The 70,935-nt window shown below is 43.6% G+C and overlaps 3 protein-coding genes across 5 annotated transcripts in view; 1 reads left to right on the forward strand and 2 right to left on the reverse strand.

The window, feature by feature from the left end:
* Positions 1-2,742, reverse strand: part of ABCF1 (ATP binding cassette subfamily F member 1) — a 16,601-nt gene extending 13,859 nt beyond the window's left edge. For both annotated transcript variants that reach the window (XM_017655501.3, XM_017655500.3), the window contains exon 1: positions 2,587-2,742. In XM_017655501.3, coding sequence (XP_017510990.1) covers positions 2,587-2,659 — 73 coding nt within the window. In that variant the 5' untranslated portion in view covers positions 2,660-2,742. The remainder of the gene's footprint in view (positions 1-2,586) is intronic.
* Positions 2,743-8,915: 6,173 nt separating this feature from the next.
* Positions 8,916-14,161, reverse strand: PRR3 (proline rich 3). Of its 2 annotated transcripts, XM_017655504.2 has the most exons (4): positions 13,400-14,161; positions 12,613-12,675; positions 9,932-10,219; positions 8,916-9,667 (listed from the first exon to the last, which is right to left on the reverse strand). In XM_017655504.2, exons 1-4 carry the CDS (start codon positions 13,506-13,508, stop codon positions 9,561-9,563), a joined length of 567 nt encoding a protein of 188 aa, XP_017510993.1. In that variant the 5' UTR covers positions 13,509-14,161; the 3' UTR covers positions 8,916-9,560. The 2 variants fall into 2 exon arrangements, with proteins under 2 accessions (XP_017510993.1, XP_017510994.1); XM_017655505.2 differs by lacking the exon at positions 12,613-12,675.
* A 234-nt stretch (positions 14,162-14,395) lies between these two features.
* Positions 14,396-23,332, forward strand: GNL1 (G protein nucleolar 1 (putative)). Its single transcript, XM_017655502.3, has 12 exons — positions 14,396-14,713; positions 15,136-15,301; positions 15,672-15,808; positions 15,966-16,117; positions 16,222-16,293; positions 17,222-17,429; positions 17,563-17,658; positions 18,081-18,275; positions 21,795-21,973; positions 22,052-22,214; positions 22,462-22,602; positions 22,983-23,332. The coding sequence occupies exons 1-12, from the start codon at positions 14,641-14,643 to the stop codon at positions 23,222-23,224; spliced, it is 1,824 nt and encodes a 607-aa protein (XP_017510991.1). The 5' UTR covers positions 14,396-14,640; the 3' UTR covers positions 23,225-23,332.
* Positions 23,333-70,935: the final 47,603 nt, after the last annotated feature.

Here is a 70,935-nt window from a genome sequence, read left to right on the forward strand (position 1 = left end):
ATTTAGCTTGTGTTCCCCAGGAGCAAAGTGAAAATTCAGTAAGTTTACTGACCGAACAGTTCTAGCTCCTCCCTTCTGTCCACCCCTACTTCCCTGAAGGCAGGAGATTGTGTCTAAATCCCTCACTCCTTCTCCCTATCAGACTGGGAGGCACCAGCAGCCTCATCATTCCCTTTCCTGTCCAAGCCTATCCAGTACCATATTCCCTTGCAAACCATCCCATCCACCCACTGCTAGCCAATTCTTAACCACATTTTTTTTTTATGAGAATCCCAAATACTCTGTAGTAATCATCTGTTCAGGAAAGTTTTCTGAGCATCTACTATGCCAAAGACTGGAGATAACAGGACAATCCCTATAATTTGAGGCTTCACAGACTAAAAGGACTTAACCCTATCACCCCTACTCTATCTGTTTCTCTATCCACACCTATGTTCTGGACACTGGCTTCTTCGTGCTCCTTGATTGAGTCCCAGGCATGCTTGTCTCATCCCAGGTTTTCTCTCCAAGAACTAATATAAACACATTGTCTCTCCTTCTTTAAATCTCCTTAACATCATTCTGATCCTTTTGACCATGGAGAGAGGAAAATCCTGTGCACAGGTTCATTGAAGCGTGAGAAAGCTGACCACTAAGGAATAGTAAAAGACCAAGTGTGGCTAAAACTATGCTTATCTTCCATCTCCTCCTCTAATGGCCCCTCTCCTTTAGTACATCAGATAAGCTGCTTCTAGCTTCAGAGTCAAATAAAATATTTTCCTTAACCTGACCATCTCCTTCTCTAATCACTTTTTTCCTTTCTTGTCTTCACTCTCAAAAGCATAGTCCACACCAGCTCCACTTCTCCACTGAACAAACTTCAATCTGACTAGAGTATTACCTCCTGATGACAACTTTTCCAAAGTTGCCACTCTTTCCTTTGTTGCTCAACCCTGAAAGTTATTTTCTTAGTCCTGATTTCCGTGGCTGCTTGCCTTTCCCAGTCTCATCTCCTCAGCTCCTTCCCATGTCACTTCCCTTAATGGCTGAGGTTTTTCTGGGTTCCCATCTTCTGCCCTCTTTTCACTTTAATCCATACGCTCTAGGAGACTCCTCCATATCTAACAGTTCAATGACATTGGCTTGTGTCTTCACTTCTAATCTAGACTTTCTCCAAAACTACTAAACAAACATTCTCCTTGCCATCTCCTCCAGAAGTTCCTCATAAATCTCCAGCTCAGTATTCAAAAGCTAATCTTCTCTCTTCCCACTCCCCACTCTATAGCTCATGTCTGCTTTACTACCAGTCCACTGCTGTTGAGTTACTTAAGTGGGTGGGGTGTCAACCTCAATTCTCCCTTCATTCAGTTCCCAGTTCTGGTCAATACCATTTCCTTAGTAACTTAGTCTTCACTGCTTTGGCTTATTCTCTTAACACTTCTCACCTGGATCATTGCCAGAGACTCTTAAATTGGTCTTCCTGCCTCCAATCCTGACCGTTCAAGCCATTTTCTTCTGCTCAGCTCTCAGTGTTGAGTTGATATCATTTCTTATGCACTTCAATGGGTCCTCCTCTAATGTCTTTAAACTCTTTGGAATAGTAAATAAAGGCTTTCATTACCTGTCTCCTATACATCTTTCCAATCCTTTCTAGTCACTCAATATTGGAAACCAGCCAGGCTCACCTCTGTCTCTACCTCTGCACAAACTTTTTCCTCTGTTTGGAATGCTCCCCTTGCTAACTCATACTAATCCTTCCAGAATGAACTCAGCTATCACATATTCTTGAGAGGCTTTGCTGACACTCCCACCATACCTTTCTGAGTAGATGCTTCCACTGTCTGATTAATGCTGTCCCCTCCACTAGAATGGTTGCCCCTTAAGAGCAAGGCTTACCTTTTATCTCTACATTCCCAGGTCCTCTGCACAGCACTAATATAAAGTACACATTTAATAAATGCTTGCAATATTAGTCACTGTGTGCCTAATTATTTGTGTTCACTTTATCTCCCTCTTCAAGTGCCTTAAAACCTATAAGGATGACTTGGTAGTTTCTCCCCTCCCCAAAGCACGGTATATACAGTGCTTAATTAAAAACAAGTGCTCAACATTCACTGCTTTTAAGTAAACCTTAAATACAACACCCAGCACCTTACACTCTTGCTCCAGGTGAGTCGGATATGTCTTACTACAGGGCCCATGAAAGAGTCATCCTCTCTAGAGAAGTAGGTGGGGTCACAGGCGCGGGGGGTGTAGGGGTGTGTGTGCACGCCTGCGCGCGCGGGGTTGGAACACAGCAAGGTCGGGAAATCGTCCAAAGGGAAGGGCTTTCTTATTTATCCCATCTCTCCCTTGGTTACTTATGTTCTTCGTCTTCTCTGCCCAGTCCCACTGAAGTTCGTGCGGGACACCACGGAACCTTTTCTTTGCCTCCGCCACAAACCCACTTCTGCCAAAGCAAAAGCCTCCCGGCCCAATTACACGCGTGCGCAGTAGCCCCCTCACGGCCCGGTCAGTCTCGTTCCGCGTGACCCTCTTCTAAGCCACGCACTCTCTTCCCTTTTCTCTCTCTCTCTCTCTCTCTCCCTCTCCGCCTACCAGTCTCACCTGAGGGGCTCGTGCTCTCTCCGTCCCCGATCCACTCGGGCTCCGGCGGCTGCAGCTTAGGCCCTTTCGGCATCGCGGTGGCAGTTAAGGTTACAGAGGCGGCACCGGGAGCTATTTCCGCTTCCGGCAGTGAGGGGCCCTCCACTCCGGCGCGGCCAACCCTCCCCGGGCGGCTCACGTGCACGCCGAGACGTCATCTCGGAGGCATGCCTGCGGCCCGGTCGGAGCGGGACCTTAATGACTGGGCGGGGCCGGCGGCTGCCTGCCCCCGTTGCGTAAGCACAGCGTTCAAAGGAGCACCACTAAGGACTAAATGTAATTGTTTCCAACAAGTACGAAGGAGTAGAGGCTTTTTTAAAAAGTGGATGCTACCTGCTACCAGCCCCTTAGCATTTGGTTAGGGGCAGAAAGGCGCCATCGACTCGGTCTAATGTTGAGACGTGTCACAAAATCCTGAAGTGTGGAATTGTGAAGGAGGAACTCTAGCCTAACAGAAATCAGCTGTGGGGAACTTGGCTTTACTTTTTTTTGTAATACCTTTACTGAGGTGTAATATACAATAAACTGCACATATAATAATTTGACAGTGAATAAACTGCAAAGTGTACATTTGATAAGTTTTGACATATATGCACCCTTAAACCACTACTACAATCAAGATTTAGGCTCACTTCTAACTCTACCACTTAATATGCTGCGAGCAAGGTACTCCAATAAGCCCTGTCAGCTCCATACTCTCCTGAAACCACTACATTAATGCTTTTGTCCCCACCATTGCCTAACTCCACTCTGTCCTAGGTCAACAGCTTGGGTCCATCCTACTCACTCTCCCAGCAGCATTTGATACAGATGGTTACTCCCTCCTTCCTTTGTTTTCTTCAGGGACACTACTCTGTCCAGGTTTCCTTTCCATCTCCGGCTTCTCTTTCTGAAGTCTAAATGTTGGAGTGCTTGGTGCTCATTCTTCGACTCTTCTTTATCTAGACTTATTACCTATATCTCATAACTTTAAATACCATCCGTAACTGATAAAGATCCCCAAATGTCTCCTGTTGGCTTCAACATCTGCCCTAAGCTCCAGGTTCACAAATCCAACTGCTTATTGCACATCCTCTGAGATCTCTAATAAATATCTCAAATTAGTATATACAAAACCAAGTTCTTGTTTTTTATTCCTCAAGCCTGTGTCTTTCCCAGGTTTCCCCACATCAGGAAATCACACCACCTTTCATCCAGTTACATCTTAGGCAGATTGAAAGGTCCTTCTTTCTCTGTTCTGCCTCCCCAACCACAAGCCATGTCTACTTCATTCATTCAAAAACGTAGCTATTGAGCCCTTGTCTAGCTTGGATTAATACTTAGTCCATAGGCACACACCTGATCATCTACATTTGCCCTCTTACAGCACTAAACTATGTTTTCTACCTTTATCTTGCATCTACCTACCACTTCAGCATTTTATTAAAAATAAAAATAATAATAATAATAAAGGGAGAAATGTGGGATCAACATATAAATCAAGTATAAAAATCAAACGAATATTCATATTTGACCTGATTGTTTATAGTTCATAATGCGTGATCAAAACCGAATGTTTCTGTGATGAATGCCCTTGTACTGTTCACCATGTAAGAATTTATTCACTATGTAAGAATTCATTCACCATGTAAGAACTTGTTCATTATGCTTCAGAAGATTGGAGACTGACGAGAATTAGGCTTGAGATGGATTAATGATTGTGCATTGAGCATTGACCCCCCTATACAGAATTTTATTGTTGTTAACAACCATTTGATCAATAAATATGAGAGATGCCCTCTCAAAAAAAAAAAAAACGTAGCTATTGAGTGCCTGGTATGTGCCACGCACTCTTCCAAGGTTCTTGGGATATCTCTGAATAAAGTAAAGATCTCTCCTTACATTTCTGGCAGGGGAGATAATACTAGAAAAAGAAAAATACAGATCAAGGTAAATAGTATCAGGAGGGCAGGTTGTAGTACTAAAATAGACAGTTCATGAGGCCTCAGTGAGATGAAATTCAAGCAAATCCTTGAAGAAGGTGAGAGTTTTGGCCACACAGATTTCCAAAAGAGCCTTCTTGGCAGAAGGAACAGCTAGAGCAATGCCCTACAACAGAAGAGTACTTGGCATATATAAGGAACAAACAGCAAGGAAACAAGACTGTGGCTGGAGTGGTGTGAGCAAGGGGTTGTCGTAGAGATGAGAGAAATAAAGCAGGGTCTGGATCAGAAGGGTCTTGTAGGCTTCTGTTCTTGACTAGTATAGAAGTCATTACAAGGTTCTGGGCAAAGCAGACCTGACCTGACTTTCATTTTGAAAGGATGACTGGTGCTGAGAACAGACTAAGAGACATGGGGTGGGGAGGAGTGGCAGAAGCAGGGAGACCTGTTAGTTGTTGGTGACTCAGACTAGGGTGACAGTAGTGGAGGTGGCAAAAAAGGGCTTCTCATTTTATTTTTAATAAGAACCAGCAGGTCTTGTTAATGAATTGGATGTCAGGTGTGACCAAAAAAAAAAAAAAAAAAAGGATGACTCCAAAGTTTTTGGACTTAGCAACTAGAAAGATGGCATTATCAACTGAGACTTTAAAACACATCTCAAATTGACCCACTTCTTTCTATCTCTACCTCAGGCCAAACCATCACCTATTTCCCCTGGAGTGCCAAAGTGGCCTCCTAACAGGTATTCTTGTCATTCTCATTCTCTAGTCTATTTATGCCTATAATCAGTGGTAGTTTTACAATGTAATCATTTGCTCAAAATGCTCAGAATATAATCCAAATGTTTTGCCACGGCTTACAGGGCTTTGTATAACCTGGCCCATTATACTTCCTGATCTCATCTTCCAATCCACATTCTAGCCACACTGGTCTACTTTTACTTCAAACCCCTCAAACTCATTCCTGCCTCAGGACCTTTGCCCTTGCTGTTCCCTATGCCTGGAATGCATATCTCCCAGATATTCATATGGTTGCTTTCTCATTTAATCTCAACTCTTTTCTGTTACCTCCTCAAAGAAGCTTAACTCTTGTAGTATTGACCTGTTCTCTCGACATCTGTTACTCTCCAGTCTCTTCCTTCACTTTATTACTTATGGTTATGTTACATGTGTACTTATTGTTGAGCACCATATGGATAGGGATTTTTTTTTTCCACTGATACATCCCCATCCCCTAGAACAGTGCTGGGCCCAGAGCAGGCACCAAAGTATTCACGGAATCAGTGTAAAGTTTAAATAAGTAATGCATATAAAGAACTTACTATGGTGCCTGGCATAAAGCAACCAGAAGACACCACACTCTGGTAATTCTCCCCATCTGTCTAGCCATCCCTTCTTGGTCTCCTTGCCAGGCTCATCCTTGTCCTTCTTCACTTGGTCACTACATCTACCTTTCCTCAAGGCTAAGCCTGGACTCTTTTCTTCCCATTTGACATTATCCTTCTAGATGACTAAGCTAGATTCCTCAGAGAGGTCTATCACAGCCACATCTTGAGTAGCTCTCAAACACTATTTTCTGCACAGTATCCCATTTGTTTCCCTTATAGCATTAATCACAACCTGTAATTATTTGTTTACATTTGAGAAAGACAGCTCCTGACATCTGGGAACTGGCCTGACACTAATAGCTAGGCCTTGGTGTTGCTAAGAGCTGGTCTGGCATTCAAATTTAGGCTAGGGTACTTGCATGTTGAGCATACCTCACAGAATGCCAACAGCAGGCAAGGTCATGCTGTGACTGATGAAGTCAAGATGAAGTTCAATCTTGTCTAAGCACAGACAAAAACAAGGCAACCATGCAAACCGCTAAACAGCCCCTTCTTTGCTAAAACGAATGATGGCTTAAAAAAAAAATGGTTACATCTTTAGCCATATTTTATTTCGCCCTCCTTCTAGATGAGATTAAGATGTGCACACAGAATTGTTCCCACTTCCTGACAGCACCCAATGAGAACAATTCCCCATTTCCTTGAACCTTCTCCCCAAACCCTAATGCTGCCATTTCTAACCCTTTCTCAGAGACAACCTCTGTGGAGCTAATAGACCCAGCTTGGCTGTATGTGTGCTCCTGGTAGTCTTTTGTTGGAGGGCATTGACACTTTTACTACCTTATTCTCTATTGCACCCCTAAATTCTAGCAAGGAGTTGCTGGCAGAGTATGTTCACCCTACCATTTTCATCTGCTTCAAGTCCAGTACTTTGCTTAGCACATGGCTGCCTGAATAGGATACCATTCTAAGCCTTGATGGCAGCTAAGTATTGGCCACAGTACTGAGTTACAGCCAGTGGCATGTAAGTTGAAGAGCTGTATCATCTTTTGGAAAATGTTCTCCAAGACAGCTGGTGTCCTCTGCCCTTCCTCCATTCCAAGGCTTAGAGCATGGATAAGCAAGCTAGAGCGTCACTTCTGACAGTGAATAAAAGGATCTGAATAGTGGAGCTGAAAGCTGGGGGGAGGAATTCAGAACACCTGAGGACCCTGTGGTGGCATGATTGTCACATATGCTTTGGACAGTCTACCTCTTGATTTGTGAGAGAAATAAACTTCTATCTTGCTTTAAGACTAATTTTGGTTTCTGTTACAACTTAAAGCTGGTAAGCTGGGTTATAGTAGGTATTTAATATTTAGAGTGAATGAATGGATCTATGTTCATGGCTTCAACCACCACCTGTAACTGATTTATGTCTCTAGTTTTAATTTCAGTATCAAATCTGTATATCCAACTATCTACTTTCTGTATCTCCTTGGCTATCTTAAGGGGAGCTCAGACTCAACATTCCAAAAGCAAGTTAGTGACATTCTGCCAGTTTTCTTCCAATACCCTGCCTTTCAAATGGCACTTAGTTATGCAAGCCACAACTGCCCCGTCTATAATACTTTCATTTTTATGTTTCCAAATGTCCTCTGTTCCTACACTACTACCCAAGTTTTGCTGTATAACGAGCAAAACTCACCCACATTGCTAAAGTAACCTTTTAACTGCCACTGCCAAGACTGGCCAGCTCCATATATTGAAGTTGGTATTTTTGGAAAACCAATCTAATCCATTATACTGCCTGAAACTCTCGAAAGGCTCTGGTCTTAAGACCCAGATCCTTATGACCTGCATGGCCCTTAGCAGTCTAGCTTTTCTTTCTTCTGCCTTGCCTCCCACCCTTCCCAGCTTTAAGCAACAGCCTTGCCTGGACTTCACTCTCCTGCCTCACCTCCTGCTTGTCCTGAGCTTATCTCAGTTGCCATCCTCCCAGACTCCCTTTATCACATACTCCCCTATCATCGCGTCTCACTTCCTCACGTCACTTCCAACACATATTTTTCATTTCTTCAGTGGCTCTCCTACAGATTTTAAATTAATTGGTTTCAGCTTTTATTGCTAGTATATACTAGTTACACTAGTTATCTCTACTATAGTGCCTAGTATATTGCCTGGCTCACAGGCATCTACAAGTGCTTGTTGAAAAGACGGCTTTGTCATTTCCAGTCCACAACCATTAAACATTCAAACGGGGTAAGAGGTTTAAAAACTACTTCATGGCCTTTCCTTTCTCATACAAGACTGCCACTGAACATAACGCAGCCTGCTCTGGCTGGCGCCCAGAGGTTAATGGGACCCCATCGGTTTCCTCAGGCTGAAAGTCCCTCAGACTTTGCCTGTCTCCATCACTGTGTGACCTAAAGAGTAAACTGACTTCAAGAACAGCCTCACCTGCACCTCCAGAGATGACTGGAACACAGGTATTAAAGAAAATGCTTGTTTCCACTGCGTTTATTACTAATATAAAAAAAGGTTAAAAAGAAAAAAAATTCATTCTCAGTTCTCCAACGGCTCTCATCCCTCCCTCCTGCCCACACAACTCCTCAGGCATTTCCTCAGGACCAGTTCACAACTGAACCTGTTCACTGCTGTTTTCACAGAAAACAACGAGTGCCAGGGATGTAGGGGAAGAAGGTTGGATGAGGGCAACAGTACTGTCCAGGTTCCACCCAGAGGCAGGAGGGTGGAGATTCACAGAATTCAAATGAAAGGGCTGGTGGCCTCACAATGATGTAGTCTAACTAAAGTGGGCTGGAGAGGAGCGGGTAGGCCCATCAGAGGCTTTAGAAGACATCTCACAGGCTTGTTTCAAACCCAGAAAAACTGACACCAGAGGAACAGGGCGACCAAGGAGGCAGTCTTGTGTAAAGTTTCACAATTCTCCCACATTGGAAGGTGGGAAGGGTTTAGAGGGCACCAAAAGCCTTACTCATTTTGGCAGAAAAACTTAACTCTAGTGTTGGGAAGTCACAAAAATGCCACAGACACTGAGAAAGGCTACAAAAGGACACATGGTTTCACAAAGCACAGTGACCACAGACCAGAGCGGTTGGGATCATGCTACTGATGCAGAAACTACAAAATCCAAAAGCAGGGAGAGTGGCCTTTCAGGCAGTAACTCCGTACCAGTCTTTCAAACTTGACCCCAGGTCAGACAACCTGGTGAGTTTCACAGAGCAGCTGACAACACTGGGGGTTGGGTATGTCACATAAAAAGTACTGAAAATAAGCAGCTAGAAGAAGGGAATGGTAGGAAGCTGCTCCAGGGCTCTCAGGAATTAAAGGTGATACTGGGGGCTGGATGGATAGATGCACAAGAAACAGCAGCACCAAAGAGGTTTCCTGTTCAGCAGTCAGTTGGTGACGGGGAAGAGGATCCAGGAGGCAGTTGAATGGAGCAAAGATGGGGTCCTGAAGGTGAGTCTCTGGAGGCTGGATCAGAAGAAAGAGTGCACTCTGTGCACGAGTGATGAAACACAATTCCGCACCCCAAGGCGGGGAGGTGGTGGAAGGGGTGGGTGTCACTGACTGAGGGTGGCAGGTGAATAGCCTCACAGTAGCCATCACAGGGCCACAGGGAAAACATATGGCCACTAGTCACAGAGGGCTCCTTCTAGCCTGGAGGGGAAGGCACAGTCTCACAGAGGAGGTCCATTGACGCCTGGGTGGTAGAAGGCACAGAGGTCCTCGTATCGACAGTGACCCTTTTTGGCAAAATGTCGGCAGACAGGGCGGCTGGATTTGTCTGTGAACAAGTGAAAATTGGACAGTTTAATGTAATGTAACAAAAAAGCAGGGATAGAGCAGTTAGATTTCCTACTCCCTACTGTTTCCAGATATTTTGGAATAATAGTCTTTCTCCTGGGAGAAAATACATTCAAGGCTATACTCTTACTTTAAAAGGACAAAGGACAGCCCAAAAGAAGAGCGTCATGGACATTCTGAGAATTAGGTCACTCTGGGAGTGATGGGTATTACAGCTGTACAGGCATAAAAAAATGAACCTCACCTTCCATAACTTGGGGTACATCCTTGGGCGGGCAGGTATTCTTGATAAGAGACCAGCTTTTGAGTCTTCTAGGGTTTCTCTGCTCTTTGTGAAAGCCTCCCCTGCAGGGACCCCCATGGCCTGGTCCAGGAAAAGGTTCAGCATTGGCCCCCCACCAACCGTGACCATATGGGCCAGACCTGGGGCCTGGACCTCCTTGGATTGGGCCTCTGCCTCGGGGAGGAGGTGGGAGACTCAGCAGTGGTGGAATCACTGGTCCCCTTGATCCTGGAGCACCTCTGTGAAGAGCTAAAAAAAGAGGGAAAGAGAGAGAGAGGAGGGAAAGAGAGACAAAGAGGGAACGACGTGGAAAGGTGATCAGTGGCCAGCCTAATACTGATAAAGCCCTGATTTTTTAAACTAGTTTTTACTGAAATATAATACACATACAGAAAAACATGCCAGTTTTAAGTGCACAACTCAGTTATCACTGAGTAAACACTCCTGTGTTTCTACCACCCAGGGGAGGGGATAGAGCCTTATTAGCACTTCAGAAGTCCCTTCCCTTGTACTCTTCCTCCCCTACTCATCTACCCTCCCTGCCAAATATAACCATTATCCTGACTTCTAGCACCACAGGTTAGTTTCTGTTTTTGAACTTTGCATACATGGAATCATAGTCTGTATTCTTTCCTGTCTGACTCCTTTTTTCTCAACATTTGTGAGATTCATCCAGGTTGCCTATAGCAGAAGTTTGTTCATTTTCATTGCAGTATAGTATCCCATTGCGTGCACACACAACTTATTTATCTGTTCGACTGATGGTGGACATGTGGGTGGATTTGTTTGGGGCTGTAACCAAAAATGTTACTATGAACATTTTTATGCATATCTTTGTTACACATATGTATACATTAATCAAGTATATTACATAGTAGAGGTATTGTTGGGTACTAGAATATATGTATGCTCAGGTTTAAAAGATCAAGTCAAGCTGTCTTTTTCAAAGTGTTTGCACCAATTTGCACTCACACCAGCAGCTGTTCCATAGCCTTGGCAAAACTTGGTATTGTCAATCTTTTTTATTTTTACCATTCTCGTGACTGTGAAAAAGTAGTGTTTTGCTTTTAAACTGTAATACATGTAACATAAAATTTGCCATCTTAACTATTTTTAAATGTATATCTCAATAGTTATGTAAATTCACATTGTTTGAAATCTCCAGAACTTCTTCATTTTGCAAAACTGAAATTCTACAGCTACTAAAGGACCCTCCTTTTCCCCATCCACCCATGGCAACTACCATTCTATTTTGTTTCTGTGAATTTAACTGTTTTAGGTAATTCATATAAGTGGGATTGTACAGCGTTTGTCTTTTTTTTTTTGTATTTGTATTTTTGTAACTGGTTTCATTTAGCCTGGTAGTCTCAAGATTCATCCATGATGTAGCATTTGATTGTATTTTCTTCCTTTTAGGGGCTGAATAGTATTCTTTTGAATCTACATTTTGTTTATCCATTCATCCATCAGTGGATACTTGGGTTGCTTCCAGCTCTTGGCTACTGTGAATAGTGCTGCTATGAACATGGATATGGTACAAATATCTCTTCAAGATAGTGTTTTCCATTCTTTTGGATGTACACCTAGAAGTGGGTTTGGTAGGTTATACAGTTCTATTTTAATGTTTTGAGAAACCTTCATACTGTTTTCCACAGTGGTTGCACCACTTTACAATCTTACCAATAGTGCACAAGGGTTTCAATTTCAAAGTGGTGTGTTTTTGTATTGCTTTTGATGACTAATGATGTTGAATTCTTGTTCACATATTTTTGGCCATTTAGTTCTTGGTTTTTATGAGATAGCTGGTCTGGTCTTTTGCCCATTTTTCTAGCAGGCTGTCTAGAAGAGTTCTTTATATACTGTAGTTATGAGCCCTCTATCGGTTATATTTGTTGTAAATATCTTCTACTCTAAGGCTTTATATTAGTTTAGTTTTTTAATGGTACCATTTGATAGTTTATATTTTCTAAGGCAGGTCAGTTTATCAATCTTTTCCTTTATGGTTAATGTGTGTTTCTTCTGTTTAAGAACTTATCTACTCTAAGACCAAGAAATAAATTTCCTAGAATTACTTTACCTTTTACATTTAGATCTACAGTGTACTTGGAATTAATATTTGTATATGATATGAATAAGAGCTCAAACTTCATCTTCCCCCACGAGTATCCAATTAATCCAGTATCATTTATTTTAAAGACTACTATTTCAGTTCCAGCCTCATCATAAATGAAGTGTCTGTATGTGCAGGCTTGTTATTGCACTTGTCAGGCTGTCCTATTGACATTTGTCTATCACTGTGCCAATACCACACCATCCTAACTACTGCAGCTGTAAAGTTTAAGTCTTGATATTCAGAGTAAGCCCTCTATCTTTGCAATGTTTCACTCTGATACTTTGCATTTACATATAATAATGCAGAATGCTTATATTCAAAAAAGATTACAGGGATTATAACTGGGAATGCATTGAATGTACAAATCAATTTGTGAAGAACTGTTATCTTTACACTGAATACACATCTCTCCATTCATTCAGATATAAAATTCCTGATCTTTTGATTTAAAGTCTTTCCTGGCTTTTAGTCCCTCCATTGCACCCTTCTCCAGGACCTAATCAAACGATCAGGGCCCCTTCCTCCTCACCTGACTTGGGGTTACCAGGTTTTCCATTGGCCATGGGGCGAGGGCCCAGAAGGCTGGGTGGTCCTAAGAGCAGACATGAAAATATGGTCATCAGAATGGACTAAAGGTCTGATGATCCTGTTCTATGTTTTACTTCTGTTACTCATTTCTTAGTCCAACCAGTAAAGCCAGACATATTCTCGGCAGTGTTACGAATTCTCACCCCACCTGTCTGCCCTTTCCTCTGCTAAGCTTCTTCAGAGTTTGCAAAAAATGGAGACTTAGGCAAGGGGGATAATGCAGAAAGGATACCTACAACTTTATCTTTCCCTTACACTGCTGCTATTCAAAACATCCCAAAATATTACAGAAGTAATCCAATCTCTCTTTAACTGCTGGCCAGTCAGACAGATAGCTTTCCCTCCTCCTCTGATGCTCCCCCTCCTTCCAAAGTAGTTTAGAGAAAGCTGCATTTCTACTTTTCCTGAGAAAGTCTGGTGGCAAACTGTCATCCCATCAACCTCTCTAGGGCCCCTCTCCTCTACCATTCTGCTGCAGCGCACACGAATTCTTTATCCTCTCCTCTTCTGCCTTCTTTATAAAGGTTTAGGGGCTGGATTGCTGTTGAGAGTTCAAGTAAGTGACTACCTGTTCAGGACTCCATTCCGGGAAAGCTCCCGCTCCCCCCGCCACAGCGCGTGCGTCCTTCCTTCTTCCGCTAGAGCCCCCTCCCCCGCACCCTTTCAGCCCCTGGCCTCTCGTCTCCACCGGCCGACAGGCATGTGCACACCCCTTCCGGGCTCCTCACCGATGGGACTCCCGTCCTCCTCGTCTCCAGTCTCTTCCCGCTCTGACAATGGGGGCTGCTGCTGCTGCTGCGGCAGCTGCTGCTGATTCTGTTTCTTTCGTTTCGGCATCGTGGCTGCGGCAATGGCTGCAGCGGGATTTGGAGGGCAGTGAGGAAGGGGCACACTGGGATTCTATTTCCGCTTCCGGAGACGGTGGTGGACGAGCTGAGGCGCCCCCCCATTTCACTTCCGGAAGGCTGTGGGGAGCCTTTGTGCGGCTTATTCTCGCGTAAACCATCCCCCTCGGCCTCTGCCAGGCATGGCAGCAATCGCAAACCTTCCCACTGCTGAGTTTCTAGAAATTCTTTAAAGAATTCCTGCTTTCCTCTTGCCGAAAACCCTACAATCGGCTCCTCACAGTGTGCCATAGAGTCCGCAGGCTGTCGGGCCAGAGGGCTTGAGAATAATCGTCGCACCCTAAGGTCGCCACATCCGGTCCCCAGTTACTATGGTAACAGCTGCAGGCACAACTTCGTTCCCGCTGACCTCCCTCCAAAACTCATTGTATCACCTGGGAGTCCCTCCTCGCTCGCACTTGCCCTTATGATCTCTAAGCCTGCTCCTTCTCATCGGTCCCACAAGGAATTTGTGTCAAAGTAGGGCGGCATCCAGGACTCGTCAGACCTCCACCCTCCACTCAAGACCTCTGCCCCTTCCCCTAGTGTAACTCAGCAACTGGGGTCCATTCTCGGGAACCGCAGTCCCAGCTTTCCACTAAGACTGGTAAAGCCTCTTCTGCGTGTCCACGCCTCCGTTTCCCGCAGATGGTAGGTTCCATCCTGCGCTCCACCGCCCCCTCTAGGTGAGTGGTAGCTTCTCTCTGGCGCGCAAAGTAGTGATGACACACGCTCCCCCTCCTTCGAACGCGAGTTGGAAGCGTCCGTGACGAAGTTAGCCCGGTCCTCCCACGCGTGCCTCCTGCCTCTCCGCAGCTGAGCTCTTTCGGTGCTCCTGGTTCTCACGTGCGAGTAGCCCACCCCACATCATCCTCTCGCCTCGCGCCCGGAGGGAAGTAGCTGGACTTCCCTCAGTCAGCCTTCTACCCTGGCCACCAGGGCGAATCGGCCCGGCCCGCCCACTGACGTCACCCACAGCCCCGCCCACTCTCGGGTCCCGGGCCCGTCCCGCGGGGGCTGCCTCGGGCAGTCAGTTGGAGCGGCGGGAGCTCGGCCGAGCGCTGGCCAGGTGATTGGTCCCGGCCATGCCGAGGAAGAAGCCCTTCAGCGTGAAGCAGAAGAAGAAACAGTTGCAGGACAAGCGCGAGCGGAAGCGAGGTCAGTGCGGGAATGAGAGGAGGGGGCGGGGCTCGGGCTCCCGCACCTCTGGAAGGAGAGGTGTCTCCGCCGCACCTCTCGGGGGTGTGGGAGGGGGTGGTGGCTGCGCGCCAGCGCGCGCAGGAGACCGCGGAGGGAATTCCCTCACCCCAGCCCCCCTACATCTGGAAGGGGTGGGGAAGGATGGAGAGCTGGGGGAGGGGAATACCTCCAGCGCCAACGGGGCGCTATCCCCGCAGATCCTTAGAGGAGGAGTGACTTCTCCCACACACATCCGGGAGGGTCCTGGGAAGGGCGGCTGGGATGACTGGGCCTCAAGAGAAGTGGGGTGGTGTGAGGGGGAGCCAGGCCGACCGTGGGGTGGGGGGTCTTATGGTCCCTGAGAGCTGGCCTGCCCTGGTGTCGCCGGCTCCTACCCGTAGGGCTTCAAGATGGGCTGCGATCCAGTTCCAACAGCCGCAGCGGGAGCCGGGAGCGGCGGGAGGAGCAGACCGACACCTCGGATGGGGAGTCTGTGACCCATCACATCCGCAGGCTCAACCAGCAGCCCTCCCAGGGGCTGGGCCCGCGAGGCTATGACCCAAATCGGTGAGAGTGGGCGGGGGTCGCTGGCCCGGGCTTCCCTGCCTACCCGGAAGTCAGAGCGTTGCGGGGAAAGCCGGCTACTGCCGGTGGAGGTTTTGAAGCTTGAGGTGGTGGGGCTGGGACGCTACGGTTCTCCGCGGACCGCTGGGAAGACCTACAATCTTCCCTTCCCGAGGGGTTGAAGAGAGTTTGGCTTTTAGAAGAATGAAGCTCAGGGGAAGGTCGAATACTTCACCAAAGAGGGACTTGGGGAAGGGCCGAATAAGGCAGGAGACTTTAACAACTCCAGAGAGAGCTTTGCGAAGTTGTCTGCCTAAGACGGGAGTTTGTGGCCACAGGGTTGCGATGGATGCCCAGGTCTCTGTCCCTTTAGATACCGGCTGCATTTTGAGCGAGACAGCCGGGAGGAGGTGGAGAGGAGAAAGAGAGCAGCCCGGGAGCAAGTGCTGCAGCCTGTAAGTGCTGAGCTGCTGGAGCTGGACATCCGGGAGGTCTTTCAGCCTGGCTCAGGTGAGTGAGAGCTCACTACCCGGATGTTTGGGGCTGGCAAAGGTCCAGGGAAGGAATTAAGAAGAGTAAGAGCTGACTTCCAGGAAGGAGGAGTCTGGGATACCCTTGAGTCCTGAAACCATCCTTAGACTTATTTGGACTTTTCTTGATTCCTCAGTCCTGAACTTTCCCCGACGTCCTCCTTGGAGCTATGAGATGTCCAAGGAACAACTAATGAGCCAGGAGGAACGGAGCTTCCAGGAGTATCTTGGGAAGATTCATGGGGCTTACACCTCTGAAAAACTCAGCTACTTTGAGCACAATCTAGAGGTGAGAAAGGAGTGGGGCACAGTGACCTATAGTCAGGTTGATCTGGGGTCAGGCCAGAGAGGGACACTTGGCTCAAGTTCTCTTCCCTGTTCTTATCTTTTCAGACATGGAGGCAGCTGTGGCGAGTTTTAGAGATGTCTGATGTTGTCCTGCTTATCACTGATATCCGACATCCAGTGAGTACTGGGGATGAGGATGGCAGGGGAGGAGGGAGGAGAATCTTATGGGGTAAAGGGCAGAGGAAGGAGTTGAGAGACAGAGGTATCCTTCTTTCCAGTGTCCTCTACTCTGCTGATGCCTGTAGCCATGAACTCAGTTCTTTATCACTGTCACAGCCCGTTACTCCTCTTTTCCCCCCTTTTACTCATTTGAAGAAAAACTGAATATCCTGTTTCCTAACCCACCAGAGCTAGACCAATAGGAAGGCTCAGTGTGGAGCTTCAGGGGATTCTCTGCAAGCTGCTGGGGGCTTCCTCCTGCCCTTCCACATCAGTCTCTACAGAATTCTGCCTCACCTGAAGTGGTAGTGCAGTGGCTAAGGCTCTAGACTCTGCTGCTGGGTGGCCCTGGTGTGAACCTGGCTCTGCCACTTCACTGTTGTCCTCCAGTGAGAGAAAGGTCTGTGGGAACATTTAGTAAGTTCGAGGCCTGTTATGACATGTATACACACCAACACATATTCAAATGTGTGTGCATTCATACATGCTCATGTGCACAACCACACATGCTCAACAAAAACACATAACGCATATATATGTACACAGGTAGACAAACAGACAATTGCATGCAGTGAAAATAGGTATTAATTTCTATTCCAGCCCCCCATCCCTGTGGCTGATCCCAGCCTTTACTGTAGTGTGCTTTTCCTTTTCCTGTGTTCTACTCATTTCTATCCCTTCATCAAATTCCTGTCATTTCCTCCAAATGCACAGGTATCACCCCAGCTTATCTTCCTAGTTGAGGGTGGCTGATTTGCCCTTTTGCCCCAGAATCTGCTACCACTAGGTTCTTGTCTCTGAGCTGTGCCTAGTGAGTGGTGAATTGGAGGCGGAGAACTCTGGATTTATCTCTCACTACTCCCTCCTCTCACCAACTCTGCCCCAGGTTGTGAATTTCCCACCAGCACTTTATGAGTACGTGACTGGAGAACTTGGGCTGGCCCTGGTGCTGGTCCTGAACAAGGTGGATCTGGCCCCACCTGCCGTAGTGGTTGCCTGGAAGCATTATTTTCACCAACACTATCCCCAGCTCCACATTGTTCTTTTCACCTCTTTTCCTCGGGATCCCCGCACCCAACAGGACCCTAGTAGTGGTAAGTGGGCAGTGAGGGCAACATGGGAGAGGTAGGGTGGCAGGGGACAAGATACAGAGAGGCTTATTGACAAAGGTACTTGGGTGGGGTGTATAGACCTGTGTGCTAATGTTTTTGTGTTCTCTGATCTCAGTCTTGAAGAAGAGTCGGAGGCAGGGGAGAGGATGGACTCAGGCCCTGGGGCCTGAGCAATTGCTGAGAGCCTGTGAAGCTATCACTGCCGGGAAAGGTATGTGCCAATAAAAGGGAGCTGTGGGAAGCCAAGCCTGGAGTCATTTTGCCCACCCTTCCTGAAGTCAGCCTTTTCTATTGTGGATGCAGGTGAGAGGCAGGGAGGGAAGGAGGAGGGAGCCACTGACCAACTTTGAGGAAAAAGAGAGGCAGCAGGTAGGCAGGAGCCCCAGTGATTTGCTGCCTTCAGTCTTCCAAGTCCTTTTCAGAAACTCAGAGATGATTGCACACGAATGCACGTGATTCCAGGTGGGGTCAGGTGAAGGCTAGGAGAGTTGGTACTACAACCTGTATATTTTGCAGGTTGGCACTAGCCACCTCCAGAGGGCACCAGTCACATCCCTGTGATGCGCATAGTCTGCACCATCATATATTGTGGCTCCAGGGAGAACCTTTTTCATCTCTTCCCTCCCTGAGCAGTGGATTTGAGCAGCTGGCGGGAGAAGATTGCCCGGGATGTGGCTGGGGCAACCTGGGGTAATGGCTCTGGGGAAGAGGAGGAAGAGGAGGATGGGCCAGCAGTCCTGGTGGAGCAGCAGACTGACTCAGCAATGGAGCCAACCGGCCCAACCCGGGAGCACTACAAGGACGGAGTGGTGACCATCGGCTGTGTGGGTAAGGAAGTGACAGCCCATGTATGGAGGCCTCCTAAGAGGTACCGAGTTTTAACATTTGGGAAAGAGGGAAGGTGATCAGAGGAAGCCACAGGCTCTCTGCTATAGTGGAAGGATCATGGCACGCCTAAGTGCCATCTCTTCTCAGCTGTTACTGATCTTGAGTGAGTTATTACCCACTCTTGGTGTCTTAGTAACTTAAGAGTCTTAGTGAGTTTGGTTTTTATAGTGAGGACAGTGATATCCATTTAAAAGAGTGAATGTGAGGATCAAAAGGAATAGTACAGAATCTAATAATGCCTGACAAATAATGGTAGTAACTGCCAAAACTTTACATGTACCTGGTGCTTATATGTGCCAGACACTGTGCTAAGTGACACGTGTGGTAACTCTTCCAGTCGTAGTAAATAGTCCGTATTAGAGTGATGACTAATCATAGTAAGAGCTTAGCTAGTGTTAGTTTCCTTCTGGGTTTTATGCTTTTAACTCTGTTGTCAAGGAGAACCTTTCCTTAAATAAGAACCTTGTGTTTGCTTTTGGTGGGGGAGAAAGGAATATATGAGTAGGGCTCAGGGCCCCTTTTCGTTTTGGGTGGAAGAGGTGAAAAGTGACTTTGGTGAAGTTGTGGTAGCTGAGGAGGTGAGACTGGAGCCAAAAAAGGCCCAGCCCAGAGGAATTAGTGAGAACAGAGTAGGGAGTTGGGCTCCTTAGAAGTGTTCCTGACTTAACTGTCAGTCCTCATTTTGTCCTGGGAAGAACCTGCCTTACTGCTGACAGATGGTTCCTTTCTAGTCGTTCACTCTGGCTTCCCCTCCCCTGACTTCTGACCCCAGCTATCCCCCTTCTCTCAGCAGCCGCAGCCTTGACTTGTCTGTGTTCAGGTTGGGGTAAGAGGGAGAGTGTTCTCTGTGGCATGGGCAGCCCTGGGCTTGGATTTCTCCCCAGCTCTCATTCATTTGTCCAGTTAACAAATACTTACTGAGTGGCAGGTGCCAGGTGCTATTCCAGGGAGGGATATGGCACTGTGACAATGGCAGAAAAATCCCTGCCCTCATGGAGCTTGTTTTCTTGTCAGTAAATCTATTCATGGTCTGAAATCATAGTATTTAGAGGCAAAGAAAGGGATGGAGAGTGACTGGGAGAGAAGTGCTCCTCAGAGAAAGCCTGGGATTCTGATTTGCAGTGGCTGTTTGGAGATGTGGGGAAGGGCCTTCCCGGCCAAGGGGTCAGGAAATGACGGCCTTGAGGTGGGGGCGAGCTTGGTGATTGTGGGGTGTGCAAGGTAGATTGGGGTATGGGGGCTGGGAAAGAATTGGGGGTGAGGTTAGAAAGTCACAGAGGCCACGTCATGTGAGATCTCACAGATGTGAGAAGGCATTTTGGATTTTATTTTAAGTCTGATGAGAATCTGGTGGTGGGCTTTAAGCAAGGGAGTGACAGGAGTTGATTTTCTGTTTAGAAGTTTATCTGCTAAACTTCAGATTTACATTCAGGGGTCAAGAAAGAAAGCAGAGAGAGTGGTCAGGAGCTTCCCAGGAATCTGGGGGAGAAGTGAAAGTTGCTCAGTAGCACTGCGAAGGCAGAGGTGGGGAGATAGGATCAGAAACGGTATATTTGAAGGTAAATTAAATGATATTGTAATGGGTTGCATTGGGGGCATTAGAGAAAGTGAAGAACAGAGAAGGACTTCCAGGGTTTTGTATTGAGTGACAGGGAATACTGAGATAGGAAGCCTGGGGGCAAAGCAGTTTTGGAGGGTTAGGGAAGGGAATCAGAAATTAAATTTGAGGTTCTTTTAGAATACCCCAAGTGAAGATGTTGAATAGTCAGTGGGTATGGGAGACCAGAGCTTAGAGGACTGGAGATTGGCATCTGGGAGAGGTTTAAGTCTGGTGAGCTGCTGGTGGATATAAATGGTATTTAAGGCCATGGGATTGGTAGGAAGAAGGGGGCCAAGCCAGCATTTAGAGGTTGGGCAAAGGAGGAAACCAAGGAGTGTCCCAGAAGTCAAATGAAGAAAGTGTTTGGAGATGAAAGTGGGGCTGCACTGTTTCGAATGTTGCTGATAGGTCTAATGAGGTCAGGCCAGACATGCTCAGCAGGCTTGGCAACGTGAAGATCGATGGTTCAGTGGAGTTGGGGAGAGGAAGCCAGACTGAGGTAGGCCAGGGAAAGAGTGGCCAGCAGCAAGGTGGAACTGCACGTGATGTCAACGCAAGAAGGAGCCAGGCATGGCAGCATCATACTGCATCATTCAGGGATAGGTAGGCTATAAAATTAAAGGGAAACATGAGGAGTGAAATCCCTTACACCTCAGGGGAAGGCTCATGTGCAGTGGGGAGGATTATGCTCAAGAAGGGATAAGTAGGGTCTCCAAGGATGCTTGTCATGCTGGGCCTGGGAAGGGTGACATGAGGTTCATCAGGCGTATTTATATTTTCCACATTTTTTGTGTATGTTAAAGTTTCTAGTGACAAAGAGGATGGCATGAGAAAATTGTTGACAAAAAATCTGCAAGTCTTTTAAGGAGTTTTACTATAAAGTGGACAGAGAATGGGGCTTAGGTTGTCACAGGAGGGTTATTTTCTCCCTCCTTCCCTCCTTTGAAAAAGAGGTAATTCAGTGAGTAGTGTCTGTGCGCACTCAGTGGGGTGGTACCAGCCTCAGTCAGCTGCCTCGCCCCCAACAGGTGCTGGATGGGCAGAGCTGTGGCTCTGCCAGGGGAGGAAGATGAGGGGCGAGGTGGGACCAGGGAGCGCACTAGCCAGAGAGCTGGAGCACCGGCTGTAAGCTGGGTGAAAAGGGAAGTGAGAACACAGACCCATACTGAAGTGTTGCTGTGCTAGAGGCAGAGGCAAAGATGTGTTGGAATGGATGAACCAGAGTAAGTGAGCTGGGAAGGTGGGATGTCAGGGCAGGGGGTGCTTGCAGTTGAGATTTCGGAGGTGTGAAGGCACAACATCTGGATATGATGGGAGTGGGTGGCTGAGATGGGGTGGCGGCAGCAGTCTTTAGAAGGGAGGTCCTGGCACTGAGAGGCTGGAGTGCTGAACGGGAGGTCTGTGCAGGGACTGAAGTCGGCCAGCATGAAAGGGTGGTCATGAAAGCATCAGTAAGTCCCAAGGGCTTCTGGTCTTATCCTTGGAGACATTGTGATAAAGATGAGATGTGAATCTTGCTCATATTGGGCACTTGGCTTGCTGTAGGTAACTGATCCATGCCATTGTATTTGTTTCTCACTGAATCCTGCCACCCTGAATTTGGAATTATCTGCACTGTAAAATGAGGAGCAAGGGCTCAGAAAGTGAAGTAAATTAAATTGCCTTAGGTCACAAAGCTGGCAAGTGGAGGGGCCGGACTTCAACCATGGCAGTGCAGAACCTGATGTGCAACTTGTAATGTTTTACTGCTTCCCTCATTTCTGAGCCTCATTTCCCCTTTCTGCTCTAGCTATAGGCCCATTTCCTACCCGGCATACAGTAAGGACCTGTCAGATGGTAATCTGCCTTGCCTTCCTCAGGTTTCCCCAATGTGGGGAAGTCCTCACTGATCAACGGGCTGGTGGGGCGGAAGGTGGTGAGTGTCTCCAGAACTCCGGGCCATACCCGATACTTTCAGACCTACTTCCTCACCCCGTCTGTGAAGCTCTGTGACTGCCCCGGCCTCATATTCCCTTCCCTCCTGCCACGGCAGTTGCAGGTATGAGGGCAGAGTGGTCAGGGAGGGAGAGGGGGCAGGAACTCAAGTCAGGGGCTGAGTGCTCTTTCTGCTCCTCAGGTTCTGGCAGGGATCTACCCCATCGCCCAAATCCAGGAGCCATATACCGCTGTGGGCTACCTGGCCTCCCGAATCCCTGTGCAGGCCCTGCTCCACCTGCGCCACCCAGATGCAGAGGACCTCTCAGCAGAACACCCCTGGTGTGCCTGGGATATCTGTGAAGGTGGGCCTTGTGTGCCTGGTTTCTCCTCCTCTCGCCCTTAACTCTGCGCTATCTCCTCTCTTTTTCTCAGAGGTCTGTCGCTAGTGAAACGACTGGCCCTTCACTCCTTGACTTCTGTCTGGGGGCCAGCAAATCTCTGGCCTGAAATGTTCTGGGGAAAACTGGAAAGATTATGTTAAGGGATCAGGGTGATGGTGAATGGACATGGTTAACATCTTCCTTCCTTATTACTCTTTTCTCCCTCCAGCCTGGGCAGAAAAACGGGGTTACAAGACAGCTAAGGCAGCCCGGAACGATGTATACAGAGCGGCCAATAGCCTCCTGCGGCTGGCACTGGACGGCCGCCTGAGCCTGTGTTTCCATCCCCCAGGCTACAGTGAACAGAAAGGTCAGAGAGCCAGTAGTTCCTGTGCGGTAGCATAGGCAACACATTGTGTGCTATGTGGCCACACAGAGCGAGGGTCAAATCTGGGTTCTGTACCTATTGGCCAGGTCTGTGTTACTAAGCATCTCTGAGACAGTTCCCTGATCTGCAAAAGCAGGATCGTAGTTGCCCCCTGGCAAGGTGGTGGCAAAGAGTGGGGTTCATGTGTGCAGCGCTTCTGTTCAGAGCCCAGCGTGTGGAAGGTTGAATGAATGAATGCATGCCAGCAGCTATAGAAAGTACTGTTAGTCTTAGTCTTAGTCTTTGCCCCCTCCCTGTCTTTCTCTGGCTTTAGTTCCTTGCTCAAAACCCTCCTCCATTCTTTTTTTGTTTTGGTTCCCCAGGCACTTGGGAGTCCCATCCGGAGACTACGGAGCTGGTGGTTTTGCAGGGCAGGGTGGGGCCAGCAGGTGACGAGGAGGAGGAGGAAGAAGAAGAGCTGAGCAGCTCCTGTGAGGAGGAGGGAGAGGAGGACCGGGATGCAGATGAGGAGGGGGAAGGGGATGAGGACACCCCAGCCTCAGCCCCAGGGTCCAGCCTGGCCGCCCGAAACCCTTATGCCCTGCTGGGTGAGGACGAGTGCTGAGTCCCTGCCTTGCACCATCTTCTCTGCATAATAGCTTTGCTTTTGGACTGACCCGGGGGTATCACCCCATTGCTGCCTCAACTGTGAATAAAGATTGTCTGCTTTGTAGCCCCTTCCCCAGATGGACTGAGGTGAGAGCAGCTGTTCCAGGCCATCGGCTGTGGAAGCCTCTCTCCTCTTCACCCTTTTCTTGTGCATTCTCTTTGCAAAGGAAAATTTTCTTAGGGGTTAATTCAATGGGTTCTAAGGCCCTGAAACCTGTTGGCTCTGTTCCCACTCCCAGTCCGCACCTTAGAAATCCCATTATCGACATGGGGAGGGGAAGTTGCTTCAGGCATTTGAGGCCTGGTCTAAATCCCCTTTTGGAGTTGTGTCATTTCCTCTTAGATTTGAGCAGCAGCCTTGTACACCCCCTGTTGCCAGACATGGGTCATACCAGGACCTTCTGGGAGAAGAAGCAATAGAGGTGTCTGTCACAAGCTGATGTCTCTGAGATTTTTACAAGATTTATTCGAATTCATCAAATACTTAATGAGTGCCTCCTGTGCATCTGGACCTAAGCTAAGCGCTGAGCATATAAAGATGCACAAACAGGGTCTAACCTAAATGTTCAGCTTGGCCAAGATCAAGACTCTGTTCTCAGGCAGCCAAGGTTTTGGATTAAGAAGGGTGTGTAATGTTCTCCAAATCCTCAGGGCTCATAACAGTATAATTCTAGGTCTTCCTGTTGATAGGGATTTTTAATTGAGACTAAATGCTTGTGAGAATGTTGACTGTGTATGGGTAGTCTTAATTACTAACAACTAGTATACACCTTTGTGATTTGACCACACCAGCCCTTTAAGTACAGTGTTAAGCTTGATTATTTAAAGGCCTGTACACGCTAAGAGTGTATGAGATTCATAGGAGAGGATACAGAACCAGCCTCCTGAATCCCTCCTGAATCCCTCTTATCCTGGTTTGGGTGTGGAGCCACGGTGAATCAGTGCAGGGTCTGAGCCAGGAGTCAGCAGGAGGTCAGAGCGATCTTACAGAGTCATGTGTATTTCAGCAGTGATCAGCCCTTGTGAGTCAAAGTATCTTAAGCCTTGCTGTACTTCTCTTGTTATGGGCTTTGTTTTATTGGCTGCCAGTGTTGTGTGGGGCAGTAGCAAAAAGTGTAATTTGAGAGTTTGGCCATGTAGGGGTGAGGAGAATTGGGAGTACCAGATTCCTTCTCTTCACTCTAAAGCATCCCATTCAGGTTCTGGGTTACAGGGCAGTTTCTGTAATGTCAGCAGAGACCCTGTCAACCCAGAAACAAATGAAACAAGTGTATTTAGGTGAGGCTGAGGTACTTGGGCCACACATTTCCATAAGCTCACCCTCCCTTGGTCTCAGTGAAGACATAAGTCCTGGAATTTATACCCCAGTGTGAAGTTTAAATACTGCCAGTGTGTGAATGTGCTTGAAGGTTGCTCAAAATGTTCTTTAAGAAAGTCTCAGTTGGGAGAAAAGTCCACCTCCCATCTTGGGCTCTTAGGCCAGGCTCAGCTAATGGAAGAAAGGCAGCATAAGGCTCGGCTTTCCCCGAGGGTTCATGATGTTCCAGGAAGCTCAGAGGACTTCTGTGCTGCTGGAGGTGAGGTGGGGACATTGGATCACCTCAAGAAGTTGAAAATGGAAGAAAATTCCTTTTGCACCCCCTCTATGGTGTGTTTCTTCACTTGAGGTCTCATGAGTTTAAACCAGGGGCATTTGGGAGAGTGTGGTTGGGGGTGGAAAGTTGAGATCTGAAGCTGAGGAGGGGGTAGTTTTGTGCTGAAGACCTGGAAGGAGGCAACTCTAACATCACCATGGGGCTAGACTAAATTATTCCTCCCAAGCCCCATCAGTGACTTGCTTGCTTTCTAGAAAGTAAGTCTGGGAAAAGAACTACTGGCAACAAACGGGCTCAGGAAGAGAGGAATTAACAATACCTCAACACTGTGGCCTGAGGCAGAAGTTGAAACTGACCGGCAGAGGAAACCAGAGTCCAGTCACCCCTCCTGCTGAAATACCCAGGACCCCTATCCTCACACCCCTTTGCCTGCGTCAGGTCCACCATAAGGATACTTGACCATGAGGTCTGGGGCTCTTGACGCGTCAGGTCCACCATAAGGATACTTGACCATGAGGTCTGGGGCTCTTGACAATTCACATAGCTTCTGGCCAGTCTCTCGATGAGAGGAACCAGTGCTTTTCTCATTCATACTGGAATTCTACTTCCTAGCTACCCTTCCTCCAGACTAAGTTCTGAGACAAAGAAATTGACCCTACCCTCAAAGAGTAAAATAGCCAGACACAAATAATAATACAGTAATTCTATAGTACTATGTAAGTTATAAAAGAATTGCATGTATCCATTGGACTGTTGTAACTAAGGTGCACAACTGGAATCCAAGGATTCATTGACTCACTGGATATTTCTTGAGCAATTACTGGGTGCCAGTCGCTGCTGAGTAGTGATAGAGAAATGGGCCTTTATGGAGCTCACAATTTACTGGACAGCAGGAACAACTGAATAGACAATTAGAAAACAAGTGTGGTAAGTGCTGTGAAAGGGTGGTACTAAAGTCTGTGCAGGAAGGTCTTTAGGATGCTGATCAGGATAGTGGCGGATAGGGCTGGAGGCTGTATTAAGTTCTGTAAGACTGAAAAAGTGAGTAGTTTGTGGTAAAGAATTGCTATGGGAACACCCAACTGAGGCAGCTAAGCAAGTCATGGTGTCAGAGGAAACCTAGAGGAGCAGAGGTCCAAGCCAAGGCCTGAAGACAGCAGGAGTTAGCCAAGCATTGAGAGGGGAAGAGCATTCCAGAGGGGACAGCAACGGTCAGAGAACAAGCATGTGACAACTTTGGAAAACTAATGTGTTCATCGTGGCTGGGACAGGGTGCAAGGGAGAAGTGGGGAAGAATGGACTTTCTGCTTTTTCCAAATCACAGTTTGGAGAAATGGGGCCAATGCAATGAAATATCAACAACTGGGGAGTCTAGCTGAGGGGATCCTTGCAGTTCTTTGCATTTGACATGCAAGTTTTCCATTTAAGTTTGAAATCTTTTCAAAATAATTTTTTTAATGGAAAGATAAGAGCCATACCACCCCATGTTGTTTTCTTCCCTTCCAAAGCCCTATTGCATAGTGACTGGACTGAGCTTTTTTTTTTTTTGGTATCATTAATCTACGATTACATGAGGAACATTATGTTTACTCCCCCCCATCACCAAGTCCTCCCCGCATACCCCATTACAGTTTCTGTCCATCAGAGTAGTAAGATGCCATAGAATCACTACTTGTCTTCTCTGTGTTGCACAGCCCTCCCCATGCCCCCCTATTATACATGCTAATCATAATGCCCCCTTTCTTCCCACCCCCATCCTCCCCAGTCCCTTTCTGTTTGGTTACTGTTAGTCCATTCTTGGGTTCTTTGAGTCTGCTGCTGTTTTGCTCCTTCAGTTTTTGCTTTGTTATACTGGAAGGAGAAGTTTTATGTGGTGCTTAGGAGGTAGAGTTGACAGGTCTTGGGGTTTTTGTTGTATTGGGGAAGGAAAGGACAAGCCAAGAGTGCATGTTTCTGACTTGGTCAGCTGGGTGGGTCTTGGGGTCATTTCCTGAGGCAGGGTTTATACAAGTGGATCTTGTGGGGAGAGAGCTCATGGCTGCAGAGACTTGGGCATCAATAATATGCAGGTGGGAGGAGAGCGAGATCGTCCACATAAAGTGTGTAACATGAGAAGAGGGCTGAGGAAGAAAATGGGGAACATAGAAAATGGAGGGGCAGGAAAGAGGGGCCAGCAGATAGGGTAATACCTAAGGAAGAGTGGTGCTATTATAGGGAAGAAGGAAGGCAGATGTGTGGAATGCTGCTGAGGAGTGGTGGCATGAGGAAAGAAGAGTGTCCACTGGATTTGGCAACAAGAAGCCCTGATGATATTGGTGGGAGAACTTGCACTGGACAAGTGAGATCAGAAACCCCAGATGTCAGGGGCTGGAGGAATAATTTGAAGGAGAAATGGAGGCAGTGGAGGAAAGGATGTAATTTTCAAGGAGTTTGTCTATTTGCAAGGAAAGTAAAGATGGATCAGTATATACAATTGAGGAGCTTTTTTTTTTTTATGTTATGAGCGTTTTAATATGCTGTGAGGAAGAAGGATCAAGTGCAGAAGTAAAGGCTGAAAATGCAGGAAAGTGGAAACGAATGCAAGAAGCCCTGGAGAGCAGGCGGAGGTGGTACTCAGTCCCGGTGTAGGGATTACCCTCCGGCAGGAGCTTGGGAGGCTTCCGTCGAATAGGAGGAAACAGAGATGACATTTAGCCGGTTTGCACTGGTACGGCTCAACCAGTTGTTAAATTTCTGTACCAGTTAGTAAGTAGTATAAGAGTAACTGCAATAAGCAGTAAATATACTTAATAATGTTAACTCTAATATGAACTCATCCGTTCAAGCTAATTAAAAGATCGCCAATCTCCCCGGGCACCTGAGACTCTTTATAGCGCCATCTGCTGGTGTGGCAGCGTCACTGCAGGCTGAGCTGCTTTGCGCCTTCTTATGAAGCACTCTTTAAAATTGCCTGTTTTAAATTACCTTAAAATTATGGAGTTACTACTTCTTCTAAATAGTTTAGCTTAGACTTTGATTTTATTGCTAGTGCATTGTCATTCTTGTGTCAGTATAAGTTGCAGTGTTTTAATATTTTCAAATTAAAGAATTTTTAATAAAACAATTACATATTAAAACGAATAAAGAGACCATAAAGTTTTGATGCTTTTTAATGTGCCTTTTGAAATATCATTTATGAGAATCTTTTGATTCCTCAGGAGAGCAAAGAAGAAATAATAAGCGGCAGCCTGAAATGTCCTCTGTTACTGTGTAAAAATAATATGGAACTTCTCTCCAACTTCTTGGTTTGAAAATTGTCTAGCGCAGAAAAACTGAAAACAGGAAAATAAACACCCAAACGCTCAACATAAGGATTTTGCCGTATTTACTTTACTAGTCTCTATCTTATCCATTTGTCTGTCTGCCTATCTTTTTTCTGAACCATTTGAAAGCAAGTTGCAGACATCATCCCTAAATCTACAGAATATATTTTACACAACAAAATTATAACATTTAGTGAGTTTTTAATTCCTAATGTCATCTAACATTTGTTCATATTCAAACTTTCCCAATTTAAATCTTTTATAGCATTAAAAACAAAGGATCCAATCAAATTCCACGTTTTTTTTGTTATTGTATGTCCTCCCCTCTCCCCTTTTCTTTGTAATCCAGAATAATCCAGTCTTTTTTCTTCATCGTATTGACTGAAGAGATTACGCCAGATTCTTACAGAAAATGCTACACTGTGGATTTGTCTTAACTGTTTCTGTGGTTTAATTTAATTTGTTCCTCTATCCTTCTGTACTTTTTCTTAATTAAAAAAATTAGATTCTGGTTACCCAATTTGGGGACTAATTTTTCAAAAGTGCCATATAGTTCACTGCCAGAGTCCAGCTCCAGCGAGTCCAAGAGTCCCTGAAGGATGGACGGCGTCGGCGACTAACCGGTGTACTGAGCAAAAGCTGAGCCTGGCCTTTAATGAAAAGTAGCAGCTTGTTTTTATACTCTTCGATTACATAAAGTAAAGTGCAGGCATTGATCATTTATTTGACACATAGCATGGTTACATGAGTTTGGAAAATGGGATTAAATCACTTGGCCTTGTTCCTAGTTATTGTGGTCAGAAAATCTTGCAAAGGTTAGGTAGGTGCCAGACTCTCGGTTTCTTTACAGATGACTAACGTTCACTGTTCTATTATTTTTATGTAGGGCCCTCATTCATTCATAGCTATACTCCCATTCTTCATCTACAGTAGGAAAGAAAGAGGCTCTCTCTAAAGGACATTAAAGGACATGGCTGGCAGGGAGAAATTTTATGGATTGTGCCTCGGACCCATTTTTAGTAAGACTTACAATGGCGATTTTTCTGATCTGGAGTCAGGTAATACCCTGTTCTCATTTGTTTTATAGTTTGCCAGGCTGTTCTTTGGCGGGCTAGCCAAAGAATATAAATTGTTCTCTGTACCCACCTGTCACCATTAATCATCGAATATGTTATTTGGAGGCCATGTAGGGGCGGGAGAAGGAACCTCGACCCAGGTAAGTTTTCCATATCTTTTTTCCCATAAACTTGGGTCCAATACTCATGGGGTCCACTTTCCCATCATTGGGGGTATTCACAAGGCCAGTAGTGGTTTTTTTCCAATTTCCTTTAGGGCCAGTACCAAAAATTTTCAGGGAGAATTAGATATGGCCTCTTCCCTGAAGGGGCAGCTTGAACTGAAACCAAAATAAGAAAATTTATTATGAGGGACATTTTGAGCAGGAGGGATATTGGGGTTGCTCCTCTGGGAAGGCCGCTGGGCAGTTCCTTCCATCCGACTGCCCGACTGTGTCACACTGTCTCGCATCAAATATAAATACAAGGTCATCCCACAACTAGGGATGCTAAGTGTAATCAGATCTGTGCCAGAAAGTTTCACCCTTTAAATTAGCAAGTCATCTTCTTGATTCTTTAAATACTGTGAATATTCTAACACACTTTCACCTAACAATTGGCATCTCTAGGGATTCTTCCCTGAATGAGTTATTTCATTAGGGTTACAAAACGGTGCTTTTCTACTTCTCCCACTCCTGATTTATAAGGGGTTAGTTATGCAGAGAGGAGCTTTTCCCCATCAACTGGAAAACTAGGGTTCTTTTTAAAAAGGCAGGAGAAATGCTTAATTATTTCCCTTTAGTTACCAACTTTCAGAGTAAAAGATAAAAAATTGGTCTTTTCCTTAAAAAAAAAACAACAACCCTATAGTTTCAGGTTTTTTTCTATTCAGTATTTTATAATCACTTATGGTCATTATTTTTTTGTGTGGACTTGAACCATACCAAGTGGGAGTCCTTTTAAGCTGACTCTTGTGTCCTTCTGACATACCGCAAAGGTTGTTTGTGAGCACGTTCTTACTTTTGGTACAAGATGTCCCTGGCTCAATATTACTTTCCCAAGCTCCAGACATGGAATCAGCCATTTCTCTAAGGAGCATTGGTTCTTTCAGTAAGGAAGTGTGTTTAGAAACCACTGTTTAGATGTTGGGAGAGTTCATTGCTACAGAGGTATCACTGCTTTAAGACACTTCCAGTGTTTAGAAAAATCATGAATTCATGACATTTCCAATTCAAATTTTACATTACAGTTTTCTCCCTTCTTTGATCTTGTATTTGATATCTTTTATCAGAATAATTGAAAATCTTGGCTCTTAGTAACCTTGACATATTTACCTATTTGCTTTATCCTAAAATATTCATAAAATAGTTTTAGAACTGTAATATTTAGTACTATTGCTAACAAAATCACCGAATATTTATTTGTTGTTCTTTTAGTCTTTAAAATATTTACCATGAAGGAGGTACAACGTATCATATTCAAAAATCACCTGAGATAATTACTTTCTCTGATGGTTACCTTAAAATTTACTAAATAAATAGGTTCATTTGCTTTAGTTTTCAATTTTAGATTTTCATTTTTTCTTTTTAAATTAATTTCACTTTTAATATGTGAAACATTTACAATGTTCAAAAGTAAAACTAAGATTAAAAAAAAGATGAACTCAGACAAGTATATTTATCCTATTCTCCCCCTTGATCTCTTCCTCCCCCCTTTAAATTGCTATTTTTAAAATTTCTGTTTTATTCTACCAGAGTCTCATTTTACAAAAATAAACATGCATGTATAAATATTTTTACTTAGTTTCCTTTCTTATACAAAGGGTAGCATTATATAGACATGTCTTTGCATCTTGTTATTGTCATTTAACAACATATCTTGAAGATTACTCCATATTAGTACATATAGATCTTTTTCATTCCTTTTTATAGCCACATAGCATTCCCTTGTCTGGATATACCATTGTTTGTTCAGTCTCCTAGTGATGGACATTCTGTCATTTCCACTGTTTTATCATGACAATGGCAAAATGAATACTCTCATGCATATGTTTCACATTTGTGGAAATATGTATTGTAAGCAGTTATTAGAAATGGGGTTTCTGAGTCAAAGGATACATATAAATGTAATTTTGTAAGATGGTGCTAAATTTACTTCACAGGGATTTTATTAAACATTTCGTTCTTCCATCAGTAATGTAATAGTGAGTCTGTTTCTCCACAGTCTTAGTATCATGATGCTTTGACAAACTTTGGAACTTCTGTCATTCTGGTCAATGAGAAATTGTATTTCAGGGTAGTTTTAATTTTATTTTATAATGAATGTGATTGAACACCTTTTCATACGTATGAAGGTCTTTTGCCTTTCCTATGGCTCTCCACTGATGTCTCTTGCTCAGTTGTCTTTTTTTGGTATATGTGTGTCTTCTGGACTTTTAAGAACTGTATTAGAGAGATAAGCTATTCATCTATGATTTGATTTTGCTTACTTTTTTGTAACAAAAGTATTCAAAAATTTTATATAGTCAGGTTTATTAATCTTTTATTACTTCTATGTTTTTGAAAGGCTTTTCAACCCCCAGATTATAAAGTAATTAGCCAACATATTTTTTCAGTACTTGTGTGGTATCATTATTTATATTTAAATTCCTGATCTATTTGGGGTGTATTCTAGTGTGTGGCATGAAGTATGGCTCTAATATTATCTTTTCCCAGAAGGCTATCCAGTTGTTCCAATACTAAATTAAAAAGTTCATCTTTCCTTCAGGGATTTGAGGTACCTTTTCATCACATATAAAATTTTCATATTTACTATCCTATTTCTTAACATTGTATTTTTCCCCCAGTAATCTGTTTGTTCACTTGCTAATACCAGACTGTTTTAATTATGGAGAATTTATATTATTTAAATATCTGATCATGTTACGCTCCACTCCCTCCATGTTCTTTCTTCCTTTTCAGACATTCTTCCTTCTTTGTTTCTCATATGAGCTTATAATAAAGTTTAATAACTCCAGAAAAATACAGTGGGAACACATGATAAAGTAACTTGGGAAAATTGATATATTTATGATGTTGAGTCTATTCAAATGGAATGTCTTTTGATATTATGCAAGAAGTAGTACTAAGTATGACAAATTTGTGTTTTTAATGAAAAACAATTTGAGCATCTAAAAAGACCAGTGGGCATTATTGCTAATGATATAATGTTGGATAAAAATTGTACTCAAAAGCTCTTTGATAAAAGTAAAGAATGCTAAGCAATGTTAACAGAATGGAATACATGTTCTCTTCAAGTTTTGTTCCAACTATAGAAAACATGCAGACAAAAATGAAGAAAATATGAAATTAGCATCATTAAATATTTTCAGTCATTAAATAGTAAAGATTTCCCAAATTTTTATTGAAAATTATTAGTAAAGCAAATGAAAATATTTAGACAGTGCCATTAGATATTTTGTTATATTCATATATTTTTACTTATATGTCTTATAAATCTTAGAAAATATTACTTTAAAATTTTTACCCAAGAATGATTCTTTCATATTTATCTATATATTAATCCTTTTCAGTGCTCTTCATTTCTTCCTGTAGTTCTGTGGGTCTAGCTGGTATTATTTTTCTCCAATTTGAAGAACTTCCTTTAGTATTTTTTGTAGTGCTGGTGTGCAGTTGATGAACTCCCTCAGTTTTTGTTTGACTGAAAACATCTTTATTTTACCTTCATTTCTTGAAGGATGTTTTTGACAAATATAGAATTTCTAAGTTGGAGATTTTCATCTTTCAGCACTTTAAAGCTTCACTCATTACATTGTCCTCTGGTTTCCCTAGTTTCTGTTGAAAAATCAGACATCAGTCTTACCATTGCTTTGTTGAAGGCAGTGTGCATTCCTCTCTGGTTACTTTTGAGATTTTCTCTTTGTCCCTTATTTTCAACAATTTAACCTGATCTGTGCATAGGTGTGGTTGTCTTTGTTTTCATTCTGCTTGATGTTTGCTAAGCTCTTGAATTTGGGGGAAATTCTGCTTTGTGAAAGACACTGTTAAGAGAATGAAAAACCAAGCCTCATCCTGGGAGAAAATGTTTACAAAACACAAATCTGATATAGTATGGTATCTAAAATATACAAAAGCTCTTAAAGCTCAACCATGAGAAAACAACACAAAACATGGCCAAAAAATCTGGACATATAACCAAGAAAATATGCAAGTAGCAAATAAACATATGAAAATATGCTCCACATCATATGTCCTTAGGTAATTGCAAATTAAAATGACAATGAGAGATACCACTACACATCTACTAGAATTGCTAAAATCCAAAACACTGACACCACCAAATGTTGGTGAAGAACAGGAAGTTTCATTCATTACTAGTGGGAATGAAAGATGGTACAGCTACATTGGCAACTTCTGGTAAAACCACACATGCTGTTACCATATGATTCAGCAATCATGCTTCATGGAGTTTACTCAAGTGAGTGGGAAACTTCTGTCCACTCAAAATCTACATGAATATTTAGAACAGCCTTGTTCATAATTGCCAAAACTTGGAAGCAAGCAAGACATCCCTCAATAAGTGAATGGATAAATAAACTGTGGTACATCCAGACAGTGGAATATTATTCGGTGATGAAAATAAATGAGGTATTGAGCCATGAAAAGAAATGGAGGAAACTTATATGCATATTACTGAGTGAAAGAAGCCAATCTGAAAAAAAGCTACATACTGTATAATTCCAATTTATGCCATTCAGGAAAAGGCAAAATTATGGATATAGTAAAAGATAGTGGTTGCCAGGTGTTTGGGGGGAAGGAGAGCGGGATGATATGTGTCATTATATATTTGTTAGATGTATGTGAGGTGGATATATGTTACTATGTATTTGTCAAACCTGTAAAATATATAGCACCTAGGAAGAACCCTAATGTAAAATACATACTTTAGTTAATAATAATGTATCATAATATTGTAGCAAATGTACTACATTAATGCAAGATGTTAATAATAGGGGGAAACAGTGAAGGGTGAAGATGAAGTATATGAGAACTCCCTACTTGCTGCTCAATTTTTCTGTAAACCTAAAGTTAAAGAGTGTAGTGTATGAGTTTTTTAAAAAAGTGGTGAGTAGCTTATGCTGAACAGTCTACATTTGCCACTAAAAGCAGCCTTTCTCATTCTGCTCTGTGCCCCAGCAGGCTCTTTTTTGAACAGCATGAATGAGCTCTTTTGCCCTATGGCTTCTGGTTGTTTTCACCCAATGGGAAACAGTTGGTTTAAGGATCAAGAAAAGATTGAGGTAGGGATATTTATTTCCTAGGATTCTTCTTGCTTGTCTGTGGGTTGTTAGTAGCCCATTTCTCTACTGAAGTCTACAGCTCTAGTTGGGTACCCTATATTACAGCTACAGCTCTTTTTCTCAGAGGACTAGTAACTAGTAACTGTTCCCTTTGCCCCTGAAGGGCCCTTCAGGCCTAGTATTCCTACTGTTGCTAGACCCAAAATGCTTCATGTCCTTATAGATTTCCTTAAAGATGCCCACAACTATTTTTTTTGACCAAAATATGTTTTTTTATTTTTACTTTTACAAAAATGACATCACAGTTCAGTGTAATATGATTCTACAACTTACTTTTTTCCTTTTTTGATTTTTTATTGAAATACAGTTGATATACAATATTATATTGGTTTCAAGTATACAATATAGTGATCCAACAGTTGTATACATTATTAAATCCTCACCCCAACCAGTGTATTTACTATCTGTCAACATAGAAAACGTTATAGAACTATTGACTATTCTCTGTGCTGTACTTTCATTCCCATGACTAATTTATCTTAAGATTGGGATTTTGTGCCTCTTTATCCCCTACACCTATTTCACCCACCCACTGCAACCCTTCCCCATGGTAACCACCAGTCACTTCTCAGTGTCTCTGTGTCTACTGCTGTTTTGTTCATTTTGTTTTGTTTTGTTTTTAGATTCTACATGCAAGTGAAATCATATGGTATTTATCTTTCTCTGCCTAGCTTATTTCATTAAGCATAAGACCCTCTTGGTCCATCTATATTGTCATAAATGGCAGAATGTCTTTCCTTTTTATGGCTGAATAGTATTCTATTGTGTATATGTACCACATCTTCTTTATCCATTCATCTATTGATGGATACTTTAGTTGCTTCCATATCTTGGCTATTGTAAATAATGTGGCAATAAACATAGGGATGCATATATCTTTTCAAATCAGAGACATTGTTTTCTTCCGGTAAATTCCTATAAGTGGAGTTACTGGGTCTACCTATATCAATTAAAATGATCTCCTCATTAAATTATATTTAATGATCTTGTTTGAAGGTGTCATTCATTTCCTGCTGTATTATGACTGATTACTCACTTTAATTGAAATTATGAAAAGTGAAACTTCTTTAGAGATTTTAATTTAATAAATAAGATTCTAACAAGAAATTAGTACTTTCTTTGCTGTAAGATACATGTTTTTCAGTTATTTAAGCTGACAGCTTATATTGAAATTACATGGGTTACTTATTTGAAACTAAATAAAGAATACTATGAATGAGAAGTAGAAGATATTCAAGGGATGAAGACATATGATAAACCACTAGAAAGAAAACACTACCAATTTTAAAGGAAAAATGGTTAGATTGTAGTAAATGATATGATATTTGATGGGAGCTCAGTAAATATTTGTAGAATTAAGTTAAACATTTCTTTGCATATAAGAAATTAATAAGTTAATAAAAATAGAAATACCATTTGATCCAGTAATTCCACTCCTAGGAATTTACCCAAAAGAAACAAAACCCTAATTTGAAAAGATATTTGCACCTCAGTGTTTGTCACCACACTATTTGCAACAGCCAAGATATGGAAACAACCAAAGTGTCCATCAACTGATGAATGGATAAAGAAGAGGTGGTACATATACAATATGGAATATTATTTAGCCATAAAAAGAAAAGAAATCCTGCCTTTTGCAACAACATGGATGGATCTAGGAGGTATTATGCTCAGTGAAATAAGCTAGGTGGAGAAACACAAATACCATATGATCTCAGTTATTTATGGAATATAAAAACAAAAACAGAATGAACAAAACAGCAGTAGACTCATAGACACTGAGAAGTGACTAGTGGTTACCAAGAGGGAGGTTTTAGGGCTAGTTGTTGGTGGTGAGAGGGATAAAGAGGCACAATAATTTGCAACCGCAATATAAGTTGGTCACGGGGGTGGTAGTACAGCCTGGAGAATATAGTCAATGATTCTGTAACATCTTTCTAGATTGATAGATAGTAACTGCACTAAAGGGGATGAGGATTTAATAATATGGGTAACTGCTGAACCACTATTGTATATTTGAAACCAGCATAAGATTGTATATCAAAGATAATTCAGTTAAAGAAAAAGAGAAAGAAACCAGTAAGTTAATTAACTGATTTAAAATTTTGTAAGATATACGTAACAAAATTTGTAACAGACTATCAGAAAGAGAAATTAAGAAAACAATCCCATTTATAATTATATCAAAAAGAATAAAATACATAGGACTAAATTTAACCAAGGAGGTAAAAGACCTATATTCTGAAAATTTTAAGACATTGATCAAAGAAATTGAAGACCACACAAATAAATGGAAAGAGATTTCATGCTCATGGATCAAATGAATTAACATTGTGAAAATGTTCATGCTTCCTAAAGCAATCTACAGATTTAATACAATTCCTATCAAAATTCCAAAGCCAATGAATTTTTCGCAGAAAAAGAACAAACAATCCTAAATTTGTATGGAATCATAAAAGACCTTGAACAGCCAAAGTGAACTTGAGACAGAAGCACAAAACTAGAGACATCAAGCCCCCTGATTTCAAATTACATCACAAAAAACAGTATGGTATTGGTATAAAAAAGAGACACAGTTCAAAAGAACATGAGAGAGCTTCAGAATAAACATGCATATATGATCAATTAATTTATGACAAAGAAACCAAGAATATACATTAGGAAAGGGACAGTATCTCTTCAATAAATATTGTTGGAAAAACCAATGGCCACATGCAAAAGAATGAAACTGGACTGCAATCTTATACCATACACAAAAGTAAACTAAAATGGATTAAAGAATTGAATGTAAGACCTGAAACCATAAAACTCCTAGAAGAATATCCTTTTTATATATGTATAATTGGTAGTAATATTCCCACTTATGATTCTGATTTTAGGTATATAAGTCGTATCTCTCTTTTCTTAGTCTAGATGAGTGTTTTTCAATTTTGTTGATGTTTGTGAAAAATTAGTTTTGGTTTCATGGATTTTCCTACTGTTTTCCTTATTCTCTATTCTACATTTCTATGGCCGAATATTTATTATTTGCTTGCTCCTGCTTGCTTTGGGTTTAGTTGTCCCATTTTTCTAGTACCTGAAGATATAAAGTTAGGTTATTGATTTGAGATCTTTCTCCGTTTTTGATACAAGCATTTACAACCCCGTTATCATTTAAATCTCCCTCATCACTACTTTTGCCGCATCCCATAGGTCTCAGTGTGTTGCCTTTTCATTATCATTCATTTCTAAGTATATTCTAACTTCTCTTGTGATTTCTTCTTTGATTCATTGGATTTTTGAGTGTTTCTAATTTCCACATATTTGTGAAAGTAAAACATATTTGTAAATTTTCCAGTTTCCTTCTATTATTTATGTCTGGTTTCATTTCATTGTGGTGGGAAAAGATATTTTGTATAATTTGAATCTTTTTAAGTTTATTAAGAATTGTTTTGTGGTCTAACAGAATGTTCCGTGTGCACCTGAGAAAATGTTTCTACTATTGTTGGACAGAGTATTCTGTATGTGTCTGTTAGGTCCAATTGGTTTATAGCGTTAAAGTTTTCTACATATATATATATATATTTGTTATCATTAATCTACAATTACATAAAGAACATTATGTTTACTAGGGTCCCCCCTTCACCAAGTCCCCCCAAAACCCCCATTACAGTCACTGTCCATCAGTGTAGTAAGATGCTATAGAATCACTACTTGTCTTCTCTGTGTTGCACAGCCCTCCCCGTGGCTCCCCCCACATTACATGCTAATCATAATGCCCCTTTTCTCACCCACCCCTTATCCCTCCTTTCCCACCAATCCTCCCCAGTCCCTTTCCTGTTAGTAACTGTTAGTCCATTCTTGGGTTCTGTGAGTCCGCTGCTGTTTCATTCCTTCAGTTTTTCTTTGTTCTTATACTCCACATATGAGTGAAATAATTCGGTACTTGTCTTTCTCCACCTGGCATATTTCACTGAGCATAATACCTTCTAGTTCCATTCATGTTGTTGCAAATCGTAGGATTTTTCTTCTTCTTATGGCTGAATAATATTCCATTTTGTACATGTACCACATCTTCTTTATCCATTCATTTACTGATGGACACTTGGGTTGCTTCCATTTCTTGGCTATTGTAAATAGTGCTGTGATAAACATAGGGGTGCATCTGTCTTTTCCAAACTGGGCTGCTGCATTCTGAGGATAAATTCCTAGGAGTGGAATTCCTGAGTCAAATGGTATTTCTATTTTGAACTTTGTGAGGAACCTCCATACTGCTTTCCACAATGGTTGAACTAATTTACATTCCCACCAGCAGTGTAGGAGGGTTTCCCTTTCTCCACAACCTCACCGAAATTTGTTGTTGTTTGTCTTTTGTATGGTGGTGATTCTTAGTGGTGTGAGGTGATATCTCATTGTGGTTTTAATTTGCATTTCTCTGATGACTAGCGACGTGGAGCATCTTTTCATGTGTTTGTTGGCCATCTGAATTTCTTCTTTGGAGAACTGTCTGTTCAGCTCCTCTACCCATTTTTTTTCTCTGCTTATTTTTTAATTGGATTATTTGCTTTCTGTTTGCTGAGGTGTGTGAGCTCTTTATATATTTTGGATGTCAACACTTTATTGGATCTGTCATTTATGAATATATTCTCCCATACTGTAGGATGCCTTTTTGTTCTATTGATGGTGTCCTTTGCTGTACAGAAACTTTTCAGCTTGATGTAGTCCCACTTGTTCATTTTTGCTTTTGTTTCCCTTGTCTGGGGAGATTATATTCATGAAGAAGTCGCTCGTGTTTATGTCCAATGATTTTTGCCTATGTTTGTTTCTAAGAGTTTTATGGTTTCATGACTTACATTCAGGTCTTTGATCCATTTTGAATTTACTTTTGTGTATGGGGTTAGACAATGATCCAGTTTCATTCTCTTAAATGTAGCTGTCCAGTTTTGCCAACACCAACTGTTGAAGAGGCTGTCATTTCCCCATTGTATGTCCATGGCCCTTTTATTGTGTATTAATTGACCATATTTGTTTGGGTTAATGTCTGGGGTCTCTATTCTATTCCACTGGTCTGTGGGTCTGTTCTTGTGCCAGTACCAAATTGTCTTGATTACTGTGGCTTTGTAGTAGAGACTGAAGTTGGGGAGCGAGATCCCCCCACTTTATTCTTCCTTCTCAGGATTGCTTTGGCTATTCAGGGTCTTTGGTGATTACACATGAATTTTTGAACTATTTGTTCTAGTTCATTGAAGAATGCTGTTGGTAATTTGATAGGGATTGCATCGAATCTGTATATGGCTTTGGGCAGGATGGCCATTTTGATTATATTAATTCTTCCTAGCCAGGAGCATGGGATGAGTTTCCATTTATTAGTTTCCTCTAATTTATCTTAAGAGTGTCTTGTAGTTTTTAGGGTATAGGTCTTTCACTTCCTTGCTTAGGTTTATTCCTAGGTATTTTATTGTTTTTGATGCAGTTGTGAATGGAATTGTTTTCCTGATTTCTATTTCTGTTAGTTCATTGCTAGGGTAAAGGAAAGCCACAAATTTCTGTGTGTTAATTTTGTATCCTGCAACTTTGTTGAATTCCAATAATAGTTCTAGTAGTTTTGGAATGGTGTCTTTAGAGTTTTTATGTACAATATTATGTCATCTGCAAATAGTGACAGTTTGACTTCTTCTTTACCAGTCTAGATTCCTTGTATTTCTTTGTTTTGTCTGATTGCCGTGGCTAGGACCTCCAGTACTCTGTTGAATAACAGTGGGGAGAGAGAGCATCCCTGTCTTGTTCCCGATCTTAGAGGAAAAGCTTTCAGGTTCTTGCTGTTCAGTATGATGTTGGCTGTGGGTTTATCATATATGGCCTTTATTATGTTGTTGTACCTGCCCTCTGTACCCATTTTATTGAGAGTTTTTATCATGAATGGCTGTTGAATTTTCTCAAATGCTTTTTCAGCATCTATGGAGATGATCATGTGATTTTTGTCCTTTTTGTTTATGTGGTGGATGATGTTGATGGATTTTCGAATGTTGTACCATTCTTGCATCCCTTAGATGAATCCCACTTGGTCATGGTGTATGATCCTTTTGATGTATTTTTGAATTTGGTTTGCTAATATTTTGTTGAGTGTTTTTTGCATCTACGTTCATCAGGGATATTGGTCTGTAATTTTCTTTTTTAGTGTGGTCTTTGCCTGGTTTTGGTATTAGGGTGATGTTGGCTTCATAGAATGAGTTTGGGAGTATTCCCTCCTTTTCTATTTTTTGGAAAACTTTAAGGAGAATGGGTATTATGTCTTCTCTGTATGTCTGATAAAATTCTGAGGTAAATCCATCTGGCCCGGGGGTTTTGTTCTTGGGTAGCTTTTTGATTACCGTTTCAATTTCTTTGCTTGTAATTGGTTTGTTTAGATTTTCTGTTTCTTCCTTGGTCAGTCTTGGAAGGTTTTATTTTTCTAGGAAGTTGTCCATTTCTTCTAGGTTTTCCAGCTTGTTAACAAATAGGTTTTCATAGTGTTCTCTAATAATTCTTTGTATTTTTGTGGGGTCCGTTGTGATTTTTCCTTTCTCGTTTCTGATTCTGTTGATGTGTGTTGATTCTCTTTTTCTCTTAATAAGTCTGGCTAGGGGCTTATTGATTTTGTTTATTTTCTCAAAGAACCAGCTCTTGGTTTCATTGATTTTTTCTATTGTTTTATTCTTCTCAATTTTATTTATTTCTTCTCTGATCTTTATTATGTCCCTCCTTCTGCTGTCTTTGGGCCTCATCTGTTCTTCTTTTTCCAATTCCAATAATTGTGACTTTAGACCATTCATTTGGGATTGTTCTTCCTTCCTTAAATATGCCTGGATTGCTATATACCATCCTCTTAAAACTGATTTGCTGCATTCCACAGAAGTTGGGGCTTTGTATTGTTGTAATTTGTTTCCATATATTTCTTGATCTCTATTTTAATTTGGTCGGTGATCCATTGATTATTTAGGAGCATGTTGTTATGCCTCCATGTGTTTGTGAGCCCTTTTGCTTTCTTTGTACAATTTATTTCTAGTTTTATACCTTTGTGGTCCAGGAAGTTGTTTGGTAGAATTTCAATCTTTTTGAATTTACTGAGGCTGTTTTGTGGCCTAAAATGTTCCATGTTCACTTGAGAAGAATGGATATACTGCTGCTTTTGAGTGTAGAGTTCTATAGATGTCTATTAGGTCCATCTGTTATAGTGTGTTGTTCAGTGCCTCTGTGTCCTAACTATTTTTCTGTCTGGTGGATCTGTCCTTTGGAGTGAGTGGTGTGTTGAAGTCTCCTAAAATGAATGCATTGCATTCTATTTCCTCCTTTAATTCTGTTAGTGTTTGTTTCACATATGCTGGTGCTCCTGTATTGGGTACATATATATTTATAATGGTTATATACTCTTGTTATACTGACCCTTTCATCATTATGTAATGTCCTTCTTTATCTCTTGTTACTTTCTTTGTTTTGAGGTCTATTTTATCTGATACTAGTACTGGAACACCTGCTTTTTTCTCCTTGTTGTTTGCATGAAATATCTTTTTTCCATCCCTTGACTTTTAGTCTGTGCATGTCTTTGCGTTGGAGGTGAGTCTCTTGTAAGCAGCATACAGATGGGTTTTGCTTCTTTATCCATTCTATTATGGTGTGTCTTTTGATTGGTGAATTCAGTCCATTTACATTTAGGGTGATTATTGAAAGATATGTACTCATTGCCTTTGCAGGCTTTGGATTCATGGTTACCAAAGTTTCAAGGTTACCTTCTTTACTATCTTACTGTCTAACTTAACTCACTTATTGTGCTATTATAAACACTGTCTGATGATTCTTTATTTCTCTCCCTTCTTATTTCTCCCCCTCCATTCTTTATATGTTAGGTGTTTTATTTTGTGCTCTTTTGTGTTTCCTTTGACTGCTTTTGTGGGTAGTTGGTTTTTTTTTTTTTCAGGAGAGCAAAGTACAGGCTTTTATTTAGAGATAAAGTGAAAGGACAGAGCTCCCGGCTCATGCCAGGAGGGGACAAGAGAGTCCCGGGTAGTTGATTTTATTTTTTGCCTTTAGTTAGTGTTTGGCTGGTCTGCTTTCTTTGCTGTGATTTTATTTTCCCTCGTGACATCTATTTACCCTTAGGAGTGCTCCCATTTAGAGCAGTCCCTCTAAAATACCTTGTAAAGGTGGTTTGTGGGAGGCAAATAATTCCCTCAACTGTTGCTTGTCTGGGAATTGTTTAATACCTCCTTCATATTTAAATGATAATCGTGCTGGATACAGTATCCTTGGTTCAAGGCCCTTCTTATTCATTGCATTGAATATATCATGCCATTCTCTCTGGCCTGTAAGGTTTCTGTTGAGAAGTCTGATGATAGCCTGATGGGTTTTCCTTTGTAGGTGACCTTTTTTCTCTCTCTGGCTGCCTTTTATACTCTGTCTTTGTCCTTGATCTTTGCCATTTTAATTATTATGTGTCTTGGTGTTGTCCTCCTTGGGTCCCTACTGTTGGGGGTTCTGTGTACTTTGTGGTCTGATTGATTATTTCCTTCCCCAGTTTGGGGAAGTTTTCAGCAATTATTTCTTCAAAGACACGTTCTGTCCCTTTATCTCTCTCTTCTTCTTGTACCCCTATAATGCGTATATTGTTCCATTTGGAAGGTCACACAGTTCTCTTAATATTCTTTTATTCCTGGAGATACTTTTATCTCTCTCTGCGTAAGCTTCTCTGCATTTCTGTTCTCTGATTTCTATTCCATTTACGGCCTCCTGCACCTTGTCCATTCTGCTTTTAAGTCCTTCCAGAGATTGTTTTATTGCTGTATTCTCCCTCTCAACTTTATCCCTTAGCTCTTGCATTTTTCTCTGCAGCTCCATCAACATGGTTATGACCTTTATTTTGAATTCTTTTTCAGGAAGATTGGAAAAATCTATCTCCCCAGGTTTCCTCTCAGGGGATGTCTGTGTGATTCTGGTCTGGATCCAATTCTTCTGCCTTTTCATGGTGATAGAGGTAGTCATGGGCAGTGGTGCATGTGTCAGCTGGGAGAACAAAGTCCCTTCCCGCTTGCTCATTGCCTTCCTCTCCTGCGAGAACAGCGACCACTAGTGGCTTGTGCTGGGCAGCTGTGCTCTGATGGAGTGTCTGAGTGTGGTTCTGGGGCTGCAGGGGACACTATGTGCCACTGCTGTGGGTGGGGCTGCTCTAAGGCTGTTCCCCTGCTATGGCAGGGCCGCAATGGAGGTGGAATGGACTGGGAGACTGCTTATCACCTTGAGGGGCCTCAGAGCTGCACTGCTTCCCAGGGGGGTTAGTACACCTGGAGCTCCACGGGATTCCCAGCTGCTGGGCTGAGTGTGCCAGGATGCTTCCATCCAGCTGTGAGGCTCCTGCCCCTTTAAGACTTTCAAGAAGCCCTCACTTTTCTTTTGTCCCAGGGGCGCTGGCTGTGGGAACCCGCTTGCAGATTTTACTGTTCTGTTTCCCTAGTGTCCAGTACACCATGTGCTGTGTGTCTGCTCTCCCAGTGCGGATGACTAGGCCTGGGTATTTAACAGTCCTGGGCTCCCACTCCCTTCCCGCTCCGACTCCTCTCCTCCTGCCAGGGAGCTGGGGTGGGAGGTGTGCTTGGGTCCTGCTGGGCCACGGCATGTATTTTACCCCCTTCTTGAGGCACTGGGTTCTCGCAGGTGTAGATGTAGCCTGGCTGGTGTACTGTATCTTCTGGTCTCTCTTTTAGGGATAGTTGTATTTGTTGTATTTTCAATAATATATATCGTTTTGGGAGGAGATTTCCACTGCCCTACTCATGCCACCATCTTGGCTTCTCCCTACACACTTTCATATCTTGATTTTTTTCATTATTGCATAAACATTATTTACAGAGTTGAGGATTTTGAGCTGAAGGGAATGAAACACACGAAGTGCTGTTTGCTGCTGAGGAGGAATAGATGGAAGGGGCAGAAGGTGGACAGAGCCATAGATCCAAAGGGAGAGAACTGGGGAATATGGCAATCTTGCCTCCAAAAACTGCTGATTCAGCTAGCTGGCTGGGAGGGGAAGGGAGTGGGTCTCAGAGGTCAGCCAGATGAAAATGTTTAGTTTGATATATTCTCCCTTATTTGGTTTTTCTTGTGTTGACTTTGCTTTTAGTCAAATTTAAAAAAATTATCATCAAGTGTGTCAAGGGTACATATATCTTTTTGAGTTAGTGTTTTTTTTCTTTGAATAAATACCCTGTGGGGAAGTTGGGGTTCCTATGGCCAGGATCCTCACTGAACTTAAACCACCTGATGATGTAACTGGCCTGTTGCTGGGCTGCCGCTTCCACACCTATAGGCAATAAGTTATTATTGTGCTATATAGAGAGCTTGGCCCAGTGCTCTGGGCGGAGGCAGAGATGCTAGTGTTCGACCTACTGCTGGAGAACAAGCTGGGTAATAAACCCTTTCACCCGAAGAACGTTTTGCTGTTGATTTCTTTGGTCACAGTGAGTCCATTGCGAACTTGCCTGGGACTGAGACCCATTGGCAAGAAAATTGGTGTAGTTGGCAGGGTTCACTGTTGACCAAGGGAAAAGACAGGTTGCCCTTATGGGAAGGGTACTTCAGTGGGCTGCCCCTGTGAATAGGGAAATAGTGGATCATCCCCCAAAGGATATGTGGTCTGAGGTGGCTTGCCTCCTAGAGGACTGGGCCCCACCCCAGGACTGGAGGCAAGTGGAAGTGATATCTGAGGCAGTAGGGGTGGCTCTTGATATAGTAAGCAGATCCTTTGAGAAGCAGAGTGTCTGTGAGGCAGCGGGGACTGTGGGTTGGCTGCTTCTCACAGTCTTAAAAAGGTCTACAGAGGAGACCCAAGAAATGGCGGCACTAGAACGTGAGCTGTAAACTTCTGTGGATTCCCTGAGAAGGGAAATGGTATTGACGCAGGAGGGGGTGGCACAACAATGTGAGCTGCAAACCTCTGTGGATTCCCTGAGGAAGGAGATGGCCTTGATGCGGGAGGATGCAGCACAAGAGCAGTGGAAGCAAGGTGCCATCGGAGACGAGACGGCAGCACTTCCAGGTGCTCTGAAGGAGGAAGAGGCCATCAAGAAAAAGGACAAACTCCTGAGGGAAGCACAGGCGGAGGTGCCATGAGAACATCAGCTGCAAAGCATTGAGTTGAAGGTAAGAGAGCTTCTGAAGACTGAGCTAGCATTGCTGTGAGGCACAGTAGAAAAGGTAAAGGTTGTAGCAGAGGAGGCACTCGGGGGAGGGGAGAGAAAGGTGCCTTCAGCCCCATAAATGGAGGAGCTGGAGAAGGATGAAGGGGTGGTGCCAGAGGCACTGGCGCCTTCTGTATTGAAAGCACACCCAGAGGTTGTAAAAAAAATAAAAACCCAGCAGCTGAAAGTTCCCCAAGGAGAGGAGCAGCCCCCTCCCCAGGTCATGGAGCACTCTATGGTCCGCCCCTATACTCAGGCTGAGCTGGTGGATTTGGGCTTCCGGTTTCGGCAGAAGTCCTTGGAGTCATTATCAGCTTGCCTCCTGTGTCTGTGGGACTTAGGGGTGGATGGAATCGTTCTGTCTGGATCAGAGATGGGAAAGCTGTCTTCCCTGACAGTGCAGCCTGCCTTGAGGCAGCAATTTCAAAATGCATATCAGACCCCAGGGAGTCACTCCCTCCTCGATTGGCTTATGGCTGCACTTCGTGCTGTGTGGCCCAGTCTGGGTGATCTGCCATCCTCTCCTGTTAGATGGCAGACATATGCTGAACTCCAACAGGTGTTGCGAGAGCTAGGCATAAGAAATGCCATCTGTAGTCCAGAGAATTACAGCCCAGATGAAGAAATTTTCACTACTGGGATGAGAAATACTGTACTTCAAATGGCTCCTACATCCCTCTTTGGGTCTCCAGTGGCCATTCTTTCCCCTCACTTAGGGCAGTGCATAAAGCAAAGTGACATGTACAGTAGCAGACTTAGGAGAGGCTGAAGCAATGAGAATCAAAGAAATAAGATTTGTTACTCACAAGAAGAATTTACAGAGCCCCATGAAGGTTACGAGGACCCAGATGTGGGTTGATTTAATATGGGCAGGAGCAGATGGGAGGAAATTAGATGGGAAGTCAAATAGGATCTTACTAGAGCTATGGCAACAGCTGAAGCCAGCACAGCAGTTCCAGCCATTAAGACCAAAGATGCAGAGGTCAGAGACAGACCCACGAATCAGGCCTGTGTGTTTGCAAGACTTCCTGCTGGAGAACGAGCCAACCACACTTGAGCCCACACAGGAAGGTGATTGGGGAACACAGTTTGACTGATGAAAAGTTCAAGATATCTGCTCTGAGGGACCAGGGGGGACCGGAGGCCACATGTTGAAATAGCTATCCATTGGTCCCTAGTGAACATACAAGTGTCTTGGCTCTAGTGGACACAGGGGCTGAATGTTCACTGATTCATGGTAACCCTGAGCAGTTCCCTGGGACCCCCCACTATCATAGATGGATATGGGGGGAAGGCTATCAGGGTGAAAAAAGACCAAATCCATTTGGGAATAGGGCATCTACCCCCAAAAGAGTATACTGTGTAAATATCTCCTATTCCTGAGTATATTTTGGGGATTGATATCCTGCAGGGTCTATGGTTGCAGACCACTGCAGGTGAGTTCAGACTGGGAGTACCTGCAGTGAAGACAGTTCTGAGGGGACATGCTAGGCACCCACTCATGGCTTTACCTGTGCCTCAGTGGGTGACTAATACCAAACAATACAAACTGCCTGGAGGGCATAAAGAGATTGGAGAAACTTTCCAGGAACTGGAAAAGGTGGGTATTATAAAGCCCACCCATAGTCCTTTCAATTCCCCACTGTGGCCTGTAAAAAATCCAGATGGCTCCTGGAGTATGACTGTGGATTATAGAGAACTGAATAAAGTCACACCCCCTATGCATGCTGCTGTCCCCTCTATTGCAGGCTTGATGGATACCCTCAGCCATGAACTAGGAACATACCATTATGTGGTAGATCTTGCTAATGCCTTCTTTTCCATTGACATTGAGCAGGAAAGTCAGGAACAGTTTGCCTTCATGTGGGAAGGATGGCAATGGACTTTCACCGTCCTCCCACAGGGATACCTCCACAGCCCCACCATCTGTCATGGACTTGTACCTCAGGACTTGGCTACATGGGAGAAACTGCCAATGGTGTGGCTGTACCATTATATTGATGAAGTCGCTCACATCTGATTCTCTTTCAGATCTAGAAGGTGCAGCACCTAGACTGCTGCAACATTTACAGGAGAAAGGATGAGCTGTGAACAGCACCAAGGTTCAGGGTCCTGGTTTGTCTATTAAATTCTTGGGGGTCGTCTGGTTGGTAAGACCAAAATTATACCAGAAGCAGTTATAGACGAAGTCCAGGCCTTTCCTACCCCTACAACTGTAACATTGCTACAGAAATTTCTGGATTTTCTAGGCTACTAGAGAGTGTTTATCCTGCACTTGTCACAAATTCTGAAGCCCTTATACCAGTTGGTACAAAAGGGCGTCAGGTGGGACTGGGATGAGACACGAGCATCTGCCTTTACTACAGCAAAACAGGCAGTCAAGGCCGTGCAGGCCTTGAGTGTGATAGGCCCATCAAGGCCCTGTGAGCTAGATGTTCATGTCACTGAAGGTGGTTATGGCTGGGGTCTCTGGCAGCGGCTTGAATGAACTCGCCAACCCATTGGATTCTGGTCACAACTCTGGAACAGGGCAGAGGTATGATACACTTTGATAGAAAAACAACTGGCTGCTGTATATCATGCTTTGCTGGCTACAGAGCCCATCACTGGAATGGCCCCAAAAAAGGTAATAACCACCTATCCCATCTTGGGGTGGGCATGAGACTGGACCCAAAAGCTAAGAAGTGGTGTGGCACAAACACCCACACTAGCCAAGTGGGGTGCTTATCTACAGCAGCGTAGTGCTCTCTCTAGTAGCGCCTTGAGTAAAGAACTCCAACGCTTCTTGGGGCCGGTGACATATACTAGTGAAAAGCAGGAAGAATTTGCTTTTGTACCATTAGTAGCAGAGAGTCCCTATTGGGAGGGAAGAGCCCCTCTACCTGAAGATGCATGGTATACAGATGGCTCCAGCCATGGGCAGCTCCCAAAATGGAGGGCCATAGTTTTCCATCATAAGACTGAGACAATATGGATGGAAGATGTTGAGGGGAAGAGCAGCCAATGGGCAGAGTTACGGGCCGTGTGGCTTGTGATCAGCCAGGAGGCCTCCCCTATAGTTGTCTGCACTGACAGCTGGGCTGTCTTTCAGGGCTTGATCCTATGGCTACCAACCTGGTACCATGCCAACTGGCTGGTTGGTCACTGATCCCTTTGCGGGCAAGAATTATGGCAAGACTTATGGGCCTGTGGTCAGGCCAAAACAATCACAGTGTACCATGTGACAGGTCATTTGCCACTGGCATCCCCAGGAAATGATGAGGCAGATAAATTGGCTCAGATACGTTGCTTAGAAGGAAATCCTGCCTCTGATGTAGCCCAAGAGCTACATCAGTGTTTGTTGCATGCAGAGCAAAAGACAATGTGGGCTGTAGCCCATCAGTGGGGCTTGCCTCTGACCTTCGAAGAAGTTAGTAGAGCCCAGCAGGAGTGTGTCGTGTGCTCCAAAAGAGACTTACACCGAGTTCCACAGCAACATGGAACAATAGCTAAGGGGCCTATACCCCTCATCAGGTGGCAGATAGACTATATTGGGCCTCTACCTGTGTCAGAATATCAGTACACGATGACTTGTGTGGACACAGCTACTGGACTTCTGGTTGCTTTTCCTACCCATTGTGCAGTCCAGCAGGTGACCAAAAGAGGCCTGAAGCATCTCTTTGCTGCCTATAGCCAACCACAGGTGATTGAGAGTGATCAGGGCACCCATTTTACTGGACATACACTGCAAGAATGGGTATGACAGCTGGAAATCAAGTGGAAGTTTCATGTGCCATGTAATCCTACCACAGCTGGCATGATAGAGAGGCACAATGGCTTGTTAAAATCTGGACTAAAGTCAGATACCAATAGTCTGTAGGGATGGTCAGTCCGCTTATGAACTGTACTACAGCGTTTGAATGAGAGACCCTGAAAGGGAGCTTTGAGCCCTATAGAGATGTTAACACATATGGCTGCATCCCCCATTCAACTGCAAGTACAAACCAAGGAAGAATCACTGAAGCCGAGGTTTGGCCACCAGAATAACATCTTGCTGCCAGCACTAACTGCACTGAACCCCAGGACTCCATTGAGTGGATGTGGCCTGGGCCTTTCAACACATGGACCAATGATGGCTGGCTCTCCTGGCACCTTGGGGACAAGGCCTGGAAGCTGGCCTCCTGTGTATTCCTGGAATAACAGCAGAATGGCCACCAGAGGTCACAGTAGTATATCCTGAATGGCCAGAAGGTAAGAGCATCTTACCGGGGAGTTTTGTTTTATCATTATGGCCAGTGCATGCACTTCCAGTAGCACTATATATAGACCCTTCAGTAACCCTCACAGGGAAAGGAGTAAAAGTATGGTATACTAGACCTGGAAGGGACCCCCTTCCTGCTACAGTCCTATCACAGGACCACTCTCTTGCATGCATCCTACCTGATGGACAAGATTTGCCTATGTTGGTGGCATTAAGACATGTGTCTTATCGCCCCTAAAGTCTTTGTGGATTGGGAACTTTCTCTGGCTTGAGGATTATTATAATTTTTGTATCAAAATCTTGCTGTATCTTAATTTTTATTATCTCTAAGTTGTTATCCTCTGTTGCTATTGTGGAATCTGGTTACAGTGCTCCAGCTTTCTTGCACAGGGACCATTGCAGAAGATTGAAAGCATGTAGATTGTAAGGCAAGAATCCTGGAGGGGTGGAGTGTGGGGAAGTTGGGGTTCCTATGGCCAGGATCCTCACTGAACTTAAACCACCTGATGATGTAACCGGCCTGTTGCTCGGCTGCCGCTTCCACACCTGTAGGCAATAAGTTATTATTGTGCTGTATAGAGAGCTTGGCCCAGTGCTCGGGGTGGAGGCAGAGATGCTAGTGCTCGACCTACTGCTGGAGAAGAAGCCAGATAATAAAACCTTTCACCCGAGAACGTTTTGCTGTCGATTTCTTTGGTCACAGTGAATCCATAGCGAACTTGCCCGGGGCTGAAGCCCATTCGCAAGACATACCCAGAAATGGAAATAAAATTATTTTTTTGTGATTACTTTTAAGACCTACTCTATTAATAAACTTTCAAATATGCATTACAGTGTTATTAACTAAAGTCACCATATACTGTTCATTACATCCCCGGGACTTGTTTATTTTATAACTGGAAGTATTTACCTTTTGATTCCCTTCATCCTTAGAACTTCTGGTTCTAAAATATTTTCCAGTAGCTCCTTATTGTAACACACTATCATTCCATTCCCTATTAAAATGTAAAAAAGAAGATAACTAAGTTGTCCTTTACACTACATATGCATAGTTCATGAGGTTTTTTGGACATGTGTGACATAATGTTAGTGGAACAAAAGTATAGTTTCTTTAAAAACTGACTTCATTTTTTAGAATACTGACTCTGAACAGCAGCTGGCCTTGCATGTCACATTAGGTAGAGATGTACTTTTCAGTCTTTTTTTTCTAATTGAAGTATGGTTGGTAAGCAATTTTATATTAGTTTCAAGTATTACTTTGCAGTCTTCAGTGTGTTCACCTAACAGGAACCTAACTCGTTTTGCAAAACCTCAGTTCCCCATTTATTCAATCCTGCACCAACAACAGAATCAATCAATAAGCATCTGAAAACTTAGAATCAACAGTGTATCATAAAAGTTAAAATCATTTGCAGGGCTAACAGTGTAGCAGCCGAATAAATATCAATTAATTTTCCCTCATAAAACCCTCTGTGGCAGGCACTAGTCTTATGGTCCTCAATATCTGAGGTACAATGTGCTGCCAACTGCAATATATATATATATATATTTTTAATTTTGGTATCATTAATCTACAATTACATGAGAAACATTATGTTTACTAGACCACCCCATCACCAAGTCCCCCCTACAAATCCCATACAGTCACTGTCCATCAGCATAGTAAGATGCTGTAGACTCACTACTTGTCTTCTTTGTGTTGCATAGCCCTCCACGTGACCCCCCCATTATACATGCTAATCATAATGCCCCCTTTATTCTCCCCCGCTTATCCCTTCCTTCCCACCCATCCTCCCCAGTCCCTTTCCCTTTGGTAACTGTTAGTCCATTCTTGGGTTCTGTGAGTCTGCTGCTGTTTTGCTCCTTCAGTTTTTTCCTTTGTTCTTATACTCCACAGATGAGTGAAATCATTTGGTACTTGTATTTCTCTGGGTGGCTTATTTCACTTAGCATAATACCCTCTAGCTCCATCCATGTTGTTGCAAATGGTACGATTTGTTTTCTTCTTATGGGTGAATAATATCCATTGTGTATATGTACCACATCTTCTTTATCCATTCATCTACTGATGGACACTTAGGTTGCTTCCATTTCTTGGCCATTGTAAATAGTGCAGCGATAAACATAGGGGTGCATCTGTCTTTTTAAAACTGGGCTGCTTTATTCTTAGGGTAAATTCCTAGAACTGGAATTCCTGGGTCAAATGGTATTTCTATTTTGAGCTTTGTGAGGAATCTCCATACTGCTTTCCACAATGGTTGAACTAATTTACATTCCCACCAGCAGTGTAGGAGGGTTCCCCTTTCTCCACAACCTCGCCAACATTTGTTGTTGTTTGTCTTTTGGATAGTAGCCATCCTTACTGGTGTGAGGTGATACCTCATTGTGGTTTTAATTTGCATTTCTCTGATGACTAGCGATGTGGAACATCTTTTCATGTGTCTGTTGGCCATCTGAATTTCTTCTTTGGAGAACTGTCTGTCCAGCTCCTCTGCCCATTTTTTAATTGGCTAATTTGCTTTTTGTTTGTCGAGGTGTGTGAGCTCTTTATATATTTTGGATGTCAACCCTTTATCAGATCTGTCATTTATGAATAAATTCTTCCATACTGTAGGATGATTTTTTGTTCTATTGATGGTGTCCTTTGCTGTACAGAAGCTTTTCAGCTTGATGTAGTCCCACTTGTTCATTTTTGCTTTTGTTTCCCTTGTCTGGGGAGATATGTTCAAGAAGAAGTCGCTCATGTTTATGTCCAATGATTTTTGCCTATGTTTGTTTCTAAGAGTTTTATGGTTTCATGACTTACATTCAGGTCTTTGATCCATTTTGAATTTACTTTTGTGTATGGGGTTAGGCAATGATCCAGTTTCATTCTCTTAAATGTAGCTGTCCAGTTTTGCCAACACCAACTGTTGAGGAGGCTGTCACTTCCCCATTGTTTGTCCATGGATCCTTTATTGTATATTAGTTGACCATATATATTTGGGTTAATGTCTGGGGTCTGTATTCTGTTCCACTGATCTGTAGGTCTGTTCTTGTGCCAGTACCAAATTGTCTTGATTACTGTGGCTTTGTAGTAGAGCTTGAAGTTGGGGAGTGAGATCCCCCCACTTTATTCTTCCTTCTCAGGATTGCTTTGCTATTGGGGTCTTTCGTAGTTCCATATGAATTTCTATGTATTCATTTAATACATGAAGAGTATTATGTTTACTAGGGTCCCCCCTTCACCAAATCCCCCCACAAACCCCATTACAGTACTGTCCATCAGCATAGTAAGATGCTGTAGAATCACTACTTGTCTTCTCTGTGTTGCACAGCCCTCCCCATGCCCCCGCCACATTATACATGCTAATCATAATGTCCCCTTTCTTTTTCACCACCCTCATCCCTCTCTTCCCTCCCTTTCTCCCCAGTCCCTTTCCCTTTGGAACTGTTAGTCCATTCTTAGGTTGTATGATTCTGCTGCTGTTTTGTTCCTTCAGTCTTTCTTTGTTCCTATAGTCTTTGGCTTTGAGGTGAGTCTCCTGTAAGCAGCATAGAGATGGGTGTTGCTTTTTTCTCCATTCTATTATTCTGTGTCTTTTGATTGGTGCATTAAGTCCATTTACATTTAGGGTGATTATTGAGAGATATGTACTTATTGCCATTGCCAGGCTTTAGGCTCGTGGTTGCCGAAGGTTCAAGGTTGGCTTCTTTAGTATATTACTGTCTAACTTAACTCACTTATTGAGCTATTTTAAACACTGTCTGCTCATTCTTTATTTTTCTCCCTTCTTATTCTTCCTACTCTGTTCTTTATATGTTGGTTGTTTTATTCTGTGCTCTTTTGTGCTTCCTTTAACTGCTTTTTTGGGTATTTGATTTTATTTTTTGCATTTAGTTAGTATTTGGTTGGTCTGCTTTCTTTGCTGTGATTTTATTTTCTCTGGTGACATCTATTTAGTCTTAGAAGTGCTCCCATCTAGACCAGTCCCTCTAAAATACCCTGTAGAGGTGGTTTGTGGGAGGCAAATTCCCTCAACTTTTGCTTGTCTGGGAATTGTTTAATCCCTCCTTCATATTTAAATGATAGTTTGGGGAAGTTTTCAGCAATTATTTCTTCAAATACTCTTTCTATTCCTTTCTCTCTCTTCTTCTTCTTCTGGTACCCCTATAATGCAGATATTGTTCCTTTTGGATTGGTCACAGAGTTCTCTTAATATTGTTTCATTCCTGGAGATCCTTTTATCTCTCTCTGCATCAGCTTCTATGCGTTCCTGTTCTCTGGTTTCTATTCCATCAATGCCCTCTTGCATCTTATCCATTCTGTTTATACGTCCTTCCAGAGATTGTTTCATTTTTGTAATCTCCCTCCAGATGTCTGTAATCTCCCTCCGGACTTCATCCCTTAGCTCTTGCATATTTCTCTGCAGCTCCATCAGCATGGTTATGAGCTTTCTTTTTAAATCTTTTTCAGGAAGACTGGTTAGGTCTATCTTCTTCTCAGGGTTTGCCTCTGTGATCTTGGTCTGTATCAATTTCTTCTGCCGTTTCATGGTGATAGATATATTTGTGGGGAGCTGGTGCATGTGTTGGGTAAGAGAAAGTCCCTTCTTGCCAGTTTATGGCCTTCCTCTCCTGGGAGAACAGCGGCCTCTAGTGGCTTGTGCTGGGCAGCTGCATGCAGATGGGGCTTCTGATCCTGCCCGGCCGCTATGGAGTTTATTGAGCTCTTCAGTTGCTGTAGGCATGGCCTGCCTCAGGCTGCTGCTCCAAATGGTGGAGTCGCATCGAAGGTAGAACAGGCAGAAGGCTGTTTATCTCTGTGAGGGTCCTCTGAGCTGTGCTGCAGGGTTTCGGGTGCCCAGAGTTCCCTAGGATTCACAGCTGCTGGGCTAAGTGTCCCAGAGCGCTTCTGTCCAGCTGTGGGGTCCCTGTCCCTTTAAGACTTTCAAAAAGCTCTCGCTTTTCTTTGTCCCGGGCGCGCCGGCTGTGGGGACCCACTCACAGGTCTTACTGTCCTGTTTCCCTAGTTTCCAGCACCCCACATATGCACTGTGTGTCTGCACTCCAGTGCGGATGGCTGGGGCTGGGTGTTCAGCAGTCCTGGGCTCCCTCTCCCTCCCGGCTCTGACTCCTCTCCTCCCGCTGGGAGCTGGGGTGAGGGGCACTCAGGTTCCGCTGGGCTGCGGCTTGTATCTTATCCTGTTCACAAGGTGCTGGGTTCTTGTGGGTGTGGATGTAGTCTGGCTGTTGTCCTGTGTCTTCTGGTCTCTCTTTTAGGATTAGTTGTATTTGTTGTATTTTCAAAAATATATATGGTTTTGGGAGGAGATTTATGCTGCTCTACTCATGCCGCCATCTTGGTTCTCCAGCTGAGTCAGTTAATTTTTGTCACAGCTATTCAAGCAAAAAACTCAGAACAAAGAAAAAATCAGCAACAAACCTAAAAAAAAAATTCGCTGTGTAAAATTGGCCCCCACTCCTACTGTTATTCATGCCAGCCTGAAGTAGAGGTTTATTAGGAGAGCATGTTTCTGCATGGACAGAATACTTGTTCAGTCCGTGGGAAAATCTGGAGGCCATATGCCCCTTCTGTGGAACGTTCAAGGGTTTTTTGCAGGGACCTGCTGCTAGCCTGGAGTAGGAAAGGGCAAGCTGGGTCTGGGGTACCCCACAAAACGTGCGATCATACTCACAAAGTGACAGGTCAAATTCTTGGGAGCATCTGACTGGAAAAATGCATCTTGAAAAAGGGTTCAAAACCTCTGAGCAGCCTGTGTAACAAGGTGGGGGCATCTGGATCTAGGACCTCTCCGAAGTCTGATTTGATTGGCTTTTCACTGCGTGCGGCTGCAGCCTGAATCCACTCCATTTTCTTTCGTTTTGTTTTCTTCCTCTCCCCTCTCCTCTGCTACTCTCCCCTCCCTTCTTCTCCCCCTTCCCCTTCTTCTCCTTCTTTCTTTGGCTCTCCCTTGCTTTCCCTCTCTTCCTGCACTGAATTTATTTTTGGCAGCCGCTTCTTTTGCTTCATTCTGGACTGCCCACGCCTAGGGCCACTATTAGTCACCTCTCTTCTCCCTCCCCTGTTCTCAGCAGAGGCCAGGCGACCTCACACGCGCTTTTGCCCTCGCTGTCCTCCCTGTAGAGCGCCAGCAAGTTCTGCCCGCCCGCAGGTGCCAGACAGCTGGCCTTCCCGCTGGGCATTCACTGCCTGTGCTGCTGCCGATGGATTCTCCATGTCCCCAGCAGTGCGGTGGGTGCGCAGCGTGCCCAGGCCTGATTGGAGGCCTGCGGACTGGGATCCTCAGTTGGAGGCTGGCCTTTTTTCAAGAGGAGGGGAGGCCTGGCTTTATGGAAAGTCACCAGGTAGGATTCTAGGAGACTAGTTTCAGTCCGGGAACCTTCTCCTTTAGGACCAGTTAATTGATGCTCTGGACTAAAAAAACCAAAATGAATTTGACTTTTTCTTTGTATAACTGTTTTCAAAGGCAGCTTCTCATCCGAGTTTCCTTTCCTGCTCTGTGCTTTTCGTCCTAGGAAATGGTAACGTATCTTGGACTCAGCTATTCTCTGCAGCTGCCAGAGCTCACTGAGGACAGAGATGCCGACCCTGGGACGGTCAGATACAGAATAAAACTGCGCCTCAGTCTCCAAACAGCAGAGGGGCTTTCTGTTCGCGGGACGCCCATCGCCTGGTCACAGGCTGCACATCCCCCTCCCCCCCCCCGGCCCCCAACCCTGCGGTCCTAAATTTCCCCATTCTTCACGTCTGTTCTCACCCCACCCCCCAAATGTTCTCGACTACAGTTCAAGAGACTCACAGTACCCTACAGTTCAGGTTCGTCATAGGCCCTGTGCCCTCCAGCATGGTAAAACTTTTGGTCCAGTTAGTCCTGACAATATGGCACAGCCTTCTCTGGAGAGCCCTGTTTGCACCCTTGCAGAATAGGTCAGACTAAGAGAAGAACAGCGTTTTTTCAGTAGAAAAGCGCCATTGTTGATGTCCCTCAAGTTCAAGGAAAAAGCATCAGTGACTCACCAGAACAAACAACCGCCGACTGCAAAGGAGCCAAAACTGCTCAAATATTTTACAGCTGCCTACCTGGTCTCTGCATTAGCAGTCGAGGAAGAGGAACACAGGGCTCCTGCTTCTTTCCCTGGCCAAGCGAGACTGCAGCGTGAGCAACGCTTGCCCTGGGCCCTGGGACATTTCATTTCGTCTCCAATTCCAGCTGTTCATTTGGAGAAACTGGAACTCAGTTAAACCAGGTTGACAAGGAAGGCGGGTATGAGCTGAACAGGATGGGCTGGGTGCCCCGCAGCCCGCGGTGCTCCAGACACAGAATCCCTGCGGGAGGGAAAGCCTGGGCCACTCCAGGATGTGACCAGCGGGCGGGGCCCTCCGTGCCGGACTCCTGACGCTGTCTCCCCTCCCCCCGGTGGGAGAGGCCGAGCCCTGTGCTGAGGCCCCCGGATCTACGTTCAGCGGATTTGGGAAACACTCTCAGCTTTGGGGACCCGTGCCTGGCCTCCTCAGGAGAGAAAGCTCCCACCGGGTAAGAGGCAGACAGGTGGCCTCTGGCGCAAGCCTCAGCCTCCCTGTTTCCATATCTGGTCTCCCGGCTTTTCAAAAGAGTGAACTTGAGGGGACCAAGATTCTGCCGCTCCTCTCCAAGACCCTGTTCCCCTCTTACTGAGCGTGATCACGAGTATCCTGCGCATGTGGCTTCCCGGTGTGGTCGGAAGCGCGGGGCTGGGGCTTGTCCCAGCAGACAGGGAGGTGGTGGCAGCCCCTCTGCAGGCATCTAGACTCAGGATGGAAAATTTAGGCTCCTCAAAGTTTGTTTAGCCGAGCAGGTGCGCCTCTTCCGCCCGCCCGTGCTCCCCCGCCTCTTGGCCAGCTCTCAAACAGAGGCCTGGCCGGCCCAGGGACCCCATGAGTCCCTTGAACTGTAGGGTATCGTGGAGCTGGGATCTGGAGTGAGGAGGGGAAAGCTGGCCTGCAGAGCTTAGGAGAAGGGGGTTCAAGGTCAAAGCCCGATTTGGCTCAGACCTCAGTACTTGGGGTTCCCAAGGCATTGAAATCTGAGTTGGGGGAAAAACATAATTTTTTCACACATTGAGGTCCTATTAAGTAGGCTGGTTGCTCAAGGATGTGTCTCCCACCTCTTGTCTCTGAGTCCTGTAAGAAGGAAAGGACACTGCCGGGTAAGAGGTCCAGAAACCACTGGGTCTCAGGGCCAGTACTGGATGGGATTTGAAAATGCAGGACTCAGAACAGTTGATTCTACCACACTCCAGCTTTTTTTTTTTTTGAAGTGTTCTTTCTTTTTCCATTATTTTCAGTTGTAAAATAAATACACATCAAGGTTCTTAAAACACAAAGGTAATCTTCATTTTGTAATTATGCTGAATCCTCAAGTGTCTGTCTCCTAGTCAAGAGCTATAACCCCAGTCAGTGCCCAGGAAGTCCCAAGTGCACCCAAGAGCATGGTTTCATCGTCCCCTGTCATACTTTGTTTTTCTCTCTGCTTCCCCATTGTGTTTGTATTCTCTGTGCAAGAAGCAACAGCTTCCTGATTGTGACTTTTCCTTTCTACCCATAAGAGAGTTTCCCTTGGGGCTGAGACTCTCCCTGACTCTCCCTGCACCCCTCAAGCCCTGGGTCGTGGTGGGCTCTGGTCCCTGTGGGCTTGGAGCTGCCTCCCTCTGGCTTTGCAGCCTTGAGCTCCCCTTCTATCTCTTCTCTCTTCCCCTGGTAAAAACAAATCCGTGAACAGTGCACACAACACCACTTTGATGAGATGATGGTGGTGAGGTGTAGTAGGAAGTTGGGGGAGAAATTCCACTCAAGCAGATGAATTTAGCAGCAATTTATCATATTAACCCCAGGCAAGGAGCCGGAGGGAGACTAGAGTATATTGACCTGCTCTTGTCTGAAGGTGCAGGAGATCTTTTTGCCTTTCTCCACATTACAGCAGCCTCAGCGCCCTCGCTTGCCCTGGGTTCTGGTGGTTTCAGCCCTGAGATCATCCTGCGTGGGGTCAGGGGAAGCAGCTTCAGCAACCTAAAAGCCTGTCCCCACTCCTTGCAACCCTACTCTCTTAGTGACGGGCTGTCTGTGTGGCCCACTTCCCCCTTAACTTACAAATATGCCTGGCCTGTTAGAAAACATCATCTCCCTTCCATCATCTCCCAACCATTCCCATCTATCTCCTTTCTGATTAACAACCACTTTCAAGCCTCTTAGCTTAGGTTTTATTCCTCCCAAGTTTCTTGATAGCATACATTCATACTCCTTTTGTTTTTTCAGTTTTAAACATTATCTTTGATATTCCAATATCCCTTCCTCCCCATCCCACTCCCAGCACAATGCAATTTCATCCTCTTTATAGTGTATGTATATGGTAGTTTTAACTGGACTGGGAGTCAGTTATAATTATTTATTTATGGGAAAGTTACTCATACCCCAAGCCATATGTTCAACTCTCTTAATTGTCCTTTCCATACTTACAGATGTTTTTCAGGCATTCAATCATTGCCTGATGTTTTCATTTTATGTCCCATGATCTTTTAATATTATAAATCCCCGCCCCCAACACACACGCAAAGCTCTCCTGGTTTGTTGAATCCCTTCTCAATTCCTTCAGACATGTGATGGTTGTTGTTTAGGTCTTCTTGGTGAAGGCTCCCCTCTGCCTTCCCTCCTGCCCAGGCCACCCTGTCCCTCTCTGGGCCACTGCCTGGCTGCCAGGTAGACACTGCTCCCTCTCCATTCTTTCTCCTGATTCCCTTTCCCCACTCACAAGTTGATGCCCTGGTTTCCCAAATTCCACACTCCCCATTTCCTGGGGCACATCCCTCCATTTCCCCAAGAAGGGCTCACAGGAGGGGATTTTTATACACTTTCATGTCTGCTTTTCTTCCTATTTTACAGGGATGGGCTTGGGGGTCATGGTCACCCCAGCAGGAACAACTAAGATCACAGAGGGGCCCTCATCAAGGTGCACAGATGGCTTCTCACCTGAAGCATGACACATTCCTATCCTGACTTCCTTAGCAGGCAGAAAAATAATAGCAGGGCCTGAGATCTTCTCTGATGCACAGGTCCCTGTTATGGGAGGTTAAGGGGAAGAACTGGGTGATCTGGGACTATTTCCTTCCCTGGGCAATGGATTGAGCAGATAGCCTTCATCACATAGCTGAAGATCAGTTATGGGGAGAAATGCTTTGAAACCAGAGACATTATTGTCCTAAAATATATCTCTAGAGACTGCTGAATAAATTCTTAAAACATCCAACCTCAGCCTACATTTCTGTTCCTTCCTGAACTTTCAGAGGGGAGAGGCACAGGAAATAGGGTCTCAGCCAGGTGAACAGGAGGAAGGAGGGAAAGGCAGGGATTTGAAGAGGATGGAGGGGTAAACGAGGAGGAAGGAGAATGTCACTGGAGGGGTGATGGGGCAGAAGGACCTGGGGATTCATAAGTGTGTTGGAGGGGTGGGGTCTGGGAATACCTTTGGAAACCCACATTTGGCTGTTCTTACAACTCCAACTCCTCCACCTGCTGGGAGACCCATACAAACATGGTTAGAAATCTACTCAAATGGAACCAGGCACCTGATTCTCAGCCTGGCACCATCATCCACTGCCTAGCTCTTTCTTCACTGCCTTGCTCCCTGTTTCCCCATCTCCAGCCCAACCCCTGCCCCAGAGCTGTCCTTCGCATTCTGCTTTTCTCCCCCTTGTTGGGGAGAGAAAAATTTCCTCTGCCTTTCAAGGTTCTTCTTGCTGGGCTAAGAATTAAACTGACATGAGATAGATTAACAGGAGAGAACAAATTTAATTTAGACTATCCAGGAACCTCACATGAGAGATTCAAAGACAGAAAAGTAAAATGAGGTATACCTGGCAACATGAGCTAAAGGATGGGATGGGGGGATGGGAGCCTGGGGCATCAGCAGAGAGGAGTGCAAGTCACAGGGCAGTGAGCAGAGCAAATATCTGGTAATCAGCTGCTTGCTTGCCATACAGATGGGTCACTCAGGTAAAATTTATCTCTGGTACAAACTCTCATTCTGGTAACAACCCCCAATTTAGAAAGTTAAGGGAAGCACAAAAGTTTCTCTTGAGCCCACAGGTTCTTATTTGCCTTCAGCTCAAAATAGTCCACATGACAAAGTGGCACGTTTTGGGGAGGCTCATTCGGAAGCTCTACAGCATCATACTCGACCAGGTAGTCTGTCATTACTGACAAAGTGTTTCGGGTTTCTCTGATAACTGCCAAAGCCTGGAGTGACTAAAACACTTATTTCCTTCTCACCCTCTCACCTCCCTCTCCTGTCTGCAATAGAGCATTTGCCACACTGACACACCCTTTCAGCTTCAGAACCCAGCTGGTGGGGACAGCCTGTGCACCAGACGGCCCCAGGGGCCCAACCAGGTCCCTGTGCACCTCTGCACTTATTTACCTCCCCACTATGATGCCCTTCCTGGGCTCTAACACTATAGTCTGCTCTAGGTGTGATCAATTTCCAGGCAGTGTTTGACCAAGCAGACAGGCAGGGTGTGGGTGGCTGAATTCAAGGCATGGAAGCTGGGATCCTTTGCTGGGAGTTTTCTGTTTTTGAAGATGAAGGAAGACCCAGTTTTAAAGGAGAGGAGGCTGGATAAGATGCCAGGAGACCAGTTTCAGTTGAGGCACCATCCTCCCTGGAACCAGTTAATTGACAAGCTGGACTCATTAGGGGATGGCAAAAAATCCAACTTGACTTTTTCATGGTATCCAAAGGCTTCCTCAGCCCCAGGCTTTTCTGGGCACAGAATGGTCCTGCCCTGTCCTACCCAGTATTAATCTGGGGAAGCTGAAAAGCTTCTTGAATTTGGCAAACCATGATAGCTTACCTGGTGGTGCTATCCAAGTGCTCATTCCCAAGGAATCGAGGCCCTGGTAATCATATACTTCTCAGCTGTGCTTGCTGCACATGTCCTTTCATAGTTCATAGTTGGGGACAGAGCACCAAGGGGCACCTATGTGGGTCAAAAGGGTTCTACGAAGACTCCTACCTGCCCTGATAGTGGAACAGCAGCTCCATTTCCTCCTCTCAATAGTCAGTTACTCCTACCAGTACTGAGTGTCCTCTTTTCTCCGGTTGGTCTTTGGATCCAAGGAGTTCAGAGCATTCAGGCAACAGCCATAGCTTGTATAGCTTTTGGTTCAGTATGGCCCTTGCTATGTCACTTGGAGAGTGGGGGATGACTTCTAATTGAGCAGAGTCCATATTGAAAGAAGCAAGAAGCACAGGTTCCCCCATTGGGCTATTGGCTATGATGGAAAATGGGCCCACTCTTTCCTTCCTTGGATTTCTGGACCTATGTACTCTTCCCACTGCGAACACAGTACCAGATAGAGGTCTCTGATTCAATAAATACACTGCACCACAAAAGAGATGCTATTGCTTCTGAGCTGGTGCTTCAGTGGCACCATCAGCAGATTACCCCACTGCTCTGTCAGGTATGCAGCTTTAGATTGGTGCAGTGTGTGATATAGTCAGTGGATCCCATGATAATGGGCTACTTACACTTCTTGTTTGTTGAAAAGTGGGTCTTCTAGACAGAGCTATGTTGTATAGGATCACACACTGTAATTCCCTGGATAGTGCTATTTGGCTGAGGTTCTATGAACAGAAAATGCAATCTCCTACCCAGAATCAGTGTCTACTTAAAGGTAAAAATGAATGGCTGTCTCTTTGAGAATGCAGGAAGCCCAATGTAGTCAACTTGCCATTAAACATCTGGTTGGTGGTCTCAAAGAATATTGCCATACTGTGGGCTCAGCATTTGTCTCTGTTGCTGTCAGGTAAGATATTCAAAAGTGGCACAAAGTGAAAATGAAGTTGAAACAATTCAATAAAAAGCATCAGTTCCTTGGGAATAAATTTAAGTAAATAAGTTCAAGCTCATATACTGAAAACTGTGGAACACTGCTGAGAGAAATTAAATAAGATCTAAATAAATGGAGAGTTATTTAATGTTCTTGATTGGAAGACTCGTTATTGTCAAGATAATAATTCTCCCTAAATTGATCAATAAACAAAATCCCTATAAAAAATCCCAGCAAGTGTTTTTGTAAAAATTGACTGATTGATGCTAAAATTTGTACCGTAATGCAAAGGACCCCACATAGCTAAGACAATTTTGATAAAGGAGAATGAAGCAGGGGGACTCATACCACCCACATTCAAAATTTACTATTGCAATACTGTAACTTATAAAAATATATATAATTGGTCATTCTGATGACCAAATTTTCCATGGTTCCTGATTTATAACTTCCCCAAACCCTTGGGATTTTCTAAGTGTTAAAAGTGGTAAAAATGTCTTTTGTTAGGTGAATAAGGTGACTCTGTTGAGAAGTCTGATGATAGCCTGATGGGTTTTCCTTTGTAGGTGACCTTTTTTTTCTCTCTGGCTGCCTTTAATACTCTGTCCTTGTCTTTGATCTTTGCCATTTTAATTATTATGTGTCTTGGTGTTGCCCTCCTTGGATCCCTTGTCATGGGAGTTCTGTGTACCTCTGTGGTCTGAGAGGCCATTTCCTCCCCTAGTTTGGGGAAGTTTTTAGTAATTATTTCTTCAAAGACACTTTCTATCCCTTTTTCTCTCTCTTCTTCTTCTGGTACCCCTATAATGTGGATATTGTTCCGTTTTGATTGGTCACACAGTTCTCTTAATATTCTTTCATTCCTGGAGATCCTTTTATCTCTCTCTGCATCAGCTTCTCTGCGTTCCTGTTCTGTTTTCTAGTCCATTAATGGTCTCTTGCATCTCGTCCATGCTGCTTTGAAGTCCTTCCAGAGATTGTTTTATTTCTGTATTCTTTCGCCTTAGTTCTTGCATATTTCTCTGCAAGTCCATCAGCATGGTTATGACTTTTGTTTTGAATTCTTTTTCAGGAAGATTGGTTAAATCTATCTCCCCAGGTTCCTTCTCAGGGGAAGATGTAGAAGATGTCGAAGATGTCTGGGTTAGTCTTGTCTGGATCAAATTTTTTTGCCTTTTCATGTTGATAGGTGCAGTGGTATGCTATTGACTCGTTGTCAGCTGAGAGAGCCAAGACTCCACTTGCTGCTGGCCTTTCTTTACTGGTACAACTGCGACCCCTAGTGGCTTGTGTTGGGCAATTGCGTGTAGACTGGGTCTCTGTACCTTGCCCAGCCCGTATGGAGGAAGCTCCCTTGCTGTGGGCCTGGCCATCCTCAGGCTGCTGCTCTGCTATGGCAGGGCCCTGGAGGGGTAATGGATGGGGGCTGTTTGGCTGTTTACCTCCATGAGGGGTCTCAGAGCTGTTGCCCAGGGGGTTAGTGCACCCGGAGTTCCCTGGAATTTCCAGCTCCTGGACTGTGACCCGGGATGCTTCCGTCCAGTTGTGGGGTCCCTGTCCCTTTAAGACTCTCAAAAAGCACTCGCTTTTCTTTGTTCCAGGGGTGCCAGCTGTGGGACCCACTCACAGGTCTTACTGTCCTGCTTCCCTATTTCCCAGCACCCCACGCATGCACTGTGTATCTGCACTCTGGTGCAGATGGCTAGGGCTGGGTGTTTAGCAGTCCTGGGCTCCCTCTCCCTCCCCGCTCCGACTCCTCTCCTCCCGCCGGGAGCTGGGGTGAGAGGTGCTCGGGACTCATTGGGCTGTGGCTTGTATCTTACCCCTTTCACCAGGCGCTGGGTTCTCGCAGGTGTGGATGTAGTCTGGCTGTTGTCCTGTGCCTTCTGGTCTCTCTTTTAGGGATAGTTGTATTTGTTGTATTTTCAAAAATATATATGTTTTTGGGAGGAGATTCCCACTGTCCTACTCACGCTGCCATTTTGGCTCTGCTGAATAAGGTGACTTTGGAAGCACCTAAAGATGGAGGCTGGTTGCCAGTAGAACCAACCAGGTGATTAGAGGGGCTGGAGATTGAAGCAATCACTCATGACCAATGATTTAGTCAACTATGCTTATGTAATGAAGCTTCTGTGAAAACCCAAAAGAACAGGGTTTGGAGATCTTTTGTGCTGGTGAACACATGGAGGTGCTGGGAGAGTGGGGCACCTGCACAGGGCATGGGTGCTCCGTGCCCTTTATCCATACCTTGCCCTATGCACCTCTTCCATCTGGCTATTCCTAAGGTATATACTTTTACAATAAATTGGTGAATAGCAAGTAAAATGTTTCTCTGAGACTGTGAGCTGCTCTAGCAAATTAGTCAAACCTGAGGAGCATGTTCCCAGGAGCATGTCCTGGGAACCTCTGATTTATAACTAGTTGGTCAGAAGCATAGGTAACAATTGCAACTGGTGTCTGAAGTCCAAGAAGGAGGTTGGGGAACCCCCAATCTGTAGCTGGCTGGTCAGAAGCACTAGTAAAAACCCGGGCTTTCAACAAATATGTAAAGTTGGTGAGGGGCAATCTTTTAGGACTGAACCCTTAACCTGTAGAATCTGATACTATCTTTAGGTAGTGTCAGAATTGAGTTGTCCTATAGGAAACCCAGCTGCATTGTTTGTTGTATGTGTGGAGAACACTCCCCCCTGACCCCACTGGAAGTTGGTACCAGAACCCTGTTAATTATAAAGGCACAGTAATCAAGACAGTGTTGTACTGGCTCAAGGGTAGGCACATAAACAAAGGGAACAGAATTGAGGAACTAGAAGTACATTCTTATATTTATGGTTAATTCATTTTCAACAAATGTGCCAAGGTTAGTCTTTTCAACAAGTGGTGCTTGAACATTTGGATATCCTCATGCAAAATATAAATTTTGACACTGACCTCACATCAGACACAAAAATTAACTCAAAATGGGTCACAGAAACAAATATAAGGTCTAAAACTTTATAAAACTATTAGAAGAGAAAGTATGAGAAAATCTTCACCATCTTAGGTTGGGATAAGGGTTCTTAGATACAAAACCCAGTGCATAAAGATAATTGGAATTCATCAGCATGAAAAACTTTTCAGTTCCAAAGATATTATTAAGCAAATAAACAATCCTCATACTGGGATAAAATATTTACAAGTCATACACTGATAAAGGACTAGTATTCAGTATATATAAAGAACTCTTACAGCTTGACAAAAAGATGAGAAATGAGCCAAGTAAAAATGGGCAATAGATTTGAATTATTACTTCACCAAAAAAGATATGTGAATGCTTAATATGCTCATGAACATGTGTGTGTTTCAGTATCATTAATCATTAGTCACCAGGTAGAAAATGAAAACTACAATGAGATTCCACATTGAGATAAAATTATAGCATGGCTATAATAAGAAAAGGCATTATATAATAAGAAAAGCATTGCTAAAGATGTGGAGAAACTGAAACTCTTATACATTGTTGGTGGCAATGTAAAATGGTACAGTCACTTTTTGATATTCTCCTAAAACATAGATTTAAATTTAGAGTAGAACCCAGAAATCCTACTCCTGTGAATCTATTCAAGGTAAAGAAAACATACATTCACAAAAAGACATATACATGAATGTTTGTACCTTCATTATTTATAATAGCTTCCAAAGTAGAAAAAACCTACATGTCTAGCAACTGGTGAGGGAGAAATAAACCTTGTACATCCATACTATGGACTACTATTCAATAATTACATGGAACAAATAAACCCTACATGCTATCAAATGGATGAACCCCAAAAGCATTATGCTAAGCTAATGAAGCCAGACACAAAAGATTACATAATGTACAATTTCATTTATGTGAAAAATCTAGGAAGGACCAAAATAGCACATCAGTATGTGGCTAGAACTAGAGACAGGAATGGGGATTAATTACAAACAGGAGCAAGGAAACTTTTTTGAGCAATGGAAATGTTATAAATTGAATTTCAGTGATATCTGCACAACTCCATACTTGCTAAAATCATTAAATTGTATATGTTGTAAAGTGGATGAGGAGTGGTGTGTCAGGAGCCAGTCCGAACTGCCCGTCTGATGGCACAGCCCAGATGCCCGGAAAGAAGAAACTGCAAAGCAGACTTCTGAGAGGAACAACCCTGCTATCTCTCCTTATTATTATGATGTTTGGAAATGTTATTTTTGGTCACTTACACACCTAAATTGGAAAACCAAATTTAAAATACCCTGGGAGAAATGCCAGAGGCAAGACCCCCCCCCCATTTCCCCAAGAAAAGGAGGACAGAATGAAGTATTAGGATAATATAAACAGGGATTGTTTGAGTGGGTTCCAGTTCCCTCTTCCCACCCAGCTCAGCCCCATGAGGAATTTCTAAATGACTCCTAGACCTGTTGGGTCCTGGGGAAAAAATAGAACAATAAAGGAGAGCCAACATGTATAATGGATGGGATATTGTGTGTGAAAGGGCCTGGCATGATTGTAGAAACTCTCCCAATAGAAAAGATTATTATTGTAGATATTATTGTACATGGTTTAAAGAAACCCTAAAAATGACATGCTCCTGCCCTCCCTGGGAAGAAAGGTAGTCCAACTGTGCCCCTATGCTTTCTGATTCATTGGTTATTACTCCCTTACTTCATCCCCCAGGTGCAATACTTTCGTCTCTATGAAACTGGGCACCTACCAAAGAGTACAGAGTTTTCAGTTCCTGCAATTACAATGAGCCTAGTCTTGCTACACTGCTTTGATGATACACTGTTTTGATGTTTTTCTTTAAATCTGCACATAATACTCTAGACCTAGAAAAATAGACTTAGCTATACTTGTTAATCAGATGAATAGTAATCATGGCTATTTTAGAATCAATAATAAGGAAACTGCAAGTAGGGCCTAGGCCATCCAGGCATGAGGGAACATTTTGAGAATTAAGTCATGTTTGTTCCAAAACCACCAGGGAAGCCAAGCAAAGCATAAATGCAAAAAATTAATGATTGCTAAGGCACCAATAATCTAATCTCTAAAAATTGACCTTTATGTGAGTATTTTTTGTGAAAGAATCAAATGATCTAATCTTTGTGAAACTGCACACTCAAAACATATATAACCTTGCTAAACTTAAAAAATAAAGGCCAGGCTCAGCTTTTGCTAGTGTCTGTGTCCTCATTCATTCAGTCACTGATGCTGTTCCTCCTTCAGGGACTCCTGGACTCGCTGGAGCTGGACTCCGGCAGTGGTGAAGATGAAGGAATTTACCTAAGTTTACCAAAATGTTCCCTCTGAGAAAGCAGCTGGGTTATGGCAATTCTCTTATGCTTCCATTTACTAAAAACAGTAGGTTTTCTGGGGAGATGGGGTGGTGGTGGTGGAGATGGCAGTTAAAGTAATTCCAGGCATAGAAATGAATAGGTAGACTTTGAAGATTTATAAACCTCAGAATCCTAATGGCACCAGAACAATCTCTATCATCCCTAACATGACCCCTCCTGCTTCTCAGGGAGTTTTCCAGGATCCTATAACTGAGCTGCATAGGAGTTGTTAGGACTATGGTCAATCTGCTGGATCCTCATCTCCCCGCCTTTATTTAGAAAGGGATGAGGCAGCTCATAGGGCCTAATGAATTCTTGGTAACCACATGGGGGATTCAGAGAACCATAGGTCTTTAGGCTTCTCAAGACCATTGAGAAGACCCAGACTGAGTCCTTTGCTTTTTGGAGGCTTGAACTGGGTTCTGAAACTTGTGTGTGTGCTTTAACCAAAGAAAAAATTAGAGGCAGAGTAAGAATGAGAACTCAGAGCTCTTGAATTCAAGGCTAGGGTGTTGTTTGTTGAAGTGCTCTTAAGTTTGTGACAGGTAACAGAGAAATGGGGCTCAGAGACTCTGCCAGAAAAAATGATTTTTTTTTACTATTTAAAATTTTTATTTTATTTTATTTTTATTTTATTTTTTGAGAAGGCATCTCTCATATTTATTGATCAGATGGTTGTTAACAACAATAAAATTCTGTATAGGGGACTCAATGCACAATCATTATTCAACCCCAAGCCTAATTCTCAACAGTCTCCAATCTTCTGAAGCATAACGAACAGGTTTTTACATGGTGAACAAGTTCTTACATAGTGAATAAGTTCCTACATGGTGAACAGTACAAGGGCAGTCAGATCACAGAAACTATCAGTTTTGATCACACATTATGAACTATAAACAATCAGGTCAAATATGATTGTTTGATTTTTATACTTGATTTATATGTGAATCCCACATTTCTCCCTTATTATTATTATTATTATTATTTTTAATAAAATGCTGAAGTGGTAGGTAGATGCAAGATAAAGGTAGAAAACATAATTTAGTGCTGTAAGAGGGTAAATGTATCTGTTCAGGTGTGTGCCTATAGACTAATTATTAATCCAAGCTAGACAAGGGCAACAAAACATCCACGGATGCAGAAGATTTCTCTCAAAACAGGGGGAGGGGTGAGGTTCTAAGCCTCACCTCTGTTGATTCCCAATTTCTCACCTGATGGCCTCCCTGAGACTGTGCCTGTCTTAGGTTGTTCCTCCCTTGAGGAATCTTACCCATCTCTGGCTAACCAGTCATCTTCCAGGGCCATACAGGGAAATGTAAAGTTGGTAAGTGAAAGAGAAGCAATATTCTTTGAAAAGGTTAGCTTTTTACTTCTTTTCAGATTTATGCCCTGTGGCTTCTATGCCCGACATTTGTCTTGCGGTATCTTTACCACTTGGAAGAATTATGATACTCGGTAATTTTTGATATGAGGCATGAATTCTATTAAAGGGTTGTAATTAGGAAGGAAGAAGAAAAGCTATAGAAGTAGCAGACGGAAGAAAACATGGATAGATTGATTATTTCTTTGACATATCTTCTTGTAGAGTAGCGTAAGCATGTATAGGTTTTAACAAACTACTAATTAAATTGCGTACACACATTGACAGAATAGGAATACAGGTACATAACAAAAGCAGACCTACAAGTACCAGCCATATCCAGTGAAATCAAGAAAACCAGTTAGGTACCCTAGGCATTTGTGAAAACTTATCAATGATATGATGGATATTGTCTAACTGAATTTGAATAGTTTGAGAAAAATCAGACAAATTAAAACAACACATTCCTGGGAACTGTTCACATCCCATATGTTCTTTTGACAGTAGATAGTCTATAGTCTATAGTCGCACGATTTTGGAGCACTGCAACTTGCACTTCTCCTAATTCTTGGTTGAGTTCCAACAGTATAGTCAAATTTGTTGTTTTACTGTATGCACAGGCCAGCTTAGATATCTCCTTCTTCATTCCAATGGCAAGTCCAGGAACTGGTGGGATGAATGCAGCTACAACTGCAACAGCGCCAGGATCTTTGTTGAAGTTTTTTGATCATCATCTTCTGGAATGACTCTTCCAGAGGATGTTGATGTTGGAAGTTCTTCTTCATATTGTATCTTAATTTGTTTTCTTAGGCTTTGATCCTTTGTATAAACACAAACAAAACCTTTGCCCACACTTTGATATGACCTTTATACCATTGTGAAGAACCTATTGGAGATCACCACACAGGAACTGCTTTTTTTTTAAGAGAAAGGAATATCATCAGAAAAATGTACTTCCATAGCTGATCATCCAACACCCTTTAAAAGATCAAAATTAAGGATATGTAAAGCATGCATTAATTGTTGATTTGCAGTTAGTTTTATCCTATCAGGGAGTAATCCCCCTTTCCTTTCTTTTTTTTTGTTATCATTAATCCACAATTACATGAAGAATATTATGTTTACTAGGCTCTCCCCTACACCAAGTCCCCCCCACAAACCCATTACAGTCACTGTCCATCAGCATAGCAAAATGTTGCAGAATCACTACTTGTCTTCTCTGTGTTGCACAGCCCTCCCCTTTCTCCCACCCCCCACATTATGCATGCTAATCATAATACCCCATTTCTTCTTCCCCCCTTATCCCTCCCTACCCACCCATCCTCCCCAGTCCCTTTGGTAACTGTTAGTCCATTTGTGAGTTTTGTGATTCTG

The sequence above is a fragment of the Manis javanica genome, chromosome 16 (genome assembly GCF_040802235.1).
Source record: "Manis javanica isolate MJ-LG chromosome 16, MJ_LKY, whole genome shotgun sequence".
In the NCBI taxonomy this organism is placed as follows: Eukaryota; Metazoa; Chordata; class Mammalia; order Pholidota; family Manidae; genus Manis; species Manis javanica.

Bases quoted from the DNA above. Each gene is read 5' to 3' on its own strand.
- PRR3 (XM_017655504.2), bottom strand. From the start codon at position 13,508: ATGCCGAAACGAAAGAAACAGAATCAGCAGCAGCTGCCGCAGCAGCAG. The intron at 12,676-13,399 runs GTGAGGAGCCCG...GTCTGCTCTTAG, and splicing joins GGAGGACGGGAGTCCCATCG to GACCACCCAGCCTTCTGGGC. The intron at 9,668-9,931 runs GTGAGGTTCATT...ACTTGTTCACAG, and splicing joins TGTACCCCAAGTTATGGAAG to ACAAATCCAGCCGCCCTGTC.
- GNL1 (XM_017655502.3), top strand. From the start codon at position 14,641: ATGCCGAGGAAGAAGCCCTTCAGCGTGAAGCAGAAGAAGAAACAGTTG. The intron at 14,714-15,135 runs GTCAGTGCGGGA...TCCTACCCGTAG, and splicing joins CAAGCGCGAGCGGAAGCGAG to GGCTTCAAGATGGGCTGCGA. The intron at 15,302-15,671 runs GTGAGAGTGGGC...CTGTCCCTTTAG, and splicing joins CGAGGCTATGACCCAAATCG to ATACCGGCTGCATTTTGAGC.